The 60,948-nt window shown below is 48.0% G+C and overlaps 2 protein-coding genes and 1 pseudogene across 4 annotated transcripts; 2 read left to right on the top strand and 1 right to left on the bottom strand.

Annotated features, from left to right (window-relative positions):
- The first annotated feature begins 11,621 nt into the window (after positions 1-11,621).
- On the top strand, positions 11,622-19,854 carry ZNF304 (zinc finger protein 304). The gene is made up of 3 exons (XM_054588247.1): positions 11,622-11,942; positions 14,180-14,306; positions 16,130-19,854. Exons 1-3 carry the CDS (start codon positions 11,910-11,912, stop codon positions 17,950-17,952), a joined length of 1,983 nt encoding a protein of 660 aa, XP_054444222.1. The 5' UTR covers positions 11,622-11,909; the 3' UTR covers positions 17,953-19,854.
- Positions 19,855-23,878: 4,024 nt separating this feature from the next.
- On the bottom strand, positions 23,879-24,303 carry LOC129082555 (60S ribosomal protein L27-like; annotated as a pseudogene).
- Positions 24,304-24,770: 467 nt separating this feature from the next.
- LOC129082550 (zinc finger protein 548-like) lies at positions 24,771-41,701 on the top strand. 3 transcript variants are annotated; one of them, XM_054588248.1, is made up of 3 exons: positions 24,771-24,808; positions 37,153-37,279; positions 38,894-41,701. In XM_054588248.1, exons 1-3 carry the CDS (start codon positions 24,773-24,775, stop codon positions 40,564-40,566), a joined length of 1,836 nt encoding a protein of 611 aa, XP_054444223.1. In that variant the 5' UTR covers positions 24,771-24,772; the 3' UTR covers positions 40,567-41,701. The 3 variants fall into 3 exon arrangements, with proteins under 3 accessions (XP_054444223.1, XP_054444225.1, XP_054444226.1); XM_054588251.1 differs by lacking the exon at positions 24,771-24,808 and adding an exon at positions 35,661-35,698; XM_054588250.1 differs by lacking the exons at positions 24,771-24,808; positions 37,153-37,279 and adding an exon at positions 25,656-25,691.
- The last annotated feature ends 19,247 nt before the right edge of the window (positions 41,702-60,948 follow it).

The following is a 60,948-nucleotide window of genomic DNA, read 5'->3' as shown; positions in this document are numbered from 1 at the left end:
CGAAATGATTTTGGTAATGGTGTCCTAGTCACAGGAACAAGCATGTGCAAAGACCCGGAGATGGGGCTGAATCGGAAGTGATCAGGGTCTCCATCGTGTCTTACGGAAAGCTGCAGCAGCGGGCGGAAGTCAGGCCTGGACTGGCGGCCTGAAGAGCTAAGCCTTCCTTCTGACAGTTTGGAGCAGAGAACGGGGGTGATTTAACAAACATTTCATTCAATGGGTTCCCTCTGGCTTCAGAGTGGAGGCTGGGAGGGAGACCCCGGAGGAGTCTGATCTGACAGCGTCAAGGCCCTGGTACTGGAGCTTATGTGGATGGCTGAGCCCAAGGTTTGGAGGAGTCTGGCAGGCTTGGTCTGGACAATACCAGGAGAACTGGCTGGCAGGGGACTGTTTGTGGCCTTTCCTGCCAGACCCCTAGTCTACACAGTACCTGTCATCCCACCTGTCCGGTTCTGCGCAGGGCTCGACTCAGTGATCCGAGAGATGTAAGGAGGCAGCAGGCACGAGTGGTCCGAGGCCTGGCGTTTTTGCTTTGAGAGGCTCAGGGGACAGGGACCCAGGAGTGCTCCTGTGAGCAGTGAGAAGTGGGGAGAGGTGCTGTGCTGCGTGTGGGCTCAGCTCTCTTTTTCACAGCAGGGCTGTGTGACCTTTGAGGACGTGTTCGTGTACTTCTCCCGGGAGGAGTGGGGGCTCCTTGATGAGGCTCAGCGATGCCTGTACCGTGATGTGATGCTGGAGAACTTTACCCTTGTGTCCTCGCTGGGTAAGTCCCTGGTTTAGTTAACCTGTTGCTACATGGCAAACTACCCAAAGCTTAGTAGGCTGAAAACACACATTTATTATCTCACAGTTTCTGTGGGTCAAGAATTAGGCATATCGCCCTGGCCAGTGTGGTTTAGTTGTTTGGGTATCGTGCCTCAAACTGAAGGGTTGCTGGTTTTATTCCCAGTCAGGGCACATTCCTGACTTGTGGTTTCTGTCTCGGTTGGGTCATATAGGAGAGGCAACCAATAGATGCTTCTCTCTCACATCGATGTTTTTCTCCCTCTTTTCCATTTTCTCTAAAAATAAATAAAATCTTTAAAAAAGATAACAAAAATGAATCAGGCATATCCTACCTGGGTACCTGTAGCTTAAGGCCTTTGGTGGCCTTGTGGTCACACTGTTCAGGCCTGCTGTCTCACCTCCAGGCATGACTTAAAAGGAAGCGAATCTCCTTTCAAAGGCATGCACACAAGCAGGAGGCTGCTGGGCTAATTCGTCCTTGCTGGCTGTTGGTCAGAGCCCTTCCTCAGTTTCTTACTGTGTTGTCTTTTTTGTAAGCAGGTGACAAGGCAGTTGATGTCCATGAGCATGAGCAAGAAACCGTATCCAAGAAAGAATTTGGTATTTTTGTAGTCTATTCTCAGAAGTGATGCCCATCACTTTTGCCCTATTTTGTTGATTAGAAAAGCGTTTATGGCCAGCGCACATTCAGTTGCAGGTGCTGAACAAGGGCATGGAAGCCAGGGGATGGTGTGATTCCCGCTGTCCTAGGCTGGGTTTTGTTCCCCCCTTTATTCCTGAAGGGCAGCTCTCTGTGTCATGGTTCTGTCAAGGCACTGCTTCTGCTCCCTGGAGTAGGTAATGTGGGTGCCAAAGCTTTGAAAGAAAGTATTTGGGTGTCACGAGTCTTGCAGTCTTCCCAGTAGATCCAAATGGTCTGGCTATACTTTGGGGGGTGGCTGTCTATATCCCTGGCCTCTCTGTTCCTAGAGCCTTCCCCCTTCCTCTAACTGACATTCCCTGGGGCCTGACTGTTCCAGGAATTGTAGGCCCTGAAGTGAGTACCCCTTGTGAAGAACAGTGAGCTGTTCCTGCAAGACCTTCTGCCAAGATTCTTTTCTTAATATTTAATTTTGTCTGTGGAGAGTGTCACCATGGGTCATTGCTGACCACTCACCGGCTCTTCTTTCCCCGTAGGACTTGCAGTTTCCAGGTCCCATGTGGTTACGCACAGGGAGCCGGAGGGGCGTCCAGGGTTCCAGAGAAGGTAGACACAGCTCCAGGCACAGGAAAGACGACCAGAAGGAGGCCTGGCCCTGGTGAGAAGCTGCTTGAATGGTGACATCAGGGCTGGCTTCACGTTACCTGAGCAGTCTTTGCTGTGTCTACTAGCGTTTTTTTGCCACAGTGGCTAACTTATCCCACTTTTTTTTTTTTGATGCTTTGCTTACTTGTCATTTCTGTCCTGACTTCAGTACCTGTTAGTCCTTCACCTATCTAGTCCTGCATCTCATCTGTTGGTACTCAATTCTCTCCCCTGTGACATCCTCTGTTCTCTGACCTTTGAGGCCGTGGCTCATCCTCATCCTGATTCTGGCACGCATCTTATCTCCACAGTCCCATGGACCAATCCCTGGTTGCATTAGACCTCATTTGTTATGGGGTGCCCCTTGCTACCCAATAAACCTGCACTTTACCGGCATTTATCTCCCCAGGCAGCTGGCATGGAGGGGAGAATGAGGCTGTGTGTTCTAGGCAGGGTGTTCTGTAAGAGTGCTGCAGATGAGAGCTCCCAAGGCAGGTCCTTCCACCCAGAAGGCTCACTGCTGTGACATGCACGTCACATACCTTGAAAGGTATCTTTGCATCTGGCCGAGCTACAGGGAACACCATTTGGTCAGCGACCATGCAGCGACGTGTGTCACATAAGGGAGACCTCTGATTCAGTGTAAACCTTGATCAGAGGCAGAAGCAACAGTGTAGAGGGAAGTTCTTTAGAAGTGAAAGGGCCAGGTGATGGGGCCAGGCCTCGTTTGTGAAGAGCTGCAGATCCCCTGTGGTAGAGAAGGCATTTGTTTGCGAGGAGGCTCGGAAGAACTTCTGGCCCGCTCTGGGCTTATCGGTCACCAGGCCGCTCAGTGGAGAGGGGCCACACCGGTGCACAGTGTGGGAGGCCTTTCTGTGCTGACGTCACTAAGCAGTCTGCATGTCTCAGATTCCTGGTAGGCGAGAAAGCACAGCCTAGGGTGGTAAAACCTTCCTTTTCTCAGCTACCCCTATCGAAGGGAGCCTCACTCCAGGGTCAGTTGATGTAGGGAGTGTCAAAGGACTCCTGGTGCAGGGAGCCAGGGAAGAGTGAGGACCACCAGAAATGCAGGAAGCCCAGGGTCAGTTTCCCAAGAGAGTCTCCCCAGGAAGATGACCTCTGAACACAATGGTATGGGGACAAATGATAAACTGCACTGAAGAGTTTTACAGGAGCAAGTCTCCATGACATGCTTTCAGTGAACAGAACTCACATGGACCAGGTAATGCATCCATGGTCCACACAGGGAAGGATCTCCACTAGTAGAAGGGATGGGGGAAAGGGCTCAACAAACTCTGACATGTTAACGCCATCATCAGGTCACACTCAAGTGTAGCCCTGTGGCTGTAGTGAATGTGAGAAAGTCTTTTCTCAGGAGGGCAGAGCTCAGTAAGCACGTCAGGGCTTGTCCTCAGAGAGGCCACATGAGTGCTTCAGGTGAGGGAGGGCCGGCAGCCACAGACTTCATGCATCACCAGCAGGGTCTCACCAGGGAGAAGCCTCACGAATGTAGAAAATGTGAGAGTCTTGTGATAATTTCCCACTCTAGACAAATTCTATTTGAGTGCAGAGTATGTGGGAGAGCCTTTTGTGACAGCTGTTTCCTCCCTCATCATGTGAGGGTTCTCACAGGAGAGAAGCCCTGAGTGCAGTGAATGTGAAAAGGCCTCGTTTGCTTTTTTGGGGTCTCTTTCTGGGATAACAGGATCCACACTGAGGAAAAACCCTTTAGTGTAAAGAATATCGAAACCCTTTTGTGACAGCTCTTCTCTAAGTCAGTACATGAGGAGTCACACTGGGGAGAAACATGTTGTGAATGTGGACCTGCCTTCTGCTTTTGTTCATTTCTCACCCAGCCTCAAAGGTTTCACATTGAGGAGAAATCCTGTGAGTGGAAGAGATGTGGGAAAGCCTTTTGCAATGGACTTACCTTAGTAAATTCAGAGAACTCATACTGGGAAAAGACATTTCCAATGTAACTCCTGAGGAAAATCTTTTCACAAGAAAAGACATCTTACTCAGCATCTGAAAAATGTTACCCAAGAGGATCCCCGAAATTGTCATCATTGGGAGAAAATCATCTGAGGCTAGTCATCATTTATTGTCATCTAAAGAATTATTGGAAATTTACCCAGTGTAGGACCTTACTCTGCATCTGAGAATTTGTGGTTATTGTGCAATTACAAAAACCTTCAGCTGTAGCTCTGCCCGTAACACTGAAAAGCAGTTACAGGAATGTTTACAAAACAAAAAACATAAAGGAGGAGAAAGAAAAGTATATGTAACCAAAAAAAAAAAAAAAAAAAAAGTGTTCCTGACTTTCGGGTTTCCCTGACAAACCCATAACTATTTGTTCTTGGTTGTTTTTATTGTTGGGAGGTAAGGAGCAGCAGGGTTTGAGAAATGGCCCTGTTCCCATCTCCTCCCAGGAGCACTGCCCATTTGGGTGCTGCTCTGCAAGTGTTCATTGAAATCTGTTACAAAACATTGTCTCAGCCATTGAGAAGCATAAGTCTTTGTGATAAATGTGAAGACTTCATTTATGAAGGATTTAATGAGAATACTTAAAAAATTGTTGCCTAAAATTATTTTCTAAGGAGATAAGTACTCACCTGTGAGTAGGTATGTTTTACTATACCATTTTGACTGCCAAGGCCTCAGATTAATTTATCATGTATTGTTTTTGAGATATAATTGACATATAAAATTGCCTAGATTTAAAGTGTACAGTATATTGATATGATACATTTATATTGCACAGTGGTTTCCATCCTGGCGTCAGCTAACACCTCTATCATGTCTCAGATTTGTCACTTCTAGTGGTGAGAACAAATATGATCTAGTCTCTTACCAAGTTTGATGTTCACAATAATACTGTTTGTAACCTCTATATTGTATATTACATCTCCAGGAACTATTTACCTACCAGTTGCAAGTATGTACCCTTAATAATCTTTCCTATTTCCCTCCACTGCCCAGCCTTTGGTAACCATCAGTTCTACTCTTGTATTTTTTCAAGTTTGTTTTTGTTTTCAGATTCCACATATAAGGGATACCATAGAGTGTCTTTCTCTCTCTGACTTAATCTCATTCAGCATAATGTCCTCAGGGTCCATCCATGTTCTTGCAGATGGCATGATTTCGTGTGTGTGTGTGTGTGTGTGTGTGTGTGTGTGTCACACCTTTTGTTTTTTTGTTTTTGTTTTTAATGGCTTGACCAGGGATCAAACTGACAACCTTTTGACCTGTGGGATGAAATTCCAACCAACTGAGCCACATCAGCCAGGGCTATCATATCTGTTTTTATCTATTCATCCATTGGTGGCATTTGGCCATTGTGAACAATGCTGTAATAAACATGGAAGTGCATATATCTCTTCAACAACCTGGGTTTTTTTTGTTGTTGTTTTTGATAAATATCCAGAAGTACAATTGCTGTGTCATAAGGTAGTTCTATTTTTAATTTTTTGAAGAACCTACATACTGTTTTCCAAAGTGACTGGACCAGGTAAAATCTTACCAACAGTGTAGAGGGTTCTCTTCTTCCCACTTTTTTGTCAACACTGTTATCTCTTCTTGATGGTAGCAGTTTTTCAGGTGTGAGGTGATATGTCATTGTGGTTTTGATTTGCATTTCTCTGATGATTAGTGATGTTGAGCACCTTTTCATGTACGTGTCGGGTGTTTTTAGTTTTATTTTTTATTTTTCTTTTCTTTAAATATTTATTTTTAGAGAGGGGGAGGGAGGAAGGAAGAGAAACATCAATGTCCGGTTGCATCTCATGCATCCCCTACTGGGGACCTAGCCTGCAACCCAGGGATGTGCCCTGACTGGAAATCGAACCGGTGACCATTTGGGTCACAGTCTGGCATTCAGTCCACTGAGCCACACCAGCCAGGGTTTAATTCTGGGTTCTTTGTTCTGTCCCTGTGTCCTATCAGTCTGTTTTTACACCAGTAACATACTGCTTTAATTACTGCAGTTTTGTAAGGTAGTTTGAAATCAGTAAGTGTGATGCCTCTCATTTTGTTCTTTCTGAAGATTGCTTTGGTTATTTGGGGTCTTTTCGGGTTCCATGCAAACATTAGATTTGTTTCTCTATTCCTTTGGAAAATGCTGTTGGAATTTTGGTAGGGAATGGGTTGAATCTGTAGATGGCTTTAGGTAGCATGGATATTTTAACAATACTGATTCTTCCAATCCATGAACATGGGTTGTCTTTCTATTTGTTTGTCCTTGATTTGTTTTAAACAAAATCTTGTAATTTTCAGTGTACAGATCTTTCACTTCCTTAATTAAATTTATTACTAGGTATTATTGGTTTTGATGCTGTTTAAATGGGATAGTGTTCTTTATTTCTTTTTCAGATGTTTCATGGTTAGTGCATAGTAATGTAATTGATTTGTGTTTACTGATTTTATATCCTGCAACTTTACTGAAATCATTAATTAAACAGTTTTTCAGTCTTTGGGATTTCAAACATATAAGATCATATGACCTACAATTAATGACAATTTTACTTTTTTCTTTCTAATTTGGATGTCTTTTATTTCTTTGTCTTGCCTCATTGCTGTGGCTAGGACTTCCAGTATTATGTTAAATAAGAGTGGTGAGCGAGGGCTTTAATTAAAAAAAGAAAAATACACATGAAGCAAATACAGTACTATATGTCAACTGTAATTTAAAAATTTTTTTAAAAAATTTTCCCCAGCTGATGTGGCTCAGTGGATTAAGTGCCAGCCTGTAAACCAAAGGGTCCCCAGTTCAACTCCCAGTTGCCTGGGTTGTGGGCCAGGTCCCCAGTAAAAGACGCACAAGAGGCAACCACACATTGTTGTTTCACTCCCTTTCTTTTTCCCTTCCTTCCGCATCTCTAAAAATAAAATCTTTTTAAAAAGAAATTAAGACACTGTTAAGAGAAACCAACAAAACAAGCCCTTTTTCTCCATGTCATTTTAACCATCCAGCATGCTCACTTTTTCTTGGTCCCCATCTACATGTCTGTTTTTATTTTCTCTGAGGCATGATGTCATCATCTTGTACCTGTGCAGTCTTTCCAGGTGAGTCCTGAGCCTTTCCTCTGGCTGGAATTTTCATTTTTAAAAAAATCTTCTCTTGAGGGTCTTTTCCACAGAAGTCCACCTCAATAAGTAGTTTTATAGGGGTTGAATTAGGGCTTCAAAAACAAAACTCAAAAAACAGTAAACTACACATTCATGTTAAATAAATTCATTATAAACTTCAAAAGAAAAAAAGACCCCCCCCCCCACACACACACGGATTAGGGATCTCATTATTTAATCTTAGGAGAATGTTTCAAGTGTTGCTATAAAAAAAAGTGATAGGAACTTACCAGAGGGACTGAGATGTGCAGGTACCATGGACATACTTAGTCGTTTGGTACTGGTCAGGTGGGGCACTTTCGAGTAAATGTTGAACTACATGAGGTGATCGTTGCTACCTCATGTTAAAAAATACTATTTTTTAATACGAATATAATCACATATTTGCTGTAAGCCCCCCTCAGAGCCTGGTCCGCGAGCTGAGGTGTAGTTCTGCATTGCCACTGTGGGTTGGAACCGTTCTGTGGAGCTTTACCACATTTCATTGTGTGTCCTTCTCAGAGTCGCCGTTCTTGCACCTTTTTAACCATGGCACGTAAAGCTTTCTAACGGGGAAAAAGGTGCCCCTCAAAGGTGCCTGCCTTTCCTACCCTCAGATGTGCAGTGGCTGTGACTGGAGCAGAGCCCCTGGCCCTGTAAGAGTCACATCCTCTCCTGCAGAGGATGTTTCCACACGTAGGAGCCCATCACTATAACCCAGTGCATTCAGAGATGTGGGCCAGTGTTTGTCCCAAAGCAGCTGTGACAAGCCCTCCAGAGATTAAAGGGCTCAGGTTGGTTCTCTCTCCCATTTCTCAGTATTTATTCTGTTGTTCGGTCAGAGGGGCTGGATGAATGGTGGGCAAGGATGGTGCGACCCCATCCTTCATGTGACACTGTGAGGAGATGGGGCCCTTTGCTGGCCAAATGGGGTCCCTGCCCTTGAGCTCCTCTCACGTGGAGACACATTAAATGAAGCAGGTGCAATGAAGTAACTTGCTTTGACAGAAATGTGTCTGGGGGCCCCAGAAGCACAAAGAGGATTGAAACGGTGGAGGAGGCAGAGTGACTTGGATGCTAACAGTTTGGAGTTGGGATTCCAGCCTGTGTTTCCTGTGCCATTCCCAGCCATATGACCTTGGTCACATCCCTAATCTTTGGAGTTTGGTGTTCTTGTAAAGTGGGAGGATGGACATTGCACTAAGGCGCAGGAAGAACAGGCAGGAGCTAGAGGTTGATACAGAGACTCCTGAAGTAGGGGACCTCCAGGCAGTGTGGGAGGAGAACCTCTCCAGCAAAGGTAACAGATGGACAAGATTATGGTCTGTGGCTGGAGCCAGATGAAGGCCAGAGTGGTGATAGTGGGGAGTGTGGCGGGCAATGAGATCCAGTGGGGCGGTGAGAGATGAGGAACTGGTTTTGGTTTTTTAAATACTTGGAGAAAGAGAGGGCGAGACATGTTGATGTGTGAGACAAACATCAATCAGTCACCTCCTGCACCTGCCCCAGCTGTGGACCTGGCCCCGCAACCTAGGCATGTGCCCAAAACTGAGAACTGAACCAGCAACGTCTGCAGGCAGGCGTTCAGTCCACTGAGCCACACCAGCCAGGGCAGGAACTGGGTTTTGTACTCACTGAGTTTGAGACGTCCATCAGACACCTGGGGAAAGATGAGTGAGTCTGGAGTTGAGGGGCATTTCTGGGTCTGCGGAGAGGTGGTGTCGGTGCTCACCAGCACCAGCAACGCGGGAGACTCGTGGTGGAACAGTGAGGCTTATTGGTGCCCTGTGATAGTGTACACGGTGGGATATGTGGGGCGCTCGGTAAGAGGATGTTAGGAGGAGCGTTTTCCAGGCCCTGGACTTGGGTTCAGTAATTCAGGAAGAGACTAAGGAAATAGAGCGTTGGTCAGAACTGGACGCTGTCAGGACACGGGGTTGATTCTGTGATCAGATACCCAAAAATTTGTTATCCACAAATTTTTTTTGGCAGGAGAGTGAAGCGGCACTAGAGCAACAGCCGGTAAAAGACGGCTGTCACTGTTACCCAGAACAATTGTCTGGTCTTTTGTTTTGCACAGGGTTCTCATTTTTGTCTGTGTTCAGACATGATGATAGGGTCGTTTTTTCTTTGTTTCGATCCATCACGGTCACTGAGGGGCCTTAACTGAGATTGGTGGTCTGTGAACTTGTTTAATTCAACAGGAGAACCCCAGAGTTCAGAGGTAAGCGCCAGACCCAGAGGACTTGCACTCCCATCTATGACAACGCCCTCCCTCCTCCCCTACCGCTCTCAGCCGTTCCCGGGCGGCCACCTACTTAGGAACTAAGACCCGCCTGCTCCATGACTGGCTGTCAATCATGGCAACTAAGCGTTGCAGGCCCCCATTTCCAGAGACAAGCAATCACGTTGCACTTTATTCTTAAAGCGCCTCTTCAAGACAGCCTACATTTGCTAGCCCCACCCCTCTTGATGGACAGCCAACCGAAGCGTTTGGGTTCTGCTGCTACTCCATCTCTGAGTCCCACCCCCGCTGTAAACAACCAGGTGGTTTGGCTGATGTGGGAGTGTCAGTCAATCACAGCTGTTCGACACTACCAACTACCTGACGCAGTTGTTAAGCCCCTGCCCTGGCCTGCTCTGGGCAAACTGACCGTCGTGTTCACCAAGGCGGAGCCAGTGACAACTTCTAGGCACTGTCAACTTTGGGCAGCCAGTTGTCGCTGCATAGAAGCAACCAATCAGAATTCCTAAAGGACACCCGATCGATTACCAGTTGCCTGCTCATGAGGCAGGCCATCTGGTCAAATGCTGATCAGCTTGTCCAGGCTGAAGCGGTTGGGAGCCTTGCGCCAGCCGGAAGCTGTGGGCCGGCAGGAACCAGAGACGAAGACGCACTTCCCATGCAACCTCAGGTGCCTTCCCTGCCCTGGTCCCTCACCCTATCTACAGAAACTACCTTGGTCTGGATCTTCCCTCCACCTGTGGTCTGTCCAATATTTATTGGCCTATCAATTTCACGCACCTAAAGGAATAAATGGTTTTTAATAATAATAAGCACGGAGGCCTGGCCTCCAGGTCCCCAGAGCTCCTCTTTCACTCTTCCAGTCACAACAGCCACTGTGGTAGATAATTTAAACCTGTGATACAGATGGGACTTAGTCCCACGGGGGACGTTCTATGACAAGGTGTGCACATGGGCAGTGATCTTAGGCATTTGAGAAAGTTTGAAACCGAGGGTCCTTATGACAAATTTAGTTTTAAATAAACTCCAGCTCTAGAAATCATCTCTTCCCTCTCCTGTCTCTCAGAGACCTAGCCTTTCCCCCAGATAATCAGCACCCCCTGCCCCGGGCAACACAAGACCGTACCCCGGAACTAATGGTTTCTCAGTCTGCCCCTCTGGCTGGCTAAAGGTAACATCTTAACCTAAGTTATGTTTCAGTTCGTGAGCCCTTAAGTGGAAGGACCACCTGGCTACTTTTCCATGAGACCGGACAGAGGGACGCAGGAGCAGACATCAGAAACATCCTCAAGACCTGAAGACATGACTCACTGCCCTTATCTCGCCGCTAACCAATTAGCTCCCAGTACAACTCTGAACCCCTTCCTGGTATCTTGTGATTTTGCCCTTTACCATCAGGGAATTGGGGCTTTTGAGCATTGGCTTACTGGCCCTTGGGTGGCGCCATTCATCAATTTAAAAAAGCCAGTATTTCTCCACTTCCATTCTTGGTGTTGAGTGTCTGGCTTTCCTAGTGCCCGGTGGACGAACTCCTGTAACAGTCCAGTGTGAGGGACGCTGAGCCCAGGGCCTGGGAACCATGGTAGCCCACCTGAGGCGCTGGTCACAGAGGTCACCGAGGTGGCACAGTCTGAGGCCACGAGAGATGCTGACGCTGCTACAGTAAAGACCTAAATTTGGGAATCAACAGATTGGAGGTATATTTGACGTTACCACTACGCAAAGACCCCAGGAGCGAGGTGTATTCGCTGTTCTATTTAACCTCAGTCCCCAAAGATGAAGCAGCTTTTCCAGGATTAAAGAACAGAGCAACTGGAGATCCCGGAGAACGTGGCACTGCCCCAGGCGACCAGGGGAATCTGGTCGCGTCCCTTTAAGACGCGCTTTGGCCCTTCAGGACTCTATTTCCCCGTTCCCCGCCACCCCCACCTCCTTCGCGCCCTTGCCACCAGAATCCGAAAAGTGCCCTTTGCCAGGTTGAATGCAGCGAGCGAACTACAATACCCCGAAGTCCGCCGCGGCCGCCCGGAAGACGGGCGTTTCCTGGTGCTCGTCGGGCAGGGGCGGGGCTTCTGGTGCCGCCGTCGTGACGTATTTATTCGGCGCCAGGACTGTCAGACGGTCCACCCTGGCTGCAGAGGTTCCGAATTCGGAGAGGGGTCGGCTTGCCGCGCGGTTCTTCGGAATCGAGCCGGAGAGGACGGTTAAAGGAAAAGGCTTCGCCCTGCATGCCTTTGTTACGAGCCATGGCCCCCGTAGGGCGACTGGCGGCGGTCCGCCGAGGTGTCCGCCGGGGGCGCGCTCTTTCTGCGGCCTTGGCGCCCGCGCCCTGTCCTCGGCCCCAGGAGGCGGCTCCCTGAGTCTTGTTCGTGTTTTTACCCGGGGCAGGTCGGGGAGGGACCGTGCGACAGTCAACCCGAGGTCACCCGGCCCAGCGGAGGTGTGGGGAAGTTTCGCCTGAGCCCCCGGGGCTGCTCTCGGGATCCCATGGCGGCCGCGGCGCTGATGGACCGGGCTGGGGTGAGTGGCAGGGTCCCCCAAGCCCTCAGCGACTTGGATCTAGGTGCTGGTGTGTTCTAGGTGCCAGGACCGTCATCACTTTCCCCTCATCTTTCCCTCCCTTGACTCTAAAGGCCATGGAAGGGCGTTCGCTCCCGCCGAATATAAGGCGAGGCTCCCATTGCCAGTGTCCATAGCATGAGGCGTGCAAGGATTTCCAAGGCCGGGAGTCAGCTGGTACAAATCCTGGGAGGTGGGAGCGGAGGCGTTCTGTTTAGTGAGAACAGAGAGCAGGCGGTCAGGGCTCCGGGCAGGCAGCCTGAGGAGCTGGGCCTCTGTTCTGATGGTGGTGGGAGCCACCGGAGGTTTGGAACAGGGGAGGGAGGCGATTTGACTTGGGTGTCAACAGGCTTCCTGTGGCTGCAGAGTGGAAAGCTTGGACAGAGACCAGATGGTGTCCAGGTGGATGTTGACGAAGGGGCGGTGGCGGGGCGGGGGAGACCGCAGAGGTGACAGTGGACGTGAGAGAAGCGTGTGGATTTTGTATATGTTTTTAAAGTAGGGCCGACCAGATTTTTATTTTTACTTTTTAATTCTTACCTGAGAATATGCTTTCATTGATTTGAGAGAGCGAGAAAAACACTGATATGAGAAAGAGAGAGAGAAAGAAAGAAAGAAACACACACTGATGTGAGAGAGAATCATCAACTGGTTAATCGGTTGCCTCGGGCATGTGCCTCGACCAGAGGTTGAACAGGCTACCTAGGCATGTGCCCTGATTGAGAGTCAAACCCACAACCTTTTGGTTTCTGGGACAGTGCTCCGCCAGCTAAGCCACCCTGCCAAGGCAAGACCAGCCAGATTTTCTGATGAGACATCGTGATACTCTGGAACTCTTCACTTGTTCCTCTCTCCACCCTTGAGTCTGGGGGCCCAGCAGTCTGAATCTGGGCCAGACGTTATGCAGAGAAGTTCCGACTTTTGGCAGCCAATAGGATTAGGACTAGAAGGGTGTATTAGGCCCAGGAACAGCAAATGCTTGGAGGTAAGATTGAATTAAGAGTCCTCAGAGAACCACAGATTTTTGTTATCTCTGTTGGGAACAGGGCCGGGAGTCAGGCAGGAATGGCAGGCTCAGGGGCTGGGTTTCTGTTCTGAGGGGGGGTGACACTTGAGAGCTGGAGCAGAGGGGAGAGATGATCTGATTTGGACCGTAACAGGCTCCCTCGGCAGCTGTCTGGCTGAGAACAGCACGGGCCTGAGGAAGGAGTCAGTGCAGTTTTCCACAGGAGTTTTGATGGTGGCTGGCCCAGAGGGATGGCAGGGGAAGTGAGAAAAATGGGTGGATTTTGTATCTGTTTTTTAAGTAGGTCGACGGGATTTTCTGATGTGAAGGGTGAAGGAGAAAAAGCAAGGAATCATGGGTGACCCCGGGGGGATTAACTTCAGTGGGTAGGACAGTGGAAGTGCTGTCAGCTAAGATACAGAAGTTGGTGGCAGGAGTAATTTTCAGTAGCTATGAGGGGGGTTAGGCTTTTGTCATGTTGAGTTTAATACGTTCCAGAGACCCCTTAGTGAAGGCATCCAACTGGACACAGGATTTTAATTCCTGTTGAAGAAGTTCAAAATGTGGCAACCAGTGTGTAGAATGGGGTGGAGTTGTGGGTTAAATTTCGGAGGGAGTATCTTCAGCTCATGGTGGTTGTGCTGTTGATAATCAGAAACACAAAATTGGGCACCGAGGACTGGGTGTCTTGCTTAGGCACCTGGGTAGCAGTGGTGGCTGTCATAAAGACATAGGAGCACTTCCTGGACCTTGGGTGCAGGGTGGGGTGGGGGTTGCCTTGGGGGTGCCTGTGATGTGGACCAGAAGTTGTCAGTGGTAGTAGAAATTTTTGCCAGATGTGAGAACGGTGTGGTTCAAAGAGTGGTGTTCATGTTGGGAGCAGTTCTGGTTGTGTCTGGGAGGCCTGGTCCGGATGACACCAGGAGAACTGGCTGGCAGGGGACTGTTTGGGGCCCTTCCTGCCAGACCCCTAGTCTACACAGTAACTTTTGGCCCACCTGCATGGTCTGCTCGGGGCTGGACTCAGTGATCCCAGGGATATAAGGAAACAGCAGGCACTAAATGGTCCAAGGCCTGGTATCTCTGCGTTGAGAGGCTCAGGGCACAAGAACCCAGAAGTGCTCATGTGAACAGTGAGATGTGGGGAGAGGTGCTGTGCTGCCTGTTGGCTCAATTGTCCCCTTTCCAGCAGGGCTGTGTGACCTTCGAGGACGTGTTCGTGTACTTCTCCCGGGAGGAGTGGGGGCTCCTTGATGAGGCTCAGAGGTGCCTGTACCGTGATGTGATGCTGGAGAACTTTGCCCTTGTGTCCTCACTGGGTAAGTCCTTGGTTTAGTTATCTGTTAGTGCATGGCAAATTTCCCCCAAATTTAGTGGTTTAACATAGGAAAAATTCATTGTCTCAGTTTTGGTGCATCAAGAATCTGGTCACAGCTTACCTGGTGCATTTGGCTCAGGCTGTCCTGTGAGGTTTCAGTCAAGCTCTCAGCCAGAGCCGTGTTCTCTTTTGTAGGCTATGCTAAGGAAAACTCCGCTTACAAACTCACATCATTGTTCACAAGATTCACTTCCTTGCCGCTTATTGAGCTGCGAGCGTTGGCCCCTTGCTGGCTGTTGGTCAGAAGCTTTCCTCCGTTCTGTGCCATAGTGGCCTTCCTGTGGCCTACCTCATATCAGGGAAGCTGTCTTCTTTCTGAGCCAGTGAGCAAGAGAGAATGCCTAGGATGCAAGCTGGTCTTTTTCTGGCCTGACCTTGAAAGTGACATCCCATCATTTTTGCTGCATTCTATTCCTTAGAAACAGGTCAGTCCCTTCTACAATGAAGGCTTACATAAGGGCAAGAATACTGTGAGGGAGGCCTTCCTGGGGGCCATCTTTGAGGCTGCCTTCCAATGTGCCCTCGCACCTACTCCAGGGTCCTTGGGATTTCGTATTCCCCGGTCCCCAGGGGCAGCCCTTTCTGTCGAGCCAGATCACTGACTCCTCTCCCTCCCTTCTCTGGTTCCCAGAGTAGGGGCTCTAGGAACCCCCTTTGTTGAGCAGTTTCCACACCTGCTATCCAAAGCCTTGAAGGAACAGGTTGGAGACTTGGGGCTTCTTCAGTGGGCTCAGCAGATTCTGCCAGGCTTGAGCCCTCCCTGGCCGGATGCTGTCCAGTTCCGTGGCACCTCTGTGTCCCAGGTTCTGCCTTCATCCTCCAGTTGAAATCTCCTGTGGCCTGGCTGTGCCAAGAACTGCAGGTATTAATGTGGTCACCACCTGCGGAGGTCACAGGACTGTTCTGCCAAATCGTCCTTTGAGATTCTTTTTTAATCTTTTTATTTCTTTTCTGTAAGTGGGTCTTCCTGAGCCACTGATCTGCCCTGTGTTTTCCTTATAACTTTCATCTGCTAGATCCCATAGAGTTGCCCAGGTGGAGACAGGCAGAAAGCTCTGGGTACTCACCAGGGAGACCCAACTGCAGCCACAGTGAGAGGAGCCAGAGTGGGCCTGGCCCTGCAGAGCAGGAGCTGGGAGAGAGTGTCACATTAGTGCTGGGTTCACGTCCCTTCAACCTGCATTGTAGGCACCAGTGTCTTCTTACCCAGGCCCATAATAACCCCTCATTCCTCCCTCTCCTCTGCTCACAGCATGGTGCCCACTTGTCATCTCTCTTCCATCTCCATCCTTTGGCTGTTTGCCTACTTCCCTAGCCTCTGCAGCTCCCTCTTTCTTCTCTGCTCCCTCTGCAGTGCTCTGCAGCATTGTGCACACATTTTTAAATAGTTCTTAACAACCAGTGGCTTCCTTGCAGTCAGACTTTCCTGGTGGGCCAGGACACAGCGTTTTGCACAGAGCTCAGCAGACGCCAGCAGCCAGGACCCTGCTGAAGCCCTTTTGTAGAACATGAGTTGGAGACCTCACCTGTCCTCCCTGTCCTGGGCACCATCGTTGTATCTTTACCCATCATTAGGGTTCCTCCCTTCTGTGACCAGTAGAGGCCCAGCATTGACAGTGGGCCCTCCCTCATCCCTCTCCTGGCTCCCTTGTCCTGCCGACAAGTCAGTGGACTCACTCCTGGTGTGTCACACACTCATATTTGATGGGTTGCTGCCTCCCACCAAAGTCAACATGTACTTCATCAGCATTTGTCTGCTTTCAGGTTGCTGGCGTGAAGCAGACCATGAGGAGGCCCCTTCTGAGCGGGGCACTTCTGCAGAAGTGTCGCCGGTCAGGACTTCCGAGTCAGGTTCATTTATCCAGAAAGCCCGCCTGTGTGAGCTGTGTGATCCACTCTTGAGAGACCTTTTGCCCCTGGCTGGACACCAGGGACCATCCCCCACGCTGAAACCATGCACGAGTGGCCCATGTGGGAGAGGATTAGTATTCAGAGCAAACTTCAACCAGTACCAGAAGCAATACAGTGGAGAGGAGCCCTTCAGCGGGGACAATGGTGGGGCCTTGTCGGTCAAGAGCTGTATAGTCCACACGTTGGCCAGGCCCTTTCCTTGCAGAGAGGATGGGATGGACTTGCTAGACAACCCTGGCCTCCTCCAGTCCCAGACCCCTCACTGTGGGTCAAGTCCATGCAAGGGGACTGGGTTCATGGAATCTTTCCCATCCAGCTCCAGCCTCAGGCGGCTCCAGGAGGACCATGATGCACTGATGCTTTTCAGTAGCAATGACGATGGGAGAGCCTTCCTGAGCACCTTTACTCTGCTTGACAAACAGATGACTTATACTGAAGGGAAGCCCATGAGTTGCCTGCCACGTGGAAATGTGTCCAAGGAGAAATCGGCTCTTATTCACCACAGAAAAGTTCACAGTGGAGAAACATCCCATGTGTGCAAGGAGTGTGGGAAGGCCTTCATTCACCTATCCCACCTAAAAGTGCACCAGAAACTTCACAGTGGGAAGAGACATTATACATGCAGCGAGTGTGGCAAGGCCTTCAGCCGCAAAGATACTCTTGTCCAGCACCGGAGAGTCCACACTGGAGAGAGGTCTTATGACTGCAGTGAGTGTGGAAAAGCCTACAGCAGAAGCTCCCATCTTGTCCAGCACCAGAGAATCCACACTGGAGAGAGGCCTTACCAGTGCGGTGAGTGTGGAAAAGCCTTCAGCCGTAAAGACACGCTTGTCCAGCACCAGAGATTTCACACTGGAGAGAGGCCATATGAGTGCAGTGAGTGTGGGAAATTCTTTAGCCAAAGCTCCCACCTTATTGAGCACTGGAGGATTCACACTGGGGCGAGGCCCTATGAATGCATCGAATGCGGGAAATTCTTTAGCCATAACTCCAGCCTTATTAAACATCGGAGAGTCCACACAGGAGCAAGGTCTTATGTGTGCAGCAAATGTGGGAAGGCTTTTAGCTGCAAAGACACCCTTGTCCAGCACCAGATAATCCACACCGGAGCAAGGCCGTATGAGTGCAGCGAGTGTGGGAAGGCCTTCAGCCGCAAGGATACACTTGTACAGCACCAGAAAATCCACACTGGGGAGAGGCCTTATGAGTGTGGTGAGTGTGGAAAATTCTTTAGCCACAGCTCCAACCTGATTGTACACCAGAGAATACACACTGGGGCGAAGCCTTATGAATGCAACGAGTGTGGGAAATGCTTCAGCCACAACTCCAGCCTTATCCTGCACCAGAGAGTTCACACTGGAGCGAGGCCTTATGTGTGCACTGAGTGTGGAAAAGCCTACATTAGCAGCTCCCACCTTGTTCAACACAAGAAGGTTCACACAGGAGCAAGGCCTTATGAGTGCAGCGAGTGTGGGAAATTCTTTAGCCGCAACTCTAGCCTCATCCTGCACCAGAGGGTTCACACAGGAGAGAAGCCTTACGTGTGCAGTGAGTGTGGGAAAGCCTACAGCCGGAGCTCCCATCTGGTGCGGCACCAGAAAGTTCACACTGGAGAAAGGCCTCATGAAAGCAACAGTTTGGGTGACCCTTTACCTGTGTCTCTTAAACTTGTTTAGCACCAGAAAGTTCACACTAGAAAAAGGCCTTAAGCATGCAGGAAATGTGCTGTCTCCTCATTCAGCCTCAGGACTCAACAGCAGAGGAAAGCCCTGTGAGTACCTGTGGTGCTGAGGGAGCCGTGAGCCAGCAGGTGGACCTTGTGCATTCATGTTTTCAGCCTGGCTCCATTCCCAGGAAGTACCATGTAGGTATGTGGCACTTTCTGAACTGTCTGGGACTCTCGACAGTTATGTCAGTGCCAGTGCCTGTGGCAGAAGCCACCTCTGTTGCTAGCTGTCAGGGTCCCACGGTGTGTCAACCACTCCAACATGCTCAGGGAAGGCAGACCTCTGCTGCTCTCTCACTTAGTCCCTAGAGGGAATCATGAGCTTTCTGAGCCCATTGAAGGTCTTCACTTCGTCCTCCATGACTGGGTTCTGAATGGTGTGATCTAGCTCTGGGCACAAGGACTTGAGCGGAGATCTGCTGGGATTTCCAGATAAGATTTCTCTTCCTCGTGGGCAATGTCAGCTGTAAACACAAGAGCCACGATTCTTCCTGCTTCCCAGCCACCCACCATAGGAACTGCCTGCCCTGTGCTGCCCTGGTTTGCACAGTGGTGTAGGCCTGCTGTGGCTGTCTGTACTCTTGGGGGGCTGTTCACTGTGTGATATGGACTGAGAAAAAACTGGTTCTGCCAACATGAAGCAACATGGGCTTTTGTTGGCACCAACTTTATGTGCCTGAGAAGGGACAGCAGGATGGCAGCAGACAGATCTCAGTCTAGTGTAGCCTGATTTGCATTGTTTTCCAAGGCTTGCTGGAAAAGACTGAAGGACTTTGTGTGTCTACTCCTGTAGCCTGAAGTTTGGATTTCCTGGGAGTCCAGAGTTAATTGTGTGAAGGGCATAGTTGGTGTGAAAAGCCTCTAGTGCTTCTGGAAGCAACATGAATTGGGTCCCTTTTTCTCAGGAAATCCTCCATACTCCCCAGCACTTTTGAGGGGTTTCTATCTCCTGGACCTGATGTCCAGTGTCTGATGTCCAGAATCCCGTAGGCAGGTGTCATTGACTGGAGGGCTTACAGGGCAAGGTGCGAATCATAATTTGTATAGAAATACTTAGATAATTGAATGGAGATAACTGGCAAATGAGAAGATAATGTAACCTAAAGGAGTCATCTGCAAATGTCTGTGCGATTGTGCCTGGGTGGGATGGGAGTGTACAGAAATTCTCAGGGCCTTCAGTGTTCGAAAGGTTTATGGATTACTCTACCTCCCTGGACTGTTGATGCCATGGCCATCGCTGCACCAGCACTGAAAAAAGAGAGGCCCAGGGGTAGGGCTTCTGGGACCCAGTCAATAGTCTTTGCATACAAGGTGGAAATGGACTTCATGCTCTCTAGTTCTTGCTGACATTGAGAAAGCCTTACCCTCCTAAACTGTGGGGTGAGGGATATGGTAGAACCAAAATAGTTGGCAAATGTTTCCTTCCAAGAGGGATGGTAAATATGCTTGTATTTTATTGCGGTATGATCAACATGAAATAAACTGCACAAATGTGAAGAGTAAAATGTTTCAGCATATGTATGTACCTGAAAAACCATCACCACAATTAAGATAACAAACATGTCCAACAACAACACAAGGGACTCCTTGTGTCCCTTTAGCACCCTTTCTTCCCAGTCCTTTCTTAACCCGTTTCCCTTGATTCACAAGCAGCAGCAAGCATTTTCTAGAATTTTGTGTAATATGCTATCTGGGGAGTGGGAACTCTGGCTTCTTAAATTAACTATGGCTGTTTAGAGATTAATCCACCTTGTTACATGTATCAAGAGTATGTTCGTTTGAGTTGTTGGGTGTTATTCCATTGTATGGATATACCACAATTGTTTTTTATCCATTCAGCTATTAGTGGATATTTGGGTTGTTTCCAGTTTTTGGCTATTACAAATAAAGCTGCTGTGAAGACTTCTGTACATACTATCACTGAAAAACATTCCATTGTCTGAATGTACTACGGTTTATCCACTCACCTACTGAAGGACATCTTGGTTGCTTCCAAGTTTTATTTATGAATAAACCTTCAATATATATTTATAGTTTTATGTGGACATAAGTTTTCAATCTGAGTTCAAGCCAACAAGCATGACTTGCTGGATCATATAGTAAAAGTATGTTCAGTCTGGTAAGAAATTGTCTTCCAAAGTTGTCCCATTTTGTATTATCACCAGCAATGAACAAGAGTTCATTCCTGTTTTTCCATGTCCTTATCAGCATTTGGTGTTCAGTGTTTTGGATTTTGGCCATTTAAATAGGTTTGTAGTGGTATATTGTTACTGCTTTAACTTGCAAGTCCCTAATGACAGATGAGTATCTTTTCATATTGTAACTGTTTTTTGCACAGCACAAGATTTTATTTTAATCAAGTCCAAATACCCAGTTTTTTTTCTATTGGTTGTGTTTTTGGTGTATCTGAAAACTCTTTGCCAAATACAAGATCACATACGTTTTCTGTTGTTATCTTGTAGGTGATCTATAGTTCTGCATTATACATTTAGTTCTATTATCCGCGCCCCCCCCCGCTCTTTTTTGAGGGCAGGAGAGGGAAAGAAACATTGATCAGTTGCCTCTTCTACCTTCCCCCGCTGGGGCCAGAGCTGCAACACAGGCATGTGCTTTGACTGGGAGTTGAACCTGTGAGCTTTTGGTCTAGAGAATAACACTCAAACAACTGATCCACACCGGCAAGGGCTATTTTCTTTTTTTTTGTGGGGGGGGGGCGCACTTTTTCCCCCTATTAATCCATGTTGAGAAAGTATTTGTGAAAGGTGTAAGATCTGTATCTAGGTCATTCTTAATAGAGATGGAAAATAGCCCTGGCTGGTGTGGCTCACTGGGTTGGGTGTTGTCCTGCAGAACAAAAGGTCACCTGTTGGATTCCCCATCACGGCACATGCCTCGGTTGCGGTTCCATCCCTAGTCAGTGCAAATCGATGTCTCCCTCTCCATCAAAGTTTCTCTCCCTCCCTTTTCCCCTCTCTAAAATCAGTAAGCATGTCCTTGGTGAGGAAAAAAAAAAAACAATGGAAAATGCCTCAGATATGGAGTAATAAATATAATGAATAAAAATGTGACTCGCTAGACTGGAACACTATCACTGACTACAGAGGCAGAAAAGATGTTTTCTGTGGGAGCCAGAGACACGAGTCACCCTAACTACTTCATCCCGCCTGTTATCCCGCCTTCAGTTCCCCCATCACAGCCCTGTCTGGGGTATTTTCTTATTGTCCCTGGCCGACCCTGTTGAAGCTCAGAAAAACGACTCCAAAGCGTCAATGTACCTTAGACAAACAGGATAGCGTTGGGGGGACAGGAGGGTGATCACCGTGTTGCGTGTCCCTTTCTACGAGCAGCCCTTGGAAACCGAGATTTCCTGAGTCTGAAATTACAGGTCTCTAAATATTTCTAGGGAAAAAAAATGTCTCCTACATTCCTGGACTACCCGCCAAGGATATCTGAGTGGAACCCCTTTAAGAGCCAGCGAAGTGCGGCCCCACTTGGGCAAGCGCCCGTCACAACATCGCTCTGCTAGTATCCACCAAAGGACCTGCGCTTTGAGGCCCCGCGGGTAACGGCGTGGAAACTACGTTACCCAGAAGGTAGTGCGAAGGCGGCGACTGGCCAATGAGGGCTCAGCGTGCTTGCGTAGCGCCTGGGAGCGTTGTTTCGGCGACCAGCTTCTGACAAACAGCGTGGGGGCGGGGCTTCACAGGCCCGCTTGTGACGTACAGCGATTCAGACGCGCGCGGATCCGCTCAGTGGTTCAGAGCGCTGTCAGTCTTGAGTCGGCACTGAAGTGAATGGGAAGCGGGAGCAGATCCGTCGTCCCCGACGCCTTGAGACCAGAGGGAACCCGCTGGTGACGGCGGCTCATCCCGCACGCTGGTGGCGGGGCGGCGCAGATGAGCCCGATTGAGGTGGGTACCGTGTCCCCCCGGTCTTGTCCCCCAACTCCCCCGTCTCCCACCTCCGAGTCGGAGTCCCGATGGACGGGCGCCGCTCCGGTCCTTGGTTCAGGCACGTATCCGCCGAGTGAGGACGGATCGGCGTTCCCTCAGGGGCACCTGAGCGCTGGGGAACGGGGGGTCTCTGTGTTCAGGGCTCAGGGCGACGAGTGTCGCTTCGAGGGACGACCTGAGCGGCTGGAAGCCGTGGGAGGTTCTGAAAGGACTGCGGTGCGGAGGGGCGTGTCCCAAGCTGGATGTTTAAAGCGGGTCAAACCACGAGACCGGGGAGGCCCCGGCAGTTGGCTCCAGGGGAGCGACGGTAGGGCTGGGACCAGGCTGGTAGGAGTCAGGGGCCATGTGATGAGATTCTGGAGAAACTTCGACCTTCAGGGTTTCCTAATACGTCACCCGTAGCTGTGAGCAAAAGTAACGGCGGGAAGGGCCGTTCTAAGTTTCATTTATTTATTTTTTTGCCTGAACATCGAAAGCATGGAGACGGGAAGCGAGCACAGGAAACCGGTTTCAGGGAGATTATGAGTTGATTTTGGACAGGTGACCCCGGTGTTCCTGGGCAGGAACCGGCCCTGAGCTGGTCTGCCTAGGACCAGATGGAGAGTTTGGGTTCTTGACTTCATGTGGGAAAGAGTTCACAACACGCATGCAGGTGACTATGAGGGAACGTTTATTAAAGCTGGGGACAGCGAAACAAGGAAAGGCTTAGGACAGAGGAAGCAACAGGAGAGAGCCTAGGCGGGGCGGCCTTAGCCCACTCGGAAGCCGCAGAAAAGGGGTCTTTCGGGGCAGGTTCAAAGCGTTAGTCCGGGACTACCTGCTGCTGCCCATTGCGCCCCTGGTTGCAAGTCATGTGGGGACCCTTAGAGTTAAGGAGGCACGTGCCTATGAAGAAAGAAGTGGGGGAAGAAGGGAAAGGCAGTGGTGCAGGCTGCCTCCCAGGGGGAGAGCAAGCCCTGGGTCCATTGTCTCGGGACTTTCTCTCCCAGAAGGGAATCTTAGCGCAGGTCTCAGGGGAGGGCGGGCTTCAGTAGACTCTTCCTCAGTTCTCCAGGTGCGCCCTTTCGGGGTCATGCTCTCCACTGATTGGTCAGTAGCACAGAAGCGGTTCTTCAGTCATTGTAGTTGGTTCTGGCATCGCCCACCTAGTTTTGCTGCTTTTCTGGGCCTGGAGCTGAAATACCACTGAGACAGATGTTATCTCTAGGGAGGTGACCTACTGTATCTGGCTGCAAATTTCTCAGTCATTGTGTACAGCTGTCTGTCTCGGTTTCCCCGTTCCACTTGCTAAGGAATTTTCTTAGCTTCTTACCTTCCTGTCTCACTAAGATGTTACAAGGTGGGGACATCCTTGTAACTGAACTCAGTAAATTCGGAATATATGAAACATTTGTTATTTAAAAACAACAGTTAACCAGTATTTTTCTAAATATGTATACATGGGTTGGCAATTAGAAGTGAACACATTTGTCCCGGCCGAGTGGCTTCAGTTAGTTGGAGCATTGTCCCGATGCATCAGGATTTCAGGCTCAGTTCTAGGTCAGGACATATGCAGGAATCAATCAATAAATACATGGATGAATGGAACAACAAATTGATGTTTCTCCCTTCATCTCTCTCTAAAAAATCAATTAAAATTTTTTGAAAGACATTAATACATTCAATAAATTAATCATGGCAACACTGTAAAAATTGAAATGTTAATTTACCTGTAGTATTTGCTAACAGGAGGTTAATATGTCACATTCTCTGAAAACCTTAAAAAGCAGGAAGACTAAAAACCCACATTTTCAAAACCTTATCCCTTCTCTTGCACTGAAAAAATACAAAATTATTAATCCCATGGATAGGTAGAGCTGACAGGTAGTGTGAGCAATTTATGTTTTGTTTCGTTTTGTTTTTTACTTTTAATGACTGAAACAAAAAAAGGTCTAAAACCGCAGCTTCTGGAAGAACCATTTGTTCTTGCCGGTCTTGTACCTCTCTTCGAACTTGACCTTGGCCTCCCGTCGGGCCTTGCGTTTCAGAGCAGGGTCTCTGAAGATGTCCTTGTTGATGACAGTTTTGTCCAGGGGGATATCCACAGAGTACCTTGTGGGCATGAGGTGATTGTAGTTATACACTTTCACAAAAGACTTGATCTTAGACCTCTTGGCGATTTTCTTCTTGCCCATGGCAGCTGTCACTTTGCGGGGCTAGCGGTCAATTCCAGCCACCAGAGCATGACTGTAAGGGTGGTCTGATGTGCCATCATCAATATTCTTTACGATGACCGCTTTGCGTCCGGAGTAGCGTCCCACCAGGACCAACACCACCTTCCCGGGTTTCATAAACTTGCCCATTTCTGCAGAGAGGAACAAAGGGCCACTCAGAAATCCTTAAGCCCAGGCTGCGTGCAGGGCCGGAACTTGAGGCTGCTCTTTCTGTCGTCTTGGCCCAGGCGTCCGTGAGCCCTGCTCACAGGACAGGATCCATTACAAAGCCGCCAGAGACCGAGGAACGGAACATACTCAGTACCGTCCCACAACTCGACCCCCAGACCGTGGATGGCGGTGGATTAGAAGACCCTCCCCTACTCTCCACAATTTATGTTTTAATACTGTTAGCAGCCCCATGAGGTGGGAACAATTGTCCCCATTTTGCAGTAACAGAGTTGAGGCTCAGGGCAGTTCAGCCTTATGCGGAATCACATAGCTGATCCTAGTGGCACTGAGGTCAGAGGAACTGGGCAGGGCATAGACGGTGGTCCAACGCAGCTATATCAGGCACCTACCATGGTTACCCATCTTTCAAGCCTCTCTCTTTCCATAGGTTCCCATGACATTTGCAGAAAAGCTTATGGACGTGGCACAGGTGAGTGGAGGATGTACCAGACCTTTATCCCTGCCCAGTTATCACCCTGATGGTTTTGCCACTTTCATAGAAAAAATGGTGGTGTTGTGAGCCTGTTCACCTTTTTCTCCCTCCTTTGGGTCTGAAGTTCCTGCGGTTTCATCCCTCCCTCCCTCCCTCTTCTTCCCTTACCCTCCCTCTCCCTCTCTACGGGTCTTATGAGTTCTGGGACAGGATGGGGCAAAATAGGATGGTGAGTCCATTTGCGAAACACTGCCTGGGTTTCACGTGCACAATGACATGCCTGGAGGCCATGGAAATGCCCATGGTGGGCCAGTGGGTATCAGTAACTGATTTGGGAATGTGGAGGGACCAAGTATGTTAAAGAGGTTCAGTCCAGGACTGATGTGCAGGTGAGGAGCAGTATCGGTGTTTAGCCCCAGGCCCTGACACAGGCTGAGTAAGGGAGAAAGAGGAGTTCAAGTTTTATTGTCAGGGAGGTGAGATCTGGGGGACCACAGGATAATTTATTGATAAGAGAGGAGTGTAGCCCCATTCCAGGCCCAGAGTCTAGACAATGCTTTTCTGCTTCCCCCGCCCTGCCTGTTTTCACATCTGTTTATCAGCAGTGAAACGGAGAGAGCAGGCACCAGATTTCTCTCTCTCCCACACTGGAAGTCAGTTGGGAGGGTGCAGGGATGGAAGTGTCGGGGGGAAAGGCCGAAGATCCTAGAGATAGAAGCTGCACATTGATCAAACTGTCTCCATTTTCACAGGACCGTGTGGTCTTTGAGGCCGTGGCCATCCACTTCTCCCAGGAGGAGTGGGGGTTCCTGAATGAGTTGGGGGGGACGCCTGTACCACAGTGTGATGCTGGAGAACTTGGCACTGTTGTCCTCCGTAGGTGAGGCCCCCACACGCACCCCAGGGTCCTGGGCTGGACTCTGTTCTTATCCTTTCCAGGGGCAGCTCTGTCCTTCCCACCACGAGACTGTGGGCACTGCTTCCTCTCCTGGTTTGCTGGCATGTGTGATATTGGTGTTGGGGCCGGGCTGTGTACACTGTCCTCGCAGTCCCCAAGCAGCCCATCCCTTGCTGCTCTGAATACTTGCAAGACAGGGCTGAGGAGTCAGAAGTCTTGAAGTTTGTGTGAGAGGTCCCTCAGACCTGGCCTGCCCCTGGTCAGGTTACTCTGTTCAGATCCATGGACCCTCTTTGCCCAAGCCTTCCCTCTTTTTCTGCTGACATTTCTCGGGGTCTGCCTGTGCCAGGATTTTCAGCCTCCATGTGGTCACTAGTTGTGGATGGTGACCACTGGTTCTGCAGGATCCTCCCAGGAAGTGCTCATGATTTTAGGATGTAGGGTGTCATGAGTTGGATCGCTCTGGGGTCATGCCGGCCACCCCATTTCCCTGTGTTTCACCTAGGGAGACCTGTTCCAAGTCCCATGTCAGTGCTCACACTGAGGCAAGGGAGGGGGGCCCTGTCGGGGCTGCCTGTCGGGGGAGATAGCCCTCTATCGGTGGCAACAAGGCATGGCCATTGCGCCTGGGAGCTGGGAAAGGGCATGCTGTCAGAGCTGGGTCTGCATCACACTGGGCACCAGGCCTGTGCCCACCCTTGTGTGATTCCCAGGGCAGAGGCTACCTTCATTCTACCTTTTCCCTTGTCATTTCTAATCCGGGTCCCCAGCTTCCCCAAATTTTGTGGGCTCCACCTCTCACCTGTTCCCTTCCACTAACTACTCCCTTTGTGGTGCTCTCAACATTGGACCTACACTTAAGGTGCAGTGATATCTGCGCATGTCCTTAAATAGTCCTGGAACACCAGCTACTGTGTCCCAGTCAGACATGTCTGGGTCTGGACACAACCTGCTACACAGTGCTCACCAGTCACCAGCAGCCATGCCCTTGTTGAAAGCCATTTGCAGAAGAGTGACCTGCAGACCCTGCTTCTCCTCCCCACCCTGTCCCTTCCTTGTGTCCTGCCCCATGGTCAGGGCTCTCCCATCGTGAGCTCCCAAGCCAGCTCTGCACCGCAGGCTTCCTCCCACTGTGTCTGGGCCCCCTTGCCTGTCCGCAGTCCCTTAATCCAGGGCGTCTCTGGCGCACATTTCTGATGAGCTGCCTCTTCCCACCAAAGTCAACATGCACTTCACCGGCATTTGTCTGCTTACAGGTTGTTGGCCTGGATCCCCGGAAGAGGAGGCCCCTTCGGGGCAAGGTGATTCTGTGGGAGCATCACAGGTCTGGATGCCAAGTCAAGATCCATCCACCCAGAAGTCTCATTCTTGGGGGAAGTGTGGCCCACTCTTGAAAGACATTTTGTGCCTAGAGAAGCAGGACAGAATGTACCCTGATCAAGGCCTGTACACCTGTGGGGGAAAGAACTAGCACCACAAGCAGCAAACTGGAGAGAACCTCTCTAGGCTGGACAAGGCGAGGTCTTCATTCATGGAGAACTGCAGAGGTAACGTGACAGAGAGGATCTTGACATGCAGGGAGACAGCCAGCACAGACCAGTGTCAACAACAGGCTCCCCACAGTGTGGGGAAGCCACACAGGGACACCGCAGGTAGAGAGGCCTTTGAAAATGGGCCAAACAATTACCAGTGCACTCACTGTGGGAATGCCTTCCTCCATAAACATGTACTTGCTGACCATGAGAAAGTCCACCCTGGAGAAAAGCCTGGTAAGCATAGGGAATGTGGGGAGACTAGAAATCCCCACCTTAATCAGCACCAAAAAGTCCACACCGAAGCAAGGTTTTACGACCACTCGGAATATGAAGTATTCTTCACACAGATATTGGACCTCAATGACCGCCAGAGAATTCACACCCAGCTGGTGCCTTTTGGGTGCAACCAACATGGGAAGGCCTTCTTTATGCTGTCCCAACTCCTTGGCCATCAGAAAGTCCATTCTGGAGAAAGGCCTTACATTTGCAGTGACTGTGGGAAATTCTTTGGGAACCGCTCGGCACTCATTAGACATCAGAGAGGTCACACTGGAGAAAGGCCCTATGAGTGCAGTGAATGCGGGAGATTCTTTGAGAACCGCTCGGCACTCATTAGACATCAGAAAGGTCACACTGGAGAGAGGCCCTATAAGTGCAGTGAATGTGGGAAATGCTTTGGGAACCACTCCACACTCAGTATACACCAGAGAGTTCACACTGGAGAGAGGCCCTATGAGTGCAGCAAATGTGGGAAAACCTTCACCTGCAAACATATACTTGTGCACCACCTGAAAATCCACAGTGGTGAGAAGCCTTATGGGTGCAGAGAATGTGGGAAAGCTTTCAGCCGCAAAGACAAAGCTGTTGAACACCAGAAAACCCACACTAGAAAGGAGTTACGTGTGCAGCGACTGTCAGAAATCCTATCTGGACGGCTCCTCACTCATCATTCATCAGAGAGTTCACACCTGAGAAAGGCCTTGTGAGTGCAGCAGATATAGGAAGTTCTTTTGATACTGCTTCACGCTCATTAGACACAAGAAATTCACTCTGGAAGAGGGCCTTATAAATGCCACAAGGTAGGACATCTTTTAGTTTCTGTGAGTGCAACTAACGTGGAATATTTTCGTGGTTCAGCTCCAGACTCATACACACCAGCAAGTTCATATCGCTGTGAGGTCATATGAGAACAGCAGATATGGGAACAACTTTACATATAATTGTGACCTCATTAAATATTGTTGAGTTTACACTGGAAAAATGACTTCTGAGTGCAATGAATGCCGGAGAGTCTTTAGCCAAAACTCCCATTCACTTGACTCTGAAAAGTTTATACCAGAGAAAATTATGAGAGCAGTAAGTTGGGAAAAGACTTCAGCCAAAAGTCTTCCAGTTGGCATTGTAAAATACAATTATGTATTTATGGGTTATTATTGCATTAAAGTACACACATATAAAATTTGTGTCAGTATTTTAGTGTACCGTTCAATACTGTACAACATTCACATTCAACAAATATCAAGAACTCTTCACCTTGCAAAAGTGAAAATTTCCATTAAACTTTTATTCTTCTCTTCCTGTAGACTTCGACAACCTTTGTACTACTCTGTCTTTATGCATGTTGACTGCCCTAGCTACCTCATGTAAGAAGAATCATGGTTTTTGTCTTTTTGTGAACAGCTTTCTTCACCTGCCACAATTTCAGAATTACCTTTCTTTTTAAGGCTGAATAAGATTTCATTTTATATCTTTATCATATTTTCTTTATCTGTTCATTCACCTATTGATGGATACTTCCCTTGCTTCTACATTTTGGCTATTGCAAAGATTGCTGCTCTGAAGGTGTCTGCACAAATATCTCCTCGAGTTCCTGCTTTCAGTTCTTCTGGGTATATAGCCAGAAGAGAAATTGTTGGATCAAATGATAATTCTATTTTTAATATTTTGAGAAGCCCAGGAACTGTTTCCATCAAGGTCCATAAGAATTCCAATATCTGCACATCCTCCTCAATCAATTTTTATTTTCTGTTTTGTGTTTAATGGTAGCTCCCCTAATGAGTTTGAGGTAGTGGTTTATTGTGGTTTTGTTTAATCTTTCCCTAATGATTAACGATGATGTACTTCTTGGCCATTTGTGGTATTCTTTGTGCAAATGTCTAAATTTGCCCGTTTTAAAATCAAGGTTTTTTACTGTTGGGTCTAGCAGTCTTTATATAGCCTAGATACTAACCACTTAATGAATATATAATTTATAAATGTTTTTGTCTATTCAGAAGGTTGCCTGTTGACTCTGTTAATTATATATTTACTTAGAGGGGAAGGGAGGGTGAGAAACACTAATCAGTTGCCTCTCACATGCATCCCAACCAGGGACTGGCCTGCAACCCAGGCATGTGCCCTGACAGGAAATCAAACACATGACCTTTCACTATGTGAGATGGTGCTAAACCAACTGAGCCATACGGGTCAGGGCTGATAGTATTCTTTAATGCAAGGGTCCCCAATTCCGATTCTGGTCCATGGCCTGTTAGGAACCAGGCTGCACAGCAGGAGGTAAGCGGTGGGCCAATGAGCAAAGCATATGTATTTACAGCCTTTTCCTATCACTTGCCTTACTGCCTGAGCTCTTCCTCCTATCAGATCAGTTGTGACATTAGATTCTCAGAGGAGCTTGAATCCTACTGTGAACTGAGCATGCAAGGGATCTAGGTTGCACACTCCTTATGAGAATCTAATGCCTGAGGATCTGAAGTAGAGCTGCTGAGGTGCTGATGCTAGCACTGGGGAGTGGCTACAAATACAGATTATCATTAGCAGAGAGGTTTGCACAGAGACCATAATCAATTCCTTGCAGACTCATATCAAAACCCTATCAGTGAGTGGCAAATGACATAACATTCTGGATTAAAGTCAAGGTGGAACATCCTAAGATTGCCACAAAAGCACCGAAAAGCCTGCTTCCATTTCTAACATCCTGTCTTTGCAAAGCAGGGTTTTAGGCAGTGACAGCAACCACAGCAAGGTTATAGAGTAGACTGGGACTGGCCATAAGCAACAGACTTCAGTGTTGCTATCTCCCATCACCCCCAGATGGGACCGTCTGGTTGCAGGGAAACAAGCTTCAGGTTCCACTGATTCTGCATTATGGTGAATTGTATAATTATTATATATTATAATGTAACAATAGAAATACAATGCACAATAAATGCAATGTGCTTGAATCATCCTGAAACCTTACACACACACACACACACACACACACACACACACACACACACCTCGGTCCGTGGAAAAATTAATTGTCATCCACACAACCAGTCCCTGGTGCCAGAAAAGTTCAGGACCATTGCTTTAATGCACAGAAGTTTGTAGTTTGTTATAGTACAATTGATCTATTTTTGCTTTTGTTTTCTGTGCTTTTTGTGTCAGTGACAAGAAGTGTTGAAAAGACATCTTTTCCCCCATTGGATTCTCTTGGCACTTTCGTCAGTTATCTGATCAAATATGCTACCTTTCATTTCTGGGTGATTTGTTCTATTTCACTGGTGTATAAAGTTGGTCTTTATGCCAGTACCATGGTGTTTTGATACATAGTTTTATGAAAATACTTCATTGATCCAGTTTTGAGTTCTTGGCTTAATGCTGGTCATTTTCCCTTTTGGGGCAGTTGATTGAGTCCAGATCCCCAACCACTATCCTTATGATGGACTCACACTCTGGGCTGGTATACACCATCCTTCAGGTAGCAGAGCCAGATACAGGCAACTAGGGACAGACCCATGAGCCCTCCTGAGCCCATGAAATTACTCAAATGGAGCCATCTTAAGGAGCCTGGGAAACCTAGCTATCCCTGGGTCACTTCTTCTACATAGGGTGCCCCCTCAGCTCTAGATTACTTGCAGTGTCAGCCCGTACAATCTGCTGTGTGGCCCTGCCTAATGCCCTTCTCTGATTCCAAGTCCTTAGTATCCTTGCATTGCATTGTGTCTGCCATCAAGAATCTAAGTTATATAAGACTATTATGATAGTTATTACTAGGTAATAACACACCTACTCCAGTGTCCTGGGTTGGTCATTATTTTCTCCCTTCCCCTGAGGCACATGTGGATTTACTACATCCAGACAAGGGGTACTAATTCCTTTTCTGGCATATTGTGGGTGCCAGTGCTGGGTTGTGTGCAGTGCACAGCCTGTCCCCAAGTACTCCATCCTCTGCTGCTCAAAGCCTTGCAAGATACAGCTCAGGAGTCAGAAACCTCCAAGTTTGTTAAAGAAATCCCAGTGGTCTCTTTTGTCTCTTGCCAGTTTAAGGTTCCTGCAGCCTGCTTGGCCAAAAAAAATGAATGCCAAGGCAGCAATACCATGGAGTAGCTTAGCTACACTCTTGACACCCTATAAATGAGAGGATGGGCACACTGCAGAGGTCCACATGAAACTGTCACATGCAGGGAAGAGCAGGTGGGGGAGGAACTGGGATTATGCCTTTATGATTAAAGTGCCTGGCAGGACCTAGGTGGGCATATCCCCTATTAGGCAGGAAATGAAAACATGTCATGGTTTCTTCTTGGGGTATTTGTAATACGAGTTTCGTGAGCACATGAAACCAAGTTGCACATCTTTGACTACTAGTTTGACCTTGTAAGGTGAACACGGTAACCACTGCACTACAGAAATACTGTAGTTTGGCCTTGTGATGAATGAATGCTAAATAGACAAATACCAAATCTGAGAAAACAACAGTTCTGTATACACAGAGCAACTGGTAGTTACTGTAGTGCCTGAAACCCAGTAGGTGCTCACTGAACATTTCTTAGATAACTAAATACCACAGCACAGTTTGCCTGTTTATTGTTACTTTTCTGTCAAGTCTTTTAAATATCATCTGTATCTCTACAAGCAGTTGAAAAGCCACGTTTTCAAGTAATAAAAAGAATCACGTTTTGGAGACGAAAACCTGAGTGTGGCAAAGGTTTCAGCACAGCCACAGGCTTGCCTTCATTCTCTGACTTTTCAGACTTATTAAATTTCACTAAGATTTTAACCTTTTCTTTTAATTATCCATGTCACAGGTATGTTTCCTTAAAACTATTTCTACTACTTTCTTTGAATTACTAATACCTTTCACTAATTTCCATTCACAAGTGTTTTTGTGAAAAACATAACTCCCTGTGAAGGCATCACTTCCACGGTTTGAGTTGAAATAATGAATCACTTCTCAGTGAGATGAGATGAAAGCATCCCACAACTTTGTCTTGGGGACAAGGTGCTCCCTTTGTACACATGCTCTGACTATTTAAATGGCACACATTATCCCAGCAGGAAAATGTTATGTGATAAGTCACCTTTTTCCCAGATTGGTCTCAAGTTCTTAAAAGAACTGAAAAAAAAGTCTCTGATATGGAGCAGTAAATATTTGAAAAAATGTGTTGCTCAGTGGGTTCAAACAATCACCAACATATGGCCAGGAAAGACTTTTTTGGGGGGAATCAGAGGCAGAGTGTCACCCTGTCTACCAACTTCTGTGCCTCGTGTCATCCATCCTCGCCTTCCCCATCATGCCTACGTCTGAAGTCTTTTCTCTTCCTGGGCCAAATATACGGATAGATCTTTAAACTGACTCCAGAGCAAGGGTATTTGAAAACCCATAAGATAGCTGACACCTAGGAGTGGACGTAGCATCATTACGAATCGTGGTCCTTTCGGATATGTAATTTTTAGGAACTTGCTGCGCTTCTTAGGGTCTGAAATAACAGACGCCTATCGTTACTTCCCGGACTGCTGTCCGGGAAATCTGGGTATGTCCCCTTTAAGAGCGAGCGAAGCTCCGCTCTCTTTTTAGAGCCCTAGAGCTCCCTTTCCAAAGCCCAAGATCTTGTCACTTGGCCTTTATCAGCTAGTAGAGTGTGACTTTCAAACAGAGACCTGATAGGTGGTGGCGGTAGCGTAAACTACAGTACCCAGAAGTCTTTACGGCGCGCGGCGGCAGAGGCGGTAGCAAGTGAGCCAATGAGGGCCTAGGGCGTGCGCGCTTCTGGCGGGCGGGACTTCCGGCGTCCCTTCCGGTTGTCATTTTGGTTGCGTTTGGGTTGTTCACCGGGTCGGCGCCTCGGAGGTGAAGGATAGGAAGGCCGCCGGAGCGGAGGCGTCGTCCTCGCTGCTCGGAGGCGGCCGTGAGGCTCGACTGAACCCGTTGTCGACGGCGGCGCCCTGTTCTTGCCCCGTTTTCCCCGATCTTCCCACAGGCCTCTGGCGGGACTGTGCCGATGAGCCCAACTGAGGTGGGTTCTGCGTGCCCCGGCTTTCCCGCCCGGCTCCCACCTTCGAGTCCGGATGGAAGGGCGCCGCTCGGGTCCTGCGTCAGGCCCATGTCCGCCGTGTGAGGAGGGGGCAGCCTTCCCTCGGGGGTGCCTGAGCGCTGGGGAACTGAGGTCTCTGTGTCCAGGGGACAGGGCGGCGAATGTCGCTTTGAGAGAAGACCTGAGTGGCTGGAAGCCGTGGGAGGTTCTGAAGGGACGGTGGTGCGGAGGAGCGTGTCTCGAGCTGGACGTTTCAAGTCGGTCAATCCACGAGGCCTGGGAGGCCGCGGCATTTGACCCCAGGGGAGTGACGGTGGGGGCCAGACCAAGTTTGTGGCGGTAAGGGACCATGTGACGAGATTCTGGAAACACTTCATAAAGCAGACTGGGTTGCCTGTTGCAAAAAATATGTTTGCAATTGGAAGTATGGAATAAGCATCCCAGGTATTTTTGCCAGAACATCTGAAAGTACGGAGGTGAGCAAGTCAGAAAGGAGCAAGTTTGGGGCAGGGTGGGGGGTCAGGGAAGAGAATGAGCTGGAGCATGTGCTTGATCATACCGAGATGTATCAGGATGGAGATGTCCCGTCTTGGTGGTGTCCTAAGAAGGGGTGGAGGGTGCGGATTGGAACAGAGCGTGGCCTGCGGGCCAGATGCAGGAGGGAGAGTCCTAAACTCATTATTCCAGACGGGCCCTGTGGTGAGGATGGGGAGGGCATGGAGAGCGGGTCTTGGCACCTCTGATGCTCCCCGCAAGAAAAGAGCAGACCTGACATAGGAACCTGGCTTGTGTCTGCAGAACCGGCAGGCTTCCCTGCAGTGGAGACTGCGCTGGGTGCTGGTGCAGATTCTCCGCTAGGGGGCTCCACTAACCCCAGGGCCAATTCCTGTGAAACAGAGGAACCGTCCATCAGGCTGACGGAGCTGCTAGGTCCTAGACCAGGGGACTGCGCCTCACCTCTACCTGTCAGGGCAAAAGGGATGACGCACTGCTTCAGTCAAGGGCCCCCAACAGACTCCTTTCAGAAGATCATGTAACGGGCAGGCCTGGTTGCTGAATGGACTAGCAGCTGATATGCCTGCTCAGGCTGTCCCTGCAGCATATTAAGAATGTATGAAAAGTTTATTGACTTGAACATCGATGGTCCTGGCCAGGTGACTCAGTTGGCTGGACTAACATCCCATACAGCAATAGGTTGCAGGTTCGATTCCGATCAGGGCACATACCTAGGTTGCGGGTTCGATCCCCAGTCCGTGGAGATAGGGGAGACAACTGATTGATGTTTCTCTCCCTACCTCTCTCTAAAATCATTAAACATATTCTCGGGTGAGGATCAAAAAACATATAGCCCTGGTCTGTGTGACTCAATTGGTTGGAGCTTCTTCACGTAAACTGAGAGGTCATGGTCCGATTGTCAGGGCACATGCCTGGGTTGTGTTTTGGTCAGGTGGCTCAGTTGGTTGGAGTGTCCACCTGATATGCCAAGACCGTGAGTTTGATCTCAATCCCCAGTCAGGGCACATACAAGAATGAATGCATAAATAAGTGGAACAACAAACAGATGTTTATCTCTCCCCCTTTCCCTTTTTCTCTCTAAAATCAATAAGTAAAATTGTAAAAACATAAAAAAAAGAAATAAACCTATTCAATAAGTTCAATTTATGCAAACATTTCATAATTGATTTGGTATTAATTTACTGCTAAGTATTTGCTTACAATGTAGTTTTAGATATGAATGCTCTGAAGTCTTAAAAAGCAGTAAAAATAAAGACCTCAAATTTCAAAACCCTACCACTTCATTTGCACTGAAAATAAATAGAAACTGTTGACCCTATGACAATAATAGTTGATCATCATAGGTCATCCTTACATTTGATAGCAATGTGAACCCTGTGGAGTTGGAAGCATTCTGACCCCCATAAGCATTTTATTTTCCCTGAGTTCTTCTCCAGGTCACCCAGGTGGAAAGAGGCAGCACTGATTTCTGAGGAGCTGAGCTTAGACCATCAGGCTCAGATGGTCCAAGTCTTTAGGGCAGGGCAGGAGTGGTGGTCCACCTCAGCTTTTAGGATCCTACCATGGTTACCCATCTCTCATGGCCTCCTTCTTCCCACAGGGTCCCACAGCAGGGGCAGAAATGCTTATGGACCCTGCACAGGTGAGTAGTGGAGGATGCATCTGCTTTCACCCAATTACCACTCTAATGGATTTGGCACCTCAATATATATACCCTCAGGGAATGGGGGTGTCCTGAAACTTCTCCCATCCTTCTCACTCTCTTGAGTGTGAAGATCATGTGCTTTCACCAGGCCCAGAATTTTATATCTTGTCCCAGTTTATATGGACCAGTTCTCATTCCTGACAACCAACGGTGTAAGATGTGGCAGGGCCAGGAGGGAAGAGCTTCAGGCTTGGGTTAGCCCTGGCACTAGCGACTTAAGCGTTCAGGGCAGGAGTGGGGTTGAGATGGATGTTGGATGTATTTCCCATGCACTGCCTGGATTTCAAATGGGAAGTGGCATATTGGGAGGTAAAGGAATGCCTCTGGGTGGGCTGGGGGTTCCAGTGGAGTTGTCACCTTGGAGGAGTCAGAGCCATGAGGGAGGTGCTGTCCAATGAGTGATGTGCAGATGAAGGGAGAGTTGGCTCCCAGCCCTGGTACTTGGCACTTATAGAAGAAGGACGAGATTGAGTGGTTGTCTGGGAGGCAAGAGCTGGGGAGACCCCAGGGAAGCTGGCTGGCAGGAGAGGGATGGGGCCTCACATGTGTTTTTGTGCTGGACACAGTGATCAGTGGCCATGAGGAGAGAGCAGGCACCAGTGCTACCATACCTGCTAACTGTCACACTGGGAAGTCAGGAAGGAGGAGAATGTGTGGGGAAAGACTGGAGATCCTGGAGAGAGATGTGAATGAGTTATTGCACCCACAGGGTTTTTTAAAAGATTTTATTTATTTTTAGAGAGAGAGGAAGGGAGGAAAGAAGAGAGGGTGAGAAATATTGATGTGCTGTGTGAGGAAAACATAGATCAGTTGCCTCTCACACACCCCTAGCTGGGGACCTGCCCCACAATCCAGGCATGTGCCCTGTCCAGGAATTGAACCAGTGACATTTTAGTTTGCATGTACCCACAGGATTTTGATTTATGGATGTGAATGAGTAAGTGACAATACAGAGAGGCCAGTCCATAGAAAGGAGGTTTTTATTCTATTTCCTGAGAGGAGGAGGCTCCAGGGCCACATGGGGAAGCTGGAGTGAGGGGAAACCTTAGGCCAGAGCCTTTATTGGACTGTCCCAGGGAAATGCAGGGAGTGTGGAGTGGCAGCTTAGGGATGGCATTTTTATAATCCTTGTGCCCTGGGGTACAGCAGCCATCCACAGCTGTCTGATACCTCACCCTGGGCTGCTTTATGGCAGGGGAAATATTCACTGGCTGTGTGCGAGTTAGCTAAGGAGCTGGTTCAGACATTGGGCCCTGAATCAGGGGTAGTATAAACAGATTTGGCCGTTAGTTTACTTGGTAATGAATGGATGGCAAATAGATTAATACAGAATCCACAAAAACACAGTGAAAACAAGCTGCTCATGAGCCAAACTGTCTCCATTTTCACAGGGCCGTGTGGTCTTTGAGGACGTGGCCATCCACTTCTCCCAGGAGGAGTGGGGGCTCCTGGATGAGGCTCAGAGACGCCTGTACCACAGTGTGATGCTGGAGAACTTGGCACTGTTGTCCTCCATAGGTGAGGCCCTCACATGCACCCCAGGGTCCTAAGCTGAGCTCTGTTCTTGTCCTTTCCAGGGGCAGCTCTGTCCTTCTCACCACAAGACCGTGGGTACTGCTTCCTCTTCTCCCCTCTCACTCTCCCGGCACGTGTGTTGTTGGTGCCAGGGCCAGGCATGTGCACTGTCCTTGCTGTCCCCAAGCAGCCCATCCCTTGCTGCTCTGAGTACTTGCAAGACACGGCTGAGGAGTCTGTGTGAGATCCCTTAGACCTGGCCTGTCCCTGGATGGGTCACTCAGTCCAGATGCTAGAACCTCGGTGTCCCAAGACTTCCCCTCTTCTGGCTGACATTTCTTGGGGTCTACCTGTACCAGGAATTTTAAGCACCAACGTAATTACTAATTTTAGGGACCACTGGGTGGTTTCTACTTTTTCCTGTGAAGTTCTTAGAACTTTCGAATGATGGATGTTCCAAGCTGGATCACTCTGGGTGCATGCTGGACACACTTTTTTCGTTTTTTTTTTTACCCAGAGTGGGCCGTTTTCAGGTGCCACATCAGTGTTCACCTTGAGCAGTGGAAGGACCCTGGGTGCCTGATAGGATGGACATTGATACCTCAATAGCAAGAGATGCTCAGAAGTACATGCCCTGGTGCAAGGGACCTGGGAATGGGTATAGCACCAGAGCTGGGAACGTGTGCTTTTTTCATTATTGTCAGATGCCAGCCCCAGTGGCCACAGCTCATTTCTATACTCTTACAATCCCTTTCTGCCACACTCCAACCAAACTATGTGGCCTTCACGTCTCCCCCATTCTGTTTCACTGCTGCTCCCTTTACATTCAACTGCACTTAAGATGTCATGAGGGCACATATATCCTTAAATAGTCTTTGAACGCATTATTTCTGTTGTAGTCAGGTATTTCCAGGTCTGGATACAACTTGTACACAGTGCTTGCCAGTCACCAGAGGCCATGCCGTTATGGGAAGCCATTGCAGAGGAGTGACGTGGAGACTGCCTTCCCTCCCTGCATAGTACCCGTCACGGTCTTAATGTTTGTGTCCCTCCAAAATTCATATGTTGAAAACCTTATGCCCAAAGTGATGGTATTAGGAGATGAGGCCTTTGGGGTTCTAGGTCATAAGGGCAGAGACCTCCTGAATGAGGCTAGTGCTGTTATAAAAGAGACCCCACAGAGCTCCATGGCCCCTTCCACTATGTGAGGAACCAATGAGAAGTCTTCAACCTGGAAGAGGACCCTCATCTTGCTATGCTGGCACCCTGATCTCAGAATTCCAGCCTCTAGAACTGTGGAAAATAAACTTCTGTTGCTTACAAGATTATTGTGGTTGTTAAAACATCACCCAGTCTGTGGTATTTTGTTATAACAGCCTGAATGGACTAAGACACTACCTCTGTCTTGAGTCCTCCCTTATCATCAGGGCTCTGCTATCATATGAGTTTCCCAAGACCAGCTCTGCATAGCAGGTCTTCCTCTTGCTTGTTCTAGGCCCCCTTGCCTATCCATGGACTTATTCGTGGTGGTGGTGGGGTCTCTGATACTCATTTCTGGTGGGCTGCCCCCTTCCACCAACATCAGCATGCACTTTACTGGCATTTCTCTGCTTGCAGGTTGTTGGCTTGGAGCCCAAGATGAGGAGACACCTTTGGAGCAAGGTGATTTTGGTGGAGGTTCACAGGTCAGGACTCCAAAGTTAGCTCTGTCCACCAAGAAGGCCCAAACCTGTGAGATGAAAGACGTTTTGCAACAGGCTGAGGACAGTGGAATGCACCCTGAGCAAGGGCTGTATATTTGTGGGACAGATCTTCACCAGCACCAGATGGAGCAGATAAGAGACAAGATGTTCAGAAGAGACGAGGAGAGGCCTTCATTTGTGACAAATGACAGCATTCACATGGCACTGAGGCCCTTCACGTGCAGCGACGGTGGGGAAGACTTCCCAGCCAGTGCAGGCCTCCTCCAGCACCTGGCTCCTCACCATGGGTGGAAGCCATCTGGGGACACTGAGTGCAGAAAGGCCTTTGAAACTGGACAAAATGATTACAAGTGTGCTCAGTGTGGGAAAGGCTTCAGCCGAAAACAGATACTTGTTCAGCACCAGAAAATCCACACTGGAGTAAGGCCTCATGAATGCAGCAAGTGTGGGATGGCCTTCATTAGAAAGTTCCACCTTGTTCAGCACCAGAGAGTCCACACTGGAGAAAAGCCTTTTAAGTGTAGTGAATGTGGAAAATTCTTTAGGTACAAGTCCACACTCGTTGGTCACCAGAGAGTCCACACTGTATCAAGCCCTTATGAGTGTAGCAAATGTGGGGAATTCTTTAAGTACAAAGCAAACTTCATGAAACATCAGAGGATTCACAATGGAGAATGGCCTTATGAATGCAGAGAATGTGGAAAATTCTTTAGGTACAACTATAGACTGATAAGACATGAGAGAGTTCACACTGGAGAAAGGCCATATGAGTGCAGTGAATGTGGGAAATTTTTCAGGTACAGTTCCACATTCATTAGACACCAGAGAGTTCACACTGCAGAAAGGCCTTATGGTTGCAGTGAATGTGGCAAGTTCTTTCGGTACAATTCCACACTTATCAAACATCAGAGAGTCCACACCGGAGAAAGGCCCTATGAGTGCAGTGAGTGTGGGAAGTTCTTTAGGTATACTTCCACACTCATTAGACATCAAAGAGTTCACACTGTTGAAAGGCCTTATGAGTGCAGCTTATGTGGGGAATTCTTTAGGTACAAGTCCAAGCTCATTAAACATTGGCAAAATCACACTGGAGTAAGGCCTTATGAGTGCGGTGAATGTGGGAAAGCCTTTAGGTACCACTGTAGACTCATTAGACATAAGAGAGTTCACAGTGGAGAAAGACCGTATGAGTGCAGTGAATGTGGAAAGTTCTTTCGGTACAACTCCAACCTCATTAAACATTGGAGAAATCACACTGGAGAGAGGCCTTACGAGTGCAACGAATGTGGGAAAGCCTTTAGCCACAAACATATACTTGTTGAACATCAAAAAATCCACACAGGAGAAAGGCCTTATGAGTGCAGCAAATGTCAGAAGGCCTTCATTAGAAAGTCCCACCTTGTTCATCACCAGAAAATCCACAATCAAGACAGGCCTGTGAGATCTGTGAATGTGGGGAATTCTTCAGATACAACGACAACCTCATTAAACACAGTTCACACTGGCAAAGACCGTATGAGTGAAGAGAATATGGTAAACCTTTTAGGTACAACTCTAAACTCATTACACTGGAGAAGCACCTTATGAGTTCAAATTGGATTAGGGCCTTTGAGTACAGGGAATGTGAGACAGTCTTTAGATGGAGCTCCAGCCCCATCACAGTGGAGAAGTACTGAATGAGTGCAGCAAATATGGGCATGTGTTCAACCAAATCTCCAACCACATTGTGGCATTAAAAAAGTTCATGCCAGAGAGAGGGTTGCAAATGGTGAAAGACCAGCCACCTGTCTGCTCTAATTTATCCATGGGAACTACTGTAATATAGGGGGTTTTTTAAATTTTACATTTTAAATTGGGGTAAAATACATGTAACAGAGTTTGCCCTCTAGCATTTTTATTGTAGTTTAGTAATGTTAAAAATTCACATATTTGTGCAACTAATCTTCAGCATTCTTTTTTATCTTACAAAACTGAAACTACTCATTAAACAGCTCCTCCTATCCTTGTTCTACTGTACCGGGCAACTACCTTCTACATTCTGTCTCTCTGAATTTGACTACTCTGGATACTTCATACAAGTGGAATCATACAGTATTTGTGTTATTGTGACTGCCTATTTTGCTTAGCATAATTTCCCCATGTTTATATATTTGTCAACATTTCCTTGTATTTTGAGAAGAAATCAGGGTTGATCCACTTGCAACATGGGGAGTGGTGCTGATGGAGTCAGTACAGCTTTGCCAGATGTTAAGGTATTTCTAGAGAAAGAGGAGACCTAGATTTTACATGGAATCTTAATTTAACAGCATTATTGACATAAGTTGCATTTATTAAAAGCGTAAACTATATTTTCATATATGTGTGCACAATGGGACCATCACCAAAGCCAATGTAGCTCCTATAGTTTTCATTGGCACCTTTATATTCTCTCTCCCAGCCCTTCCCAACTTGCCATCCTCAGATACACACTATAGTTTGCATTTCTAGATTTTTGTATAAAAGAAGTCCTACAGTTGTATGGCTGTTTTTACTAAACACACACACATATATATTTTTAGTACTTGTGTGTGCAAAAGCATGATATCAAATAATAAGCAAGGCTCTGTGCTACCTATTAGAGTGACATTGTGTATAAAGCACAAAGGTGCTTTTAGTTCTGACAATCTCTGAGGAAAAGAGTTGTTTAAAGTGGTAAAGCGAAGTTTAACAAATCTAAGTTCAGTTTCATATGAATTCATTATCAATAAAAATCTTTGAATTATCTGTCTCGTACACAAGCATATAGATTTGTGTCTTATTTGACTTCTTTCTACTGATGTCTTTAAGCTGTCAAGCTTTTTAGAGAGAAGGAAAATGATATGTTACATACTCCAATTTGCAATAAAAATCCTATTCTTAATGTAATAGATCACAGTTTTTCCAAGAAAATAGCAACAATATATTCAAGTATGTATGTGTATGGGTACATATATGAAATGAATAACAGTAATGATACAGGGACCAGATGGAGGAATTAGGATTATTTTGTTATGTTAAAGTGCACACACTACCTGTGCAGCAGTGGAGTGTTACTTAAAAGTAGATTTTAATCAGCTGTAGATGTATATTGTAAACTAGTGCAACCACTGAACGAAGTAAAAACGGAAGTGTAACTGATACAAGAGAGAACTAAATTATAAAATGCTCAATTAAAACTACAAAGGACAAAAACAGGAACAAAGTACAAGGGCAACACATAGAAAACAGTAAACTATATGGTAGATATTAATCCAAGTATATCAATGATCACTAAATGTCTAAATGCTTCAATCAAAAGGCATTATCAGAGTGAATCAAAACACAAGACCCAACTATATGTTATCTACAAGAAACAAGAAGTGGTTTAAATATATAATATCCACAGATAAGAGGGAAGACCCCCCCAAAACCTGGAACTACCTTCTGGAGGGCGGGTCCCTAGTAGTACAGGCTTCTCCCCCATCTCTGTCATTGTACCAGCTGGCGACATCGTGGGAGGCTGCATTCAGGTTCAGTGAATATTTTTTTAGACTCTTTCAACATGTTTGCCCATTTCATGATGAGTGATTTATGAGTGCACCTGCTCACACTGCGCTGAGTGTTTAGCAGTTTTGGACCAAAAATCGCATGACTCCTCTGCCCCATCCTCCCTGTTCACCCATCTTGCCCCAAGCAACTTTTTTGTTTCTCCAGATGAAAAAAAAAGTCCTCAAAGGGAAAAGTTTTGCCAATGTGGAAGAGATGAAACAAAATGGCAAAAGCACTAAAAGGCATCAAAATTGACAATTTCAAAAACCGTTCCAAGAAGTGGAAAGAAAGTCTCGATAGGTGTATTGCATCAAATGGAGAGTATTTCAAAGGTGACTGAGTTTAAGCATGTAAGAATAAATACACAATTTTTAATAAATAAATTCCATATTTTGGGTCTCCCCTTGTATGTATTTACTAAATGGACCGAGAAAAATACACCATGATAATGCTAATCAAGAGACAGCAGAGATACAGGGGTGCATTGCATAATGGTGAAAGGATAAATTCTCTACAATTTCTTTCAGAAGATAGAAGCAGAGAAAATACTTCCCAACTCATTCTTTGAGGCCAGCATTGCCTTAATATGAAGAACCAGCCCTGGCTGGTGTGGCTCAGTGGATTGAATGTTGGCCTCTGAACCAAAGGGTCACCGGATCCATTCCCAATGAGGGCAGTGCCTGGGTTGTGGGCCACGTCCCCCGTAGGGGGCGCTCAAGAGGCAACCGCACATTGAGATCTCTCCCTCTCTCCCTCCTTTCCCCCTCTCTAAAAATAAATACATAAAAATTTTGTAAAAATATGAAAAGCCAGATAAAAACATTATAAAAAGAAAAATATTACATACCAACATCTCTCCTGAACATGGACACAGAAATCTTCAACAAAATATTACCTTATTGCATCCAACAGTGTGTAAAAAGATAGCGGGAAGGGGAGAAAAACATCAGTCTGTTGTTCCACTTATTTATGCATTCATTGGTTGATTCTTGCATGTGCCCTGATCAGGGATCAAACCGGCGATCATAGGGTATTGAGAGGAGGCTCTTAACAACTGAGCTATGCAGCCAGAGCCAGACTTTGCTGAAATCTTAACTTTTCCCCATCTGTAACGGATATGTTTCTCTTGAACTATTTTGCCAGTTTCCTTGGATAATTACATAATTACATTATTAACTTTCTGTAACCTTCATTTCACATGTGTTTTCAGAGATTATTTCAACTCTGTGTGCACTCACCGTTGATGCAATTTCAGTTGAAGTGAAAAAACCACTACTTCCCTGCAAGGAAATGAGATCACAGAACACAACACCTTTATCTCAGGGATTAGAGTCCCCTTTGCAAGTGTGTTCAATGGTTAGAAGGGTGCACACTATCTTCGCAGGAAAAGGGATGTAATAAGTATCTCTGCTTTGCAGATTTTCAAAAGAAATAGAAAGTATCTCAGATATGGAGTAATAATATTATCTCAATGAAGAAAAAAATTAAGAATATTCCAATAAAAGTATTATTGCTCTCCCGGTGGAAACACAATCACTGATTATCCAGGCCGGAAAGATACCCCTCCTCCAGCTTCCCATCATACTCTGTTGGGGGTGGGGATGGGAGTGTCTTTTCCTTCTTGTCTCTGACCGAGATTATTGAAGATAATTAAACAGCCCCCAGAATTTAAGCCAACAGCTACAAGTGGACGCCGAATGCCATTTTGGTGTCGCGTGTCCCTTCGGTTGTGTAGCCTTTGGCAATTTGCAGGGCGTCACAGAATCCGTAATAACAAACGTCTATTTCTAACACTTGTGCTAGACTGTACCCAGAGGAAATCTAGGTCCGTCCCCTGTAAACGCCACGAAGCTCCGCTGTGTCCCAGCGGATCGGGAACTCCACTTCCCAGCGTCCCCTCACGGCATCCGTTGGCCTTTTATCCCGAAACCGGAGCAACCGCCGCCGCTATAGTGGGAGCCAATGGAAGAACTACATTACCCAGAAGACGCTGCGGCAACCGCAGAAGACGAGCAGAGGCAGCGGGAGCTCCGCTTGGAGCGGTTTACACGCCTCCACACAGTGGAGGCGGGACTTCCAGCCGCGTCCCCTCCGCGGAGGCGTTTTTTCTGTTCCAGGGATTTTACTTAAGGCTTTTCTAGGTTTCCTTGGCCCCCGGGAGCTCTGGGGCGGGGCCGAGGAGACAAAGCGCGCGAGAGACGACGTCCCGGTCGCCCGGAGGCAGCCTCGAGGCGCGACTGAACCGGTTAGCGACGGCGGCGCCCTGCTCCCGTCCCGTCGCCGCTTCTCTTCCCACAGGCCGGCGGCGGGGTCGCGCCGATGAGCCCGACTGAGGTGGGTGCTGCGTCCCCCGGCTTCCCTGCCCATCTCCCACCTCCGAGTCGGAGCTCGGGTGGAGGGGCGCCCTCCGATCCCTGCGTCAGGCCCTGCGAGTCCCCCGCTGCGTGTCCGCCGTGTGACAGCGCGGACCCCGTTCCCTCGGGCGCCTGGGCGCTGGGGAACCGACGTTCCTGGGTCCAGGGGAAAGGGCGGCGAGTGTCGCCTGGAGGGACGACCTGAGAGGCTGGAATTCTTGAAGGGATGAGATGATGTGATTTCTAAGAAATATGTATTTGGGCACCCAGTTCACCAAAATGTAATTTTTCATACGTATTTGGCCTTGTCACAACTCCCCAAACCCGGGGAATTTCCCAGGTGTTAGGATTGATAGAGGTGTCTTTCTTTTGTTCCGGGAACGGGTGACATTCGGAAAGCAGCTGAGGACAGGGACGGGCGGTCAGTTGGAACTTTCAATCCGCACCCTGACTTCCCGGCGAGGAGAAGGGCTGGAGGTCAAATCAGTCGCCCCTGGCAGTGATTTAATCCATCCTGTCTACGGAGTGGACCCTCCGAAAACCCCCTAAAGGACGGGGTTCAGAGAGCTTCTGGGTTGGGGACCACGGGCAGATTTGGGGAGAGTGGCACCTGGAGACAGCATGGAAGCGTGATGCCCACTCCCCTATGCACGCTTCCATCTGTTCCTGAGTTACATCCTTCCATAATGCACTGGCAACGTCGTAAGTATTGTTACGTGTTTCTCTGAGTCCTATGAGCCGTCCTAGCAAATTAAGGAAGGAATCTTGGGGACCTCTGACTTACAGCAGTGGATCAGAAGTACAGGTAAAACAACCAGGGCTTGCGACTGGCATCTGAATTGAGTTGCTAAGGAAGTGGCCGTTGGAACTTCCAATCTGTAACCCGTTGGTCAGAAACGCAGATACAGCGTGGGCTTTCGACTGATACCTCATGGGTGGTGGGGGCAGTCTTGTAGGACTGAGCCCTAAAACTGTGGGATATGATGCTGTCTCTGGGTAGACAAGTAGAATTGAGTTGAATATTTGGACACCCTTCTGGTGTCTGAGAATTGCCTGGTGGTGTGTGCGAAGCCACCCGCCTTCATATAGGAAGTAGGTCCAGGAACCTAATTTAGGGACGTACCCAGATTTGAAGTTTAAAGTTGTTAAGAAGTGGATGGGGAATGGAGGCAGGGAGATGGGTAGGGAGGACCCAGCTGTACACTTCAGGAGGATTATGGGAGGGCTGTATCAGCGGGGTGTCAATGAAGGAGAGACGTGACAAGTGGTTGTATAGGTCACAAAGACAGAGCCGACAGGATTTCCTGCTGCATCAGAGGTGCTGTGAGCAAAAGTAGGGCATAAAAGACCATCCCAGGTTTTTTACCTAATTATTTAAGGAATGGAGATGAGGAGGTTAGTGCAATGAACTTTCAGAACATGGAGACATCACTTGGATAGATGGAGAGAAATGTCTGGGGCCCTGGGAAGTGGCTGGGCTGGAGCTTCTGAGAGGGTGGAGGGTGTGGACTGGACAAGGCCATAGCCTAGTGACCATATTGAAGAAGGAGAGACTTATGGTTATTCCAGATGGGCTCCATGGTGAAGGAGGGAGGCCTCAGTCTGGGGGGCAGGGTGCAGAGGTGAGTGTGCATCCCTGTTGCCTCTTCAGAGAGGAGTGGTCCTGGTGTAGGATGAATTCTGGCCTGTGTTTGCAGGAAGAGAGGCTCAGGTGAGGTAAGAGGCTGACCCGGGATGGAGGCTGAGGTGTCGTTTGGTATAGATTATCCGCACTGCAGGCTGAGCAGACCCTCAAGACCACTCCTTGTAGAACATGACAGTGGTCACCTGGGTTAATGGAGCAGCTGGACCCGAGACCAGGGCACTGCCTCCAGTGCCCAGAGCAGGGGAGTCATCCACTGTCTAGTCAAGGGCTCCCTGCACGCTCCCTTCAGAAGCTTACGTTGCAGGCAGGCATAGTTGCTAAAAGGAATAGTATGCTCAGTGCCTCCCTGCAACTCATTAACTGAAGAATACACAGAAGTCATTGATTTAAATACTGATCAACCAACATTCTTCTAAATATGTTCACAGGTAGGCAACTAGAAAGTGAACATATTGGATAGGTTAAATTTATCCAAATACTTCATAATTGGTCTGAATGTTAACTCACCTTTAAGTATTTGCTTATGATGTAAGAGTTTTATGTATCACGCTCTCTAAAACCCCTAAAAAGTGGGGAAAATATATACCCAAATTTCAAAACCTGACCACTTCATTTGCAGTGAAAATATGCAAAACCATTGATCATGGGGACAGTACAGCTGATATATAGTGTGTACCCCTTATGTTTGATATCACTATCTGCCCTATGAGTTGAAACCATTCTAGTGCCCGTTTTATAGACGGGGCCCTGAGATTTACAGATGTCTGATCTCCAGGGTCACCTAGCGGGTAAGAGGCAGCACTGATTTCTGAGGAGCTGAGCTTAGACCATCAGTCTCAGATCACTTTGCTCCAGGGCAGAGCCGGGATGGTGGCCAGCTCAGCTTGTAGGATCCTACCATGGTTATCCGTCTCTCATGGCCTCCTTCTTCCCACAGGGTCCCATGGCAGTGGCAGAAATGCTTATGGACCTTGCACAGGTGAGTGGAGGATGTCTCAGGCTCCCACCCACTCTAAGTATCACCCTCGTGGTTTAGGCACCCCAACAGGGAATGGCGATGTTCTGAGACTCCACCGATCCTCCTCCTCTAAGGCCTGAAAACCCTGTGGTTCCACATAGCCAAGGGCCTGAACTCAGCCCTGGCTTATATGGGTCAATTTCATTTCAGACCCTTACAGGGTAAGATGTGATATGCATCCTGGGCACAGGATCTAGAATATTCAAATGTGAGCAGGTGAGCCCTGGCGAGGTAGCCCAGTGGGTTAGAGCATCATATGCTAAGGTTGCAGGTTTGATCGCCGGTCAGGGCACATGAAAGAATCAACCAATGACTGCATAAATAAGTGGAATGACAGATCAATGTTTCCTTATCTCTTTCTCTCTCCCTTTCAAATCACTCAATAAAAAAAGAAGGTGAGACTTAGCTAGGATGTTTAGGAAATTGCAAATTCCTGTTCTATCTGATGGGATAGGGAGTGGGGTGGCAGGAGGTTGGGGCACTCGGGGACCAGGCCTAAACTGACAGCCAGTCATTCCCAGCCTCGTCTAAGGACAGTGGGAGTTAGGGCAGGTGTCGAGGGGGTGAGGGAGGTGATGGGACCCAGGTTTTAACAGACTCTTTGTGGCTGCAGAGTTGGAGGATAGATGATGGGGATGAGGGTAGAATTAGGGTGCCGGCCCCAGAAGAGGTGAGTGCTGGTATTGGCTGGGCAAGAGTGGTTGGCTTTTGAATGCGTTGGACAGAGCTGCCCGCATTTCCTGCTATGGAGAGTGAGATAGTAGGAGGGAGTCAGGGCCAGCCCCAAGGTTTCTGGCCTTGCTTGAAAAAATGGATGTTCAATCAGTTAGGAAGTGGAAAGTCAGCGGTAGAAGGAATTTTCAGAGGGAAGATGAGGAATCAGCTTTTGGGTGCATCATGAGTGTTCCGGAGGTTCCGACAGGACAGATCTGGGGTTCTGAGAAGGTTCTCAGGCTGGAGACAGTACAGTATAGTGGCTGGTGTGGACACCCTGGTGGAGCTGTGGCTCAGACTTCAGAGCGGAGTCCTTCTGTTTTGGTGGTAGTGCCGCTAGGGACAAGGGAAGTAGGGAAGGGGCCAGATCCACATCTCAGGTGGGCACCTGGATGTGGTGGTGGGAGCCAAAGACATAGGAACCGGAGCGGCTGTGGGCATGTGTGCCTGTGAGGGGAAGGTGGGGGTCAGAAAGCCTCCTGAGGGGACAGTGGACCTGAGACGGATGCTGAGGCGTCTCCGCAAAGGTCAGTTGTCAGTGAGATCAGGGCGGGGCAGGGCAGGGCTCATTACCCCTCTGGGGACTCGGCAGGGTTTTACGGTGACCCTTGCCTGGGTTGTCTCATGCAGGCTGCTAGTTAGTTAAGTGGAAGTCTCGCTGGTCTCGGGCCCTGGGTGAGGGTGAGGTGAAGACAGGGTCTGCACCGCTGTGAGACAGCATGCGCAGTGGCAGTGGGCGAGCGCCAGGCACCCTGATTGAGGTGCTCACGTATGTGTCTGCAGCTGAGTGAAAGCGAGGGACGGGGTTCGCGTAGGCCTTCCCTGGGGGCTTTGTGCTCCCTGGTGCTGGGGGACTCTGGTGTTCAGTGCAAGACCGGGGCAGATTCGGGTGATGGATGTGCCGCCTGGATTCCATGTACAGACGGGCGTGTCGGAAGGCCAAAGGAATGCGTATGGTTGGGCTGGGGAGTCTCTGGGGTTCCCACCTTGGGGGAGTCAGAGTCACAAAGGAGGAAAGGAGGAAGGTGAGTCCAAAGACTGATGTGCACATGAAGGGAATGTGAAGGGTTGGCCCTGGCACTGGCCCTGGGCACTTACAGGAGGAGGATGAGTCCAGCTTTGTTTGTCTGGGAGGCAAGATCTGGGGACCCCAGGGAAACTAGCTGGGACGAGAGGGGTGGGGCCTCACATTCCTGGCCAGAGCCTAGATGGTGTTTTTCTGCCACCTCCCCCACACGTGCTCTGCTCTGTGCTGGCCACAGTGATCAGTGGCCATAAGCAGAGAGCAGGCGCTGGTGCCACCACCCTGATAACTCTCCCACACTGGGAAGTCGGGGAGGAGGAGGAGGATGTGTGGGGAAGGGCTGGAGATCCCGGAGAGACGTGGATGAGTGTGGTTCCTACGGATTTTCATTTGTGGATGTAAATGAGTAAATGACAGTATGGAGAGACCAATATCATTGAAAGAGATCTCTATTCCTTATATTTCCCTAGTGTGCAGTGAACCCCACGCCATTCAGGGCCACATTAGGGAGCACCAGATTTGATCAGGAGGCAGAAGGAATGAGGGGAAACCTCAGCCAGAGCGTGTTCTGGGGTTTCTTCGGAAAGATGAGGAGAGTAAGGTGAGTAGTTCAGGGCTGACTAGTCTGGAGAGTTCTGGCAGGTCTTCCAGCTTAGGGGCTGTCCCTGGCAGTCTGAGACCCCACCCTGGGCTGCTTTATGGCAGGGAAATATTCCCTGGCTGTGTGCGAGTTAGCTAAGGAGCTGGTTCAGACAATGGGCCCTGAATCAGGGGTGGTATAAAGAGATTCGGTTGGCCGTTAGTTTAATCGGTAATGAATGGATGGCAAATAGATAAATACAGAATCCACAAACACAGTGAAAACAAGCTGCTCGTGAACCAAACTGTCTCCATTTTCACAGGGCCGTGTGTTCTTTGAGGACGTGGCCGTCCACTTCTCCCAGGAGGAGTGGGGGCTCCTAGATGAGGCTCAGAGACGCCTGTACCACAGTGTGATGCTGGAGAACTTGGCGCTGTTGTCCTCCGTAGGTGAGGCCCCCACACGCACCCCAGGGTCCTGGGCTGGGCTCTGTTCTTGTCCTTTCCAGGGGCAGCTCTGTCCTTCCCACCACGAGACTGTGGGCACTGCTTCCTCTCCTGGTTTGCTGGCACGTGTATTGTTGGTGCCAGGGCCGGGCTGTGTGCCCTGTCCTCGCAGTTCCCAAGCAGCCCATCCCCAGTTTTAACAGGGCTGAGGAGTCAGAAGTCTTGAAGTTTGTGTGAGAGGTCCCTCAGACCTGGCCCGCCTCTGGTCAGGTTACTCTGTTCAGATCCATGGATCCTCTCTGCCCAAGCCTTCCCTCTTTTTCTGCTGACATTCTTGGAGTCTGCCTGTGCCAGGATTTTCAGCCTCCATGTGGTCACTAGTTGTGGATGGTGACCACTGGTTCTGCAGGATCCTCCTAGGAAGTGCTCGTGATTTTAGGATGTGGGGTGTCGTGAGTTGGATCGCTCTGGGGTCATGTCAGCCACCCCATTTCCCTGCGTTTCACCTAGGGGGACCTGTTCCAAGTCCCATGTCAGTGCTCACACTGAGGCAAGGGAGGGGGGCCCTGGCTGCCTGTCGGGGGAGATAGCCCTCTATCGGTGGCAACAAGGCATGGCCATTGTGCCTGGGAGCTGGGAAAGGGCGTGCTGTCAGAGCTGGGTCTGCATCACACTGGGCACCAGGCCTGTGCCCACCCTCGTGTGGTTCCCAGGGCAGAGGCTACCTTCATTCTACCTTTTCCCTTGTCATTTCTAATCTTCGGGTCCCCAGCTTCCCCAAATTTTGTGGGCTCCACCTCTCACCTGTTCCCTTCCACTACCTACTCCCTTTGTGGTGCTCTCAACATTGGACCTACACTTAAGGTGCAGTGATATCTGCGCATGTCCTTAAATAGTCCTGGAACACCAGCTACTGTGTCCCAGTCAGACATATCTGGGTCTGGACACAACCTGCTACACAGTGCTCACCGGTCACCAGCAGCCATGCCCTTGTTGAAAGCCATTTGCAGAAGAGTGACCTGCAGACCCTGCTTCTCCTCCCCACCCTGTCCCTTCCTTGTGTCCTGCCCCATGGTCAGGGCTCTCCCATCGTGAGCTCCCAGGCCAGCTCTGCACCGCAGGCTTCCTCCCACTGTGTCTAGGCCCCCTTGCCTGTCCGCAGTCCCTTAATCCAGGGCGTCTCTGGCGCACATTTCTGATGAGCTGCCTCTTCCCACCAAAGTCAACATGCACTTCACCGGCATTTGTCTGCTTACAGGTTGTTGGCCTGGATCCCCGGAAGAGGAGGCCCCTTTGGGGCAAGGTGATTCTGTGGGAGCATCACAGGTCTGGACGCCAAGTCAAGATCCATCCACCCAGAAGTCTCATTCTTGGGGGAAGTGTGGCCCACTCTTGAAAGACATTTTGTGCCTGGAGAAGCAGGATGGAACACACCCACAGCAAGATGTTAACACATGTGTGGCCAGTCTCTCTGGGTGCCATATGGAGCAGAGCAGAAAGAACATGTCTGGATGGGATGAGTGGAGACCTTCATTTGTGAAGAACTGCAGTGTTCACTCTGTAGAGAGGACCTTGCTGGGTGGGGAACATGAGAAGAACTCTCAGGCCAGCTCCAGCCTTTCCCCACACGAGGCCCTTCGCAGTGCAGGGAAACCACGTGTCACTGAGGGCAGGGAGGCTCTGGAAAGTGGGCACAATGGCTACAGGTATGATGAATATGGAAAAGCCTTTAGCCACAAACACATATGTGTTGAACAACAGAAAGTGCACACTGAAACAAGGCTCTGCAAGCTCCTTGAATGTGGGGGACTCTTCAGTCAAAGGTCTGGCTTCACTGAACACCAGAGAGTTCATACCCGGCCAATGCGTTATGAGTGCAGCCAGTGTGGAAAATGTGTGAAAGACAGCTCCACGCTCATTATTCATCAGAGGGTTCACACTGGAGAAAAGCCATATCAGTGCAGTGAATGTGGGAAATCCTTTAGGTATAGTTTTACACTCAAAAGACATCAGAGAGTTCACACTGGAGAAAGGCCATATGTGTGCAGCGTGTGTGGGAAGTCTTTCGTGGACATCTCCACACTCATTATTCACCAGAGAGTTCACACTCGGGGAAGGCGTTTCGAGTGCAGCAAATGTGGGAAGTTCTTCAGGTACCGCTTCACACTTGAAAGACATCAGAAAGCTCACAGTGGAGAAAGGCCTTATGAGTGCAGCGAATGTGGGAAACTCTTTAGACACAACTCAAATCACATCAGACATCGGAGAAACCACACTGGGGAGAAGCCTTATGAGTGCCCCATATGTGGCAGGCTCTTCAGCCAAAACTCTCATCTCATTCGGCACCAGAATGTTCACACCAGAGAAAAAACTTACGAATGTAGTGAGTGTGGGAAATTCTTTATGGACGGCTCTACACTCATTATTCATCAGAGAGTTCACACTGGAGAGAAGCCTTACGAGTGCAGTGAATGTGGGAAAGTCTTTAGATACAACTCCAGCCTCATTAAACATCGGAGAATTCACACGGGGGAAAAGCCCTATGAGTGCAGCGAGTGCGGGAGAGGCTTTAGGCAGAATTCCCACCTTGTTCGGCACCAAGACGTTCACAGCAAAGAGTATGGCAAACCAGAACAGACTTCAAAGTAAAGTCTGCTCTGATTTATCACTGGAAGTACTGCTATGCAGTTGTGTGTGTGTTTTTTTAATCATGTCTTAAATAATTATAAGTTAATATTTGCAATTTTAATCATATTTAAGGGTAAGGTTCAGTGGTAATAATACATTCACGTTACTATGCAACAAACATCCAGAAGTCTTTTTATCTTATTAAAACTGAAACTATAGCCATGAAGCAACAACTCATTCCCAGCTCCCATATCTCCTGACTGCCATCATTTTACCTTCTGTCAATGAGTTGGACCACTCTCAAATACAAGAATACTGTATATAAGGATTATAAAGTTTTTCTCCTTTTCTGACTTGCTTATTCACTCGGCATAATCTTCTCAAGGTGCATCAATGTAGCACGTGTCATAATTTCCTTTTTAGGTGAATAATACTCCATTTTGTTTATATGCCACTTTTTCTGTATCCATCCATCAATGGACACAAGTGCCTTCCACCTCTTGGCAGTTGTGAATAACATTATAATCATGATTGCACAAATGTTGCTTTGAGGCCCTGCTTTTGATCCTTTTTAGGTATGCACCCAGAAGTGGACTTGTTGGATCACATGGTAATTCACTTTTTAATATTTTTCAGAAACTGAGGGGCTGTGTTTCATAGTTGCTACAGCATTTTACATTCCCACCAACAGTGCTTAAGGGTTACAATGTCTTTACGTCCTTATCAACAGTTACTTTCTTTTTTCATTTTTATAACACTATCTTAAGGGACATGAGGTGTTATTTCACTGGTTTTGATTTGCTTTTCCTTGAGGATTAATGATGTTGGGTATCTTTTCATCTGCTTGTTGGCTGTTTGTATATGTTCTTTGTGAAAGCTTATTCTAATTTTCGCCCTTTTTTTCTTTAGATTTTATTTATTTCTAGAGAGAGAGGAAGGGAGGGAGAAGGAGAGAAACATCAGTGTGTATTTGTCTCTCTTGCACCCCTAACTGGGGACCTGGCCCGCAACCCAGTCAAGTGCCCTGACTGGGAATTGAACCAGCGACCCTTTGGTTTGCAGGCCAGCATGCAGTCCACTGAATCACACCAGCCAGGGCTAGTTTTTGCCCATTTTTTAATCAGGCTTTTTTGTTACTTAGATGTAGGAGTTCTTTTTTAAATTTATTTTCTTTTTAAATTTTTCAGCTATGGTTTGCATTCAGTGTCATTCTGCACCAGTTTCAGATTGTAAAGCAAAGTGGCTAGAAAATCATGCACTCTACAGAGCAGTCCCCTTGCTGTGCCAAAAACATACCTGGCCCCGTACCCTGTCATCTCAACATTATTGACTACATTCAATGTAGGAGTTCTTTACATGTTCTGGGTGCTAATTCCTTATCAGATACATGACTTGCAAATATGTTTTCCCGTTGTGAGGGTTGTCTTTTCACCCTGTTCATTTATTCCCTTTTCACACAGAATTTTTACATATCATCATCCAATTTATTTTTATTCTCTGCCTTTAATGTCATGTCTAAGAAATTATTGCTAAGTCTGATGTCATGAAACTTTTTTCCTGTTTTAAGAGTATTATACTTGTAGGTATTTAACATTTAGGATTTTGGTTAATTTTGAGTTCATTTTTTTATGTTGTGGATGGTAAGGATGCAGGTAAATCCTTTTGCATGTGGATATCCAGTCTACCCAACACCATCTGCTGAAAAGCTTCCCTCTTAATGGTCTTTGGACCCTTGTTAAAAGTCTGATCATATGGCCCTGGCTGGTGTGGCTCAGTGGATTCAGTGCCAGCCCATGAACCAAAGGGTCACTGGTTCAATTCCCAGTCAGGGCACATGCCTGAGTTGCAGGCCATGTCCCCAGTAAAGGGTGCATGAGAGGCAACCACACATGGATGTTCCTTTCCCTCTGTTTCTCCCTCCCTTCTCCTCTCAAATAAATAAATAAATCCTGAGCATATGTGTGGGGGTTTGTTTCTGGGTTCTTCATTCTTCTACTCATAAGTTTAAGGCATAAGGTTCTTCATTCTTCTAAATGTATGTCTTTATGTCAGTACCACAGCATTTTGATATATTCTTTTTTTATTTTTAAATAGTGGTTTGATCCAGATTTGCAGCACTGGCAAGTGGACAGTCAGTTGTCCTTCCAGAGCAGCTGATTAAAGTGCCAGGTACATGAGGGGCTTTTCGGGAACTGTGTTGCACTTTCACACCCCTTGGCTGGAGTTCTGTCACTGCCAGTGTCTGTCACAGCAGCCGTCCTGCCTCTCTTAGCTGACAGGGAACCTCTGTGTAGTACCTTAAATGCTCAGGGAGCACAGACTGCTGTGCTTTTTTGCTTTGTCTGAGGCGTTCAGCAGGGACTTCAACCCTATGGCGAGGCCTCGTTCCCGCCCCCTGGCTGGTTTGGGTGTGGACATCAGGCAGCTGTGGACAGTGGACTTAAGTTGGCTTCAGCCAGCAGGTTCCAGAGGTTTTTCCTTTTGGGGGGCATTACTGTCTCACAAGGGTCGCCAGGTGCCCCTACACAGAATCTCCCCAGTCATCCCGCTGGCTTTTGTAATAATAAAAGGTCTTATTGCTTAAGCTGCACGTAGCTTCTTGGGCTTACGTGCACTGTGCTGTGGGTGTGAACAGAGCTGCACTATGCCAGGAGGAAGGGGGAGCGGGTTTTGCTGGGCCCTGTACCTTGTCAGTTTCAGAGGGAATGGGGAATAAAGAACAGCTCTGAGTCCAGCTTTGGCTCCATTTGTGTTGCTGCATGAGGTCTCCTGGGAAAGTTCACAGGATTTCGCTCCGCGTTTGGTGCCCTGGATGCAAAGATTATTTGTGGTTCTGCAGTCAGCTGGAGGACAGGGCAGTGGCCTGGATGATCTTCATCGCATTTGGCAGCAGCCTGTGTTGGGTCATTTGTACTCAGAGGATGTGTAATAGTTCCAGGATTGCTGAGGGATTGTGTACTCCCCTGACCTGACTGGAAGCCTGCATCCTGAAGTCAAAAGTCATTTAGTTATGTGTCCATGGACGTAAGACCCGCAAGGCCCAGGGTGGGAACTGTATTCTGTACAGAAACTGGTTGGGTTAGTAGGAAGTGGAGGAGGCTGCCGTAAAGTAGAGTGGATGAGCCCCACCCAAAGGAGCATCACTGTGCCCCAGGAACTGACTGTGTGGGACGAGGATGTACAGAAGCCTGCAGGATCCACAGCCCTGTACTGTCCTGGAGCCACTGTCACTGCCAGAGCTACCGATGCAGAGGTTTTATGGATTCCTGTAGCCTCCCCGTGCGTTTCCCTCAAACCAGAGCTGTTCACTGAAGCAAACTCCTAAAGAAATAGAACCTATCAGATTGGTAAATTGTCATGGAATTGGGAAAATTGTTCTCCCTTTGGCTCTCCTGACATAAAGTTGTTCAGTGTAGGAAATTGGAGTAAGCTCAAGAACTTCAGTTACACATGAAGTACTTATCAATAAAAAATTATGAACCATCTACCTCCTATACAAGCTTCCACCAAAGTGTCTTTTATATTTTATATTTGAATACTTTTCCTAATAGTACCTTCAATGTATGTCTGTGTGCTATGAACATTCTTAAGGCATTTAGCAAAATTGTTTATTATTTTTATTGTGATAAAATACACATAACATTAAAAAATCTGCCCACAATTCATCACCATCACTGCTGATCCCGGTCAGAGCCACCATCCCACTCACCTTGGTTTTAGAACTCATTTTCTAAACCGTCTTCCAGCTTCTTACATTTCTCAGCACAGTAGTCATCATAATTTCTTAACAAAATAGGGCCTGTTCTGTTCAATTTCTTTTTTTCATGGCTACCCAATTCACACTTAGAACAAAATGAAAATTCTTGCCCTGACTGGTGTGGCTCAGTGGTTTGGGTATTGTACAACAAACCAAAAGGTCACCAGTTAGATTCCCTACCAGGGCATGTGCCTGGGTCGTGGGCCAGGTACCTGGCTGGAGATGTGGGAGAGGCAACCAATGGATTTTTCTCTCTCACATTGATCTTTCTGCCTCCCTTCTCCTCTCTCTATAAATAAATAAATAAATCCTTTTAAAAAAACTAAAAACTCTTCAAAACAGCCTGTCCTACTGTGCAGCTGGCCCCAGAGCATCCCTCTTCCCACTCTCCTGCTCACTCTGAATTTAGGGTCTTTGTTCTGACCTTCTCTGCCTGCAACTAATTCCCCAGGGTATCCACAAGGCTAAGATATAAGTGAGGCCTTCCAAATGTTTGCACAGCTATAACCTCATTTAATAGCATTCTTAACTTTCTCTGTTTTGTTTTGACAATCACTTATAATGTGTGCAAATCCTACGTGATTGACTGTTGACATTAATATTTATTGTCCATCTCCTTTGACTGGAGTGACGGCCTCGTGAAGGCAGGGCTCTTTGACGCAGGGCTTTTTGACTCTGGACCCTGATGTGTCCTGTGCAGCCCCGATGGTGCATAGAGTGCAGCAGGCACGTCACAGTTATTTGTTCAGGAGGGAATGAGTGTGATGCTACAGATGTCCTATTGTTAGCATTCTGGTTAAGTTCTCTTCAAGCTGGCGCTATTGCTCAGTGTACTCAAAAGTGATTTAATAAGTCACAATTTAGAGTCGTAACCTCAGGTTAGCCAAGTTCCCTGTGTTCCCATGTGCTCAGCTTCATTCCATCACTTCTCAGACTTGTGACCCTTCATACTTCACTGAGATCCTAACTTTGTTCACATGGACAAGAATTATTTTTGGCTACCAACTTTGATAAGTAAAACCTCACTGATCTCGGCGATTTCAACATTTCACAAATATTTCTGAGATGATTACAACTCCGCATGGATTGTCACTACAGTTGCAGGTGAAATTATATTTACTTCCCAGCAAGGGAAAGAGGTCATGTCCTCCAATCGTATATCTCAAGGTTCAGACGTCCCCTTTTTCTGCCCTTTCTGAATCACAGAGTTGCCCACCCTGGCAGAAAATGTCATGAAATAAATGGTTCTCCTTTGCAGATAGGTCTTAGCTTGTAAAAATAAAGGGAATAGTACATATCAAGGCATCAGGATATGGTGTAAAAAAATATGAGTATGTCCCTAAGCTCTATGTTTTTTCTAAGGGGGCCAGAGGCACAACGTTTCAAGCGCCCCTCCACCCCCACCTGTTTCGGGCCCCTCTGTAGTCTTCGCTCTCGACGCTCATCTAATACAGTCACCTTTTCCACCAACTGATTCTAAAGCTTCAGTCTTCACGGGTTTGAACAGAACTAAGATAAAGGTCATCATTCCCAGCCATGGGTGGGTGCACTTTGTGTCTGAGTGACAATATGGCGCGTGTGCCCATTTGGTTTTGGAGAACACGAGAGACGCCTGCAGAGCTCTGCGATCGGCGCAGACTGACTCGTACGGAAAGCTGGGTGCATCCCATTTAAAAAGCGTGAAACCCCGCCCTCTTCTCAGAGCCAGCGGACACCCGTTCCCGCGGCTCTACCTACAGACCCGAGGCACTGAGAGCTACGTTACCCGGAAGGCACTGCGCCGCGCGTTGCGGATACCGGGCCAATGAGGGCTCAACAGGCTTGTTCGAGCTGGTCTTCGGGCGTCGGCCTCTGGCGACCCCTGGGGAGCTCGAATCCGTCCCGGGGTCGCAGCGTGGGAAGTGCTGGGCCGGCCTGAGGTAGCCGTTCGGGAAGAAGCGGCTTCCGCTGCGCTGAGGCGGGTCTGACGCTCGGGGTGCGGGTCCCTGCTCCGCCCACAGGCCCGGGGGCGTGTCAGGTAAATGCCGGGTTCCCTCCGCCCTCACCACGCTCTTTCCTATTCAGTAAAAATCTACGGCTTGAGGTGGGGGGCGGAGACGGAGAGGGCAAAGCGGGTCCCGTCCGAGGCTTGGGCGGGTGAGCACACAAGGATGTGTACAGACGTCACAGAATGAAGTTGTACGCCTGAAATTTATATAACGTAATTAGTGTCTCCCCAATACATTTTATTAAAAAGATTAGAAAACACACACACACGCACAAGTAGGCTAGTGTCTCTCTCCACACCGTGCCCCTCTCCTTTCTTGGAGAATGAATAAAAACTTTATTCTCTACACTTTCTACTCTTCGTGAATTCGTTCACAGCCTGCGTCACCAGCCATCCTAACATTGTGGTGCCCCATCCGGGACAGTCTCTATTTCTTCCTCTCCTCCGGCCTCCTGAGACTCGTCACTAGGGGAGCAGTGGCAGCAGAAGCTCGACCTGGGCGAACCCCCCTAACCCTGTCTCTGTGAGGCTGGGAGAGACGATTCTAATCCTCCTCAGTCGCTTTAGACTCTGTGGACAGCCTCCTTCTCACCCATCTTCCCGGCCCGCGATCAATGTAAGAAAACTTGGTTTTTTCCCCCCAGAACAATTTGTAAATTATACCTTCATAAGCAATACTGAAACATTTTTATTTTTCTCCAACTCTTAATGAGACTGGAAATTACTGGAAGCAAGAACAGAACTAACCGCTCCGTATAGCCACAGGCAGAAGGTAACAGTGGAACAAACTGCGGCTTCTGTTACAAGAGCCCAGGGACCTCACAACAGCAAACCCCCCTTTTATAACCCAATGATAATCCAGTAAAAGCTCAAAGCCCCGATCCCTCAATGCTGGTGTATCTCTGCACACCACACCCCTTTCCTTTCTCGGAGACTGAATAAAAACTTTGTTCTCTAGCACACACACACACACACACACACAATTAATTTTGCTATTACAATGCATGTGATCAAATAAAAAATATATAGTTTTCAAAAAAAAATTTATTGATTTGAGAGAGAAATATTAGGTTTTTTGTTCCACCCATCCATGCATTCATTGGTTGATTCCTGTGTGTGCCCTGAGGATCAAACCCACAACCTTGGAGTATCAGGATGATGCTCTAAGCAGCTGAGCTAACTGGCCAAGGTGAGTTTTGTGAAGTGTTTGGTAATTGTTTCAAATCCTTTTAAGAATTTGTTCCCTCCTAGGTTGTTGAATTTGCTGGTATATTGGCTTTCACAGTATTCTTGAATTAAAACTGTATTTCTTTGGTGTTCCCTTGTAACTTTTTCTGATTTTATTTTACTCCTTACTGGAATCTAACCAGGGGTTTATCAACTTTATTTGTCCAAAGAACCAGCTATTTGTTTCATTAATTTTTTTCTGTCATTTTTCTGTTCTCTATTTCATTTATTTCTCCTCTTTCATTATTTCCACTCTAATTTTTATTTCCTTCTGTGGACTTAGAGCTTCATTTATTCTTTTTCTAGTCCACTTTCGCTGCACTTGCTTTGCATGAAGTATCACCTTCACTTTGAGCCCATGTGTGTCTTTGGAGCTGAGAGGAGCACTCTGCAACCAGCATATACTTGGGTTCTGTTTAATCCATCTGCTACCCGTGCCTTAAAAAAAAAAATTATTTATTTATAGAGAGTCGGGGAGGGAGGGAGAAAGAGTGGGAGAGAAACATCAATGTGTGGTTGCCTCTTGTGCGCCCCCTACTGGGGTTCCGGCCTGCAACCCAGGCATGTGCCCTGACTGGGAATCAAACTAGCAACCCCTTGCTTCTTAGGCTGGCACTCAGTCTGCTGAGCCACACCAGCCAGGGCTCCCTGTGCCTTTTGTTGGGTAGGTTCAGGTACGGTGATTATTGCCATCTGAGGCCTTACTCCATTCATTTTGTTTTCTGGTTGCTATCTCCATTGTTTCTTTTTGTCTTCTGATTGCCTCTTATTATCTTCATTCTCCTTTTCCTTCTTCCCCGTATGATTTTGTCACATTATCCTTTTATTTTGTGCATTCTTTACCAAATTGCACTATATATGAATACTTATTTTTCTCTTATAACCTTTATATTAAAATTAAGTGTCTAATATCCTATTCTGAAGAGTTGCAACTGTCTGCTTGTTGTCAATCATCTTACTCAAAGTTTTGTATACTTGTCTTTTTGTTTTTGGAAGCGCTCCTTTTAACCTTTTTTATACTTGATCTTCATAAGTTTTATTGA

The sequence above is a fragment of the Pteronotus mesoamericanus genome, unplaced genomic scaffold (assembly GCF_021234165.1).
Source record: "Pteronotus mesoamericanus isolate MK-2021 breed Mesoamerican mustached bat unplaced genomic scaffold, CSHL_Meso_final scaffold_128, whole genome shotgun sequence".
In the NCBI taxonomy this organism is placed as follows: Eukaryota; Metazoa; Chordata; class Mammalia; order Chiroptera; family Mormoopidae; genus Pteronotus; species Pteronotus mesoamericanus.
Note: the sequence above shows the minus strand (reverse complement) of the source record. Positions and strands in the feature narration are given on the sequence as shown.

Bases quoted from the DNA above. Each gene is read 5' to 3' on its own strand.
- LOC129082550 (XM_054588248.1), top strand. From the start codon at position 24,773: ATGACATTTGCAGAAAAGCTTATGGACGTGGCACAG. The intron at 24,809-37,152 runs GTGAGTGGAGGA...CCATTTTCACAG, and splicing joins AGCTTATGGACGTGGCACAG to GGCCGTGTGGTCTTTGAGGA. The intron at 37,280-38,893 runs GTGAGGCCCTCA...CTCTGCTTGCAG, and splicing joins GGCACTGTTGTCCTCCATAG to GTTGTTGGCTTGGAGCCCAA.
- ZNF304 (XM_054588247.1), top strand. From the start codon at position 11,910: ATGGCGGCCGCGGCGCTGATGGACCGGGCTGGG. The intron at 11,943-14,179 runs GTGAGTGGCAGG...CCTTTCCAGCAG, and splicing joins CGCTGATGGACCGGGCTGGG to GGCTGTGTGACCTTCGAGGA. The intron at 14,307-16,129 runs GTAAGTCCTTGG...GTCTGCTTTCAG, and splicing joins TGCCCTTGTGTCCTCACTGG to GTTGCTGGCGTGAAGCAGAC.